Source organism: Panthera onca, chromosome B3 (assembly GCF_046562875.1).
Source record: "Panthera onca isolate mPanOnc1 chromosome B3, mPanOnc1 haplotype 2, whole genome shotgun sequence".
NCBI classification, from domain to species: domain Eukaryota; kingdom Metazoa; phylum Chordata; class Mammalia; order Carnivora; family Felidae; genus Panthera; species Panthera onca.
In genome coordinates this window covers 41,768,667-41,839,972 of record NC_138344.1, presented here as the reverse complement: position 1 = coordinate 41,839,972, position 71,306 = coordinate 41,768,667, and the positions used below count along the sequence as shown (strand labels likewise).

General features: G+C 46.5%; 1 protein-coding gene across 27 annotated transcripts; it reads left to right on the top strand.

Moving 5' to 3' along the window:
• Positions 1 to 38,196: 38,196 nt before the first annotated feature.
• TPM1 (tropomyosin 1) lies at positions 38,197 to 66,004 on the top strand. Of its 27 annotated transcripts, none has more exons than XM_078448695.2 (10): positions 38,197 to 38,422; positions 39,224 to 39,349; positions 39,551 to 39,676; positions 51,628 to 51,761; positions 53,842 to 53,959; positions 55,266 to 55,336; positions 56,099 to 56,174; positions 56,618 to 56,680; positions 56,944 to 57,013; positions 65,122 to 66,004. In XM_078448695.2, the coding sequence occupies exons 1-10, from the start codon at positions 38,309 to 38,311 to the stop codon at positions 65,202 to 65,204; spliced, it is 981 nt and encodes a 326-aa protein (XP_078304821.1). In that variant the 5' UTR covers positions 38,197 to 38,308; the 3' UTR covers positions 65,205 to 66,004. The 27 variants fall into 27 exon arrangements, with proteins under 27 accessions (XP_078304821.1, XP_078304822.1, XP_078304810.1 ...); XM_078448696.2 differs by lacking the exons at positions 56,099 to 56,174; positions 65,122 to 66,004 and adding exons at positions 55,593 to 55,668; positions 58,429 to 58,511; XM_078448697.2 differs by lacking the exon at positions 65,122 to 66,004 and adding an exon at positions 58,429 to 58,511 and having other exon boundaries at positions 38,199 to 38,422.
• The last annotated feature ends 5,302 nt before the right edge of the window (positions 66,005 to 71,306 follow it).

Here is a 71,306-nt window from a genome sequence, read left to right as displayed (position 1 = left end):
GGAGGTGACATTAGGATATACATGATCAAAGTTTTTTTTCACGTATTGGCAAAACCGACATACCAAACCATCCATGTTTCTGTAAATGTCGTTATTTAGGACCTGGTTAAAATATGTGTTTCAGTTGTTCTATTTGTCTGTCTTCAGTGTGTTGGGTTGAGGGAAAACCACTATGTCCTAAGAGTTCAGCAGTACACTGTTAGGACAGACGCTGTGACAGTGGCATAGGAATCCCCACCCTGGTCAAACAGGCCGAGCCCAGCCGTGCCCTTAGGACAGGGGCAAAGGAAGGAAAAGCGAGTGGGGAAAATTGGTTTCCACCCATAGGCCCACATGCCAATAACATGCAGAGACCCTTGGAGGGCTGAGAGTGAAGTAAAAGCAGCATTTTGTGTTGTTACCAGACACGATGCCCTTGATGGAAATGAGGGATCTGAGAAAGTGAAGTGACCGGGGCAGACGTGAGGGTACCAGACTCCACCACGGGGATTTCAGGCATGGGGAGGGAGGAAGAGACAAGAACAGGCGATTCGGAAGGAGGTTTTGTAAACCAATCAGACGGTTTCGCAATCTGGCCTTGAACACAAGTGCTGTCAAACTGTGCCAGAGCTGGGACCCGTTTCTGCTGCCGAAACATCCAGGCGTGTGGCAAGAGCGTGAGCTTCAGATCCTGGTTCCACCATTCCGTGCCCAATTTTGTAACTTTCGATGGGAATAGTGACACTACTAATTTCATAGTACCAGTGGGAGAAAGGGAAGTGATGGGTGTATCTAGCTCAGTGGCCAGCACACAGACAGACTGCAACAGAGGCCAGTAAGTAAGAGCTGGGGGGAGGAGGGGTGGGGGAGGGGTGGAGACATGTCAAGTGGTGACAGCGGGGAGGGAAGAAGAGGAGGATGTGATACAGTATTGAGTGGTGACAGTCCCGCTGGTGGTCTTACCACCCAGATAATTCTTGGCTCTCTGTCACAGGGCTCAGAGGACATCCTGCCTCTCCCAATCTCTACCGAAGGAGTCCCAGCAAGAAAGAGGTGCCTGGCAAGGGAATTCTATGTACCCCCTGACTTCCAAAGGGCTGGGACGGGTAAGTACTATTGAGAACCTATACTCCAACTGTAGTGGGCTGAATAGTGTCCCCCTGCAAAACTCATGTCCACCTGAACCTCAGAACGTGACCTGATTTAGAAATGAGGTCTTGGGGCACCTGGGTGGCTCAATAGTTTAAGCACCAACTTCGGCCCAGGAAACGATGGCACAGTCCGTGGGTTCGAGCCCTGCATCGGGCTCTCTCGGAGTCTGGAGACTGCTTCGGATTCTGTGTCTCCCTCTCTCTCTGCTCCTCTCCCACTCGTGCTCTCTCTCTCTCTCTCAAAAATAAACATTAAAAATTTTTTAAGAAGAAAAGAAATGAGGTCTTTGCACATGTAATTAGTTAAGGATCTCAATGAGGATGGGTGCCAAATCCAACAACCGGCGTCCTTACAGGAAGAGGGGAGGACACACTAAGACACAGGGAAGAAGGCCTTGTGGAGTTGGAAGCAGAGATTGGAGTTATGCTACCATATGTCAAGAAATGCCAGGAGCCACCGGGGGCTGAAGACAAGGAAGGACTCTCTCCTAGAAATTTCAGAGCAGCATGACCTGAAATGTAGCAGCTCAACAGGAGCTAGAACCAGTGCCCTGACCCATCCAGGGGGTCTTCCCTCATTTTAGGAAATCCTCCAAGCCTTGGACGTGCGACTTTACATCTAGGTTTGGACCAGAGAAAGGCCCATTTTGACCACGCCCCTTACCCCACTGTGCACATGTCCTTCCCAAAGAGCACTCGGTGAGTGGAGCCTGCTTCTCCTAAGAATGACTTACTGCCCAGTTGCAGGTAAGAGCTCCGACTGGTTCATCATCCTGAGACTGGTGAGTTTGCTCAATGGGTGGCCTAAGAGGGAAAATGCCAGAGAGTTCCCTCCTCCTGCTGAAACCAAGGGGCAAGAAGTTAATCCTCCAAAGGTGCTGCCAACTGCCACAGGATGTTTCATCGTAAATGAAAGATACACTGCATAAATCATGTATGCTCAGTACTTGTTGAATCAATGAATGTTGGTGGATAAATATCGCTAAGCATTCCTTTAATAGGGCACAGAGTTATCTTTTTTTTTTTTTTAAGTTTATTTATTTTGAGAGACGAAGCGAGAGAGAGCATGTACATGCATTGGGGAGGGGCAGAGAGAGAGTGAGGCCAAGAATCCCAAGCAGGCTCTGTGCTCCCAATGCAGACTTTGAACCCACGAATCATGCGATCATGACCTTAGCCAAAATCAAGAGTTGGACTCTTAACCAACTGAGCCACCCAGGCACCCCAGAGCACAGAGTGTTCTATTCTGCATGTAAATAATTGCTTCCAGGGGCACCTGGGCGGCTCAGTCGGTTAAGCATCTGACTTCAGCTCAGGGCACGATCTCACAGTCTGAGTTTGAGCCCCATGTCAGGCTCTGTGCTGACAGCTCGAAGCCTGGAGCCTGCTTCGGATTCTGTATCTCCCTCTCTCTCTGCCCCTCCCCTGCTCATGCTCTGTCTCTCTCTGTCTCAAAAATAAATAAAAACTTAAAAAAAATTTTTTTAAATACTAATTGTTTCCATTTGTTGAGCACTTAACTATGGACCAAGTACTATGCTAAGTTTGTTGGCCAGGCCCCATCAGAAGCAAGCTGAACACTCTAAGCAGGTCATTTGATGAGAGTTGAATAAAGGGTCTATTTGTAAATGTGTGGCCAAGTGGGGGGACCCACAGAGGAGAATGCAGTACCCCAGGGTAGATGGCCCAGAGCTCCCTGGGCTGTGACTTAGGATCGAGGGAAGCAACTTACTGATGGTGCCCAACAAGCAAGGAGCCTGCCCTCAGCCTCATTCCTGTGCAGGATCCACAGGGGCAAAGGGAAGGTAGCCTTGCCCTCTCAGAATTTGACATGACTTAGGCCATTTAATTTTCACAGCAGCCCTGTGAGGCAGGTACTATGATCAGCGGCCCATTTCAGACACATGGAAACTAATGGTAAAAGAAGAAATAACTTCTGGTAAATAATTTCTGGGTCAGGATTTGAACCCAGATCGCTCTGACTCCACAGACCATAGAGTTTTTCCGTTCTCACGTATTGTGCCATGCGTTGCCATGAAATTAGCAAAATGAATTGGTTTAAAAAAAAAAGGTAACTCTAAAACTGGATTTTCTCTCCCCCTTAACTTTTCATATCAAATATATACTTTTCTTTGTCGTTTGGGGATGGGAAAACTAACTCATAAAGTAACTAACTGGCGAGCACCATAGAAACATGTTAAATCACTAAACAGTGGGGACCTGAATGTTCTGTTATTCAGAAAGAAAAGAGATAGAGAAAAGGTGAAAGAAGACGTAGGCTGTGGGCACCAGACAGATCTTGGTGGTCGGCAAGCTCCCTCCCCTCCCTGTGTGGGGAAGACTAGAGAGGTCAGCTGAGTGGAGAGCCGTGAAAGCCATGAGCCAAGAAAGCGCTTCAACCTCACCCTCTACCATAGGTACACTCTGCCCTCACCAGCTGGAGCAGCCTGTCCAGGCTTTAGCCTTCGCTCATGCTGTTCCTTCTGCTTGAAATGACTGGAAAGAACAAGTTCTAACACGGCTCCAAATGCTGCACGCACATCTGATTTCATCTTTGAAACAACCTGTTAGATGGGTCCTGTTACTACCCTCAGTCGACAGCCGTGGGAAGTGCAGGCACAGAGCAGTTGAGTAACCTACCCGAGATCTCACAGTTAATAAGTAGCGGAGCAGGAATTCAAACTCAAGGAATCTGATCCAAGCCCTTGTTCTTTTCTGTTGAACTCTACTTTCTAGAATGCCCTAGCCACTTCCTCCCAGCCTCTGTTCAGTTCCTTCCTATGGATATCTCAGAGACCTATAGCTTCCGGGTGCTCAAATTTTTCTGTCAAAAGACTTAATGTCTGAGGACAAGGAATACGTGCTCCTGGGGTCTGGAGCCATACCCTTGAACCTGTCATGTAGGAAAAATCTCTTTACAGTCTCTTGTTTTTAAAAATTCACCCAAGGGGCACCTGTGTGGCTCAGTTGGTTAAGCGTGTCTTAATTTTGGCTCAGGTCATGATCTCATGGTCGTGAGATCGAGCCCCGCGTCCTCAGCAAGGAACGTGAAGCCTGCTTAGGAACCCGTCTTTCCTCTCTCTTTCCCCTCCCCTGCTCGTGTTCTCTCTCTTCTCAAAATAAATAAACTTTAAAAAAATTTCATCCATATTTTATCCTCTTCTACATAGTACTTTCATGTATGTTTGGTTGTTAAAACAATATTTTTAATTACTTACCACCGAGTAAGCTGATGCTCTAGCGAGAGGCACCAGGCTTATCCTCTGACTTCACCCAGCCCGCCACGCAAGCCCCACACCCTCCAGGAATATGAAGTCCCCCTTAGTCCCAGCATTGCGTCCTCAGGCGAACCTGCCTTAAGTCTGCTCCACCTGGCTGAGCTAGGAGCCTGTGCTCACCAAGCCTTCAACACCTCTCATTTCCAGAAGAACTGTCAACTCTCCCATCCCTCAAGATGGTGACTCAGTCCTTCCTTGAGTAATTCAGGCAGCTGCCCTAAAGAGCTATTAGTTCCAAAAGGCGCCAGGCAGAGCAGGCAAGAAGCCAAGTGCTGCCCTGCAAAATGATGTGACACCATGAGAAAGGTGCAAGAATGCCCCGCCCACTAAAGAAACATGGGGTTTCTCAGTGAAGAGCTGTTAAAGGTTTATCAGCCAGCTCTGGGTGGGGGCAGGGGAGCCATGATTTGTGAGGTTTGCCAGTGTCCGTGGTGTAAAGATTCCCACCATGGCCAAGGTCAAGCTACCAGGGTGATGTCACTAAGCGTGGAGTTGGACAGTGATACTCAGTAATACACATCCAGTATTCGGCCGCACAGAATCAGTAGATGGAAGTTACTTTAAGAACGTAGATGATACTAGAGTAAAACAATTAGAAAGTACTGAATTTTTAGTATTTGTCTTCAGTTTGATATATTTGCTTATTTTATACAGTTTGCTACTTCTTAATGGCAACGCTTAACAAGCGGCTTGCAAAATTCCTAAACATGTATCAGTCAGCTCTTATAAGCCAGGATGGGCCACCTCCGGCACACCACTGAATAGCTGGATTTTTCTTGCATGGTTTAAACAACACTGTCTCCCAAAATTAATTGTTGTGTCAGGGAGAAATGTATAGTCATAATTTAATGGCACTGCTAGATCGTAGAACCCGTACCTATGGGGCTCACACTGATGGGAATATTAAAAAGAAATCCAAAGAGGGGCGCCTGGGTGGCTCAGTTGGTGGGGCTTCCAACGCTTGATTTCAGCTCAGGTCGTGATCTCACCATTCGTGAGTTCAAGCCCCACGTCAGACTCTGTGCTGACAGCAAAGAACCTGCCTGGGATTTTCTCTCCCTCTCTCTCTGCCCCTCCCCCACTTGCTCTCCCTCACTCTCTCTCTATTTCTCTCACACTCTCTCAAAAAAGAAAAAAAAAACACTTAAAAAGAAAAAAAGAAACCCAAAGAGAAGGATCCTTACTCACTGCCAACTATGGGATGCAGGACTTAGAACTTCTCCCTCTGTGGTCCTGGTTGGTCTCTAGGACTTGAGTGGCTCTGACAGGGATTGGGGAAGAGGAGATGGCTGAATGGGCAATACTCCAGAATGAATGTCCTAGGGCAGGGGTATCAGAAGGATGGAAGTTAGAGGCGCCTGGGTGGCTCAGTCTGTTAAGCATCCAACTCTTGATTTTGGCTCAGGTCATGATCTCATGGTTTGTGGGATGGAGCCCTGCATCAGGCTTCTGCTCTGACAGCACATGGAGCCTGCTTCGAATTCTGCCTGTCCCTTCTCTGTCCCTCCCCTGCTTCTGCTCTCTCTTTCCCTCAAAATAAACTTTAAAAAATTTTTTAAAAGAAGATGGAAGTTAGAAACTTCTAGTGGGGAGGGAGAGAGGATTCCCAAAGGAGTTGGGTGGAGATTTGAAGACCTAGACTTGCCAAAGTGTGGGAGAAATTCAGGGTTTGACGAAGCAGGTCAGGTTTAAGGGGGTGTCAGCGATAGGCTTAGTTTTAAGTGCCTTTCCTTTAAGATTCAAGGGAAACTTGGGGCACCTGAGTAGCTCAGTCGGTTAAGCATCCAACTCTTGATTTGGGCTCAGGTCATGATCTCATAGTCTGTGGGATCGAGCCCCACATCAGGCTCTGTGCTGACATCACAGAGCCTATTTGGGATTCCCTCTCCCTCTCTCACTGCCCCTCCCCTGCTTGTTCTCTCTCTCTCTCTCTCTCTCAAAAATAAATAAACATTTTTTTAAAAGATTTGAGGGAAAGTTTAACAAGAAATTTGGCTTTTCTTTCCATATGTCATAATTCCAAGTTTGGAACCCTTCAGTACAGAACTCAGGTCATGCCTGTTCAGCCTCATGTGGCTATTTTAGGAAGCCCAACTAGATGGAGTAACAAAGGAATATTCATCTAGTCACTGGCCTCAAAGAAGAGGAACCATTAGCTTCTCAAGCATCCAGGGAACGACTCAGGGTTCATGGAGGCAGAGCCATGAATACCAGGGGAGGCTCTGAGAGGACAGACAGATAACCCAACCTTCTGCCCACTCCTGTAGATTAGTGGACACTGCCTTCTGAAGGATGTGGGAGGGGCCCCCATGTCTGCATAGCATCTCTGACTACCTAGCACACAATACCATTGTTGCTGTCCTTGTCCGCTTCCTTTCTTAGATCTTACACTCTTTGAAGGGAAGAGAAAATGTTATTCCTAGCACAGACTTGGTATGCAGTAGGTAGTCAATATATGTTTGAGGGTATTAACGAGATTCCTGAAGGAAGTGCCTTCTTCAGTCTTCTTATGAGAAGAAAACCCAGAGCCGCTGGACCAGAACCAGCCATGAGGCAGACATAAGCAAGTGAGAGAGCTGACCCAGAAGGTCACAACCAAATGTACTAGTCAATGACAAATGATGTTTGGCCCCTAATAAGCTCAAGGCACTGAACCTGGTACTGGGAGAAGACAGGGCGTTTCTGGAGGAAAGGAACTGTGTCCACCGGAGGAGATCAGACGAGTCCAAGATGAGTTCATGGGCATCTCTGTGAGATTGGGTGACTCACCTAAGGTCTCAGGAGCAGGATCAGGATTCTGCCAAGGCTCCTTGCTCCTTCACCAGTGCTGGCCACTCCCCCCCTTCCACACACACTCTCTGGACCAGGCAGAAATGCTGGCAGGATCCCCTTCAACCAAGGAGTCTTTGCAGACCTGTGGTATTGTCACGGGGCTCTCCTGGGGTGGTGGAGGTGGCTGGAGGGAAGAAATGAGGAAAGGAGAAATGAGGCAGCCCAGGGGAATCTGGAGGCGGGAAAAGACAAGTTATACCCGGGGAAATGCATCAAGGGTATGGGTGGTGCTCCGGGTTGGGTGGGAGAGTAAAGTGGAACAACGCTGGAAAGGCAGCTTGAGGCTCGGTAGCCCAGAGCCTTGAGTGCCCAGCTCAGAATCTGGCACTTCACAAATCAGTTTCTTCATTGGAGGGAGTGAACATTTACTTGTGTCATTATTCAATTAATGTCTCTCTCTCGCACTACCCTGTAAGCCCCACAGGCGGGCTGTGCCTGGTTTTGCTCACCAGCGTTCCCCCTGTGCCTGGAGAAGTGCCAGGAATGGAGCAGGCACTCAGTAAGTGTTCATCTAATGAGTGATGTGATTTTCAATTTGTACTTCCAGTGTCAGATTCCGAGGCAACCTCAGGAGCCAGGGAGGCGCCAGGCCTAAGCAGCACTTCCTCCTCCAGTCCTCTGTATGCAGAAGGTAGCTTCAGTATCTCATTCAAAGCAAGAGTTCCTTACCTAAAAAACAGAACAAGTTTGGCTCCCACTGGAGCGGTGTCCTCTAAGGCCCTCACTGCCGTATCCTTGTGGGCATTGCCAGTGGCCAAGATGCAGAGGTCTGTGCGTGGCAGGGCCAGACCATGCTTCTCTAGGTCAGTCTGTCTCTGCTGCTGGTTGGACTGGGACGTTTTGTCCCCTTTGGAGTTCAGGACCTGATCCCCAACGAGAGCCTTTCCTCTGCTATTGCCCGAGGCCCCAGGAGAATGACTCTGTAGTTCCTGCTCTAGCCCCGCAGGCCCAATGTGCTCACCTCCTCAGGCTAGCAGATGCCCTGACCTTGCTGGAAGGTCACCCCCAGACATGCCAGCTCCCTCCAGCTCCCTGGATTTTCCAGACCTAGAGCGGCCAAGTCAGTTGAAAAGAAAAAAATATATATCCTCCTTCCATGCCCAGACTCCTCACACTTCAGCTGGGGAAGTGCCAACAAAAATAGCATGAGGCCATCCCCTGTGCCACTGATCCTGTTAATCCCTTTTCTGCCAAATATTGAGTCTCGGTTTTTATGTAAAAGTGATTTTATTGTCAGAGGCCGGTTAGAAGCCTCTGAGGGCTATGCTGGGAAACCTGGTGGTGTCTTTGATGTGTAGGGTGATGCGGAGCCCTCAGCCCCCTGAGCCCCAACAAGGAAAGAAATGAGATTTGCAGAAGGCCGGGAAGCTGGAGGAATTCTGTGTCAGACAGTATGCTTTACCAGTGGCATCTGTTTTGGCATTTCGCAACCAGCACACCTCTGCAAGGCAGCCTGCGGGAGAGGATTTCTCAGCCTCTAAGGGGCCTGTGAGGAACACCACATTCCTCTCTGAACCACCCCCTTTCCTATCCCCACCATAAGGAACAGTGTCCCCTCTGCTGGGGTGCCCTGCCCCCACTCACACTCCCATCACCAGGAATCCCAATACCAATCTATTCTAGAAGGGCTGCTTTCAATAGGTGAGGTGGACTTGGGGCCAGGAGGTGCAGGCTGTGGGTTCAGCTTTGGGCAACGCTGGAAACTTAACCTCTTTGGGATTAGTTCCTCTTCTGTAAAACAAAAACATGAATACCTGCCCTACACCATATATGACCACCAAAATGTCTAAGTGAAATCATGTAATTTCCAAAGCTCTACGTACTATGAAGAGCCTTGTACTTAGACCAAGCATCATTACAAGTTGGGTAAAGTACAAGGAGGGCTGGGGGAGCAAGGGAGTTAGAGGTATGTGCAAGGGAGTGATGCTAGTGAAGGACCATGGAATCTAAGACAGAAAGGAAGGGAAATGAAGCCAGGAAGACACTGATGGATAGCAAGAAAGGAGTGGGCCAATAGGTCCGGGTTTATGATGAGAACAAAGAATTATTGTAGGAAGGCTTGAGGAAGTAAGCTTCTGTATGTATGGGAAATGATGGTCAGAGAGTGAGGTGCTGGGTTTGCTATTTGGGACGTTATGCCCTTTTGGGTATTGGGAAGGGAGTGGGTAGCTGAGGTATGAAAGTGGTCTTGGCAATGAGGTCCAGACTGGGAACCTGGAAAAGTCATCCTCGTGAATGATGAAGGCCCAGGAATTATGAGGGAGTTGGGGTGGAAAGGGCATCTAGGAGCCCAGGAGCCAAGGTGGTTGGTGATGGAGTAGGTTGACCAGGAAGCCTGGAGAACATCAAGGAAGGGGAGGGAGCTGAATGGTGTGATTCTAAAGGAGCAGGGGCTTTCACAAGATGAAAGGGAGTGCAGGAATAGCTTGGGGAGCCAGGAAGATTGCAGACTGATCCCGTGACTCTGAGGAAGGTATATATGAGAATGGCAGTCCCCACCTGAGAGGACAACAGGCTGAGAGAAGGGAACATTCCAGAAAAAGACTGAGGGTACAGAGGATTTGCTGTCACGGAGCAGTGAGGGGATAAAGGGGAATAAGACGGGGACTGAGGACAGTGAGAAGATGAACAGAGTAGTGTGTGGATGGAGTCTGGGAGCCAGTGGGTACAGGAAGAGGCCTGGGCTGCCAGCTGAGACTGTGGAGAATGGGGATGGATATGATTATGTCATCCCTGTGGTCTCATAGTGAGGTGAGGACTTGAAGCTGAGAGCTTCATACAATGACTTGGCCACAGCATGGGTCTGGGCAGGCCAGCCTTGACCCAGCAATTATCTAAGAGCTGCTTCCATGGACCTTGCTCAGTGGGTGGTATTCTTCAGACCTCTGCTCCAACCAGACTTGGGAGAAGGGATGGTGGCCCCACAGGCTGGAGGCGTGGCCCGACAAGGGCCTGGATGAGTCCTGAGGTGCAGCCCATCTCTGCCACTCTTTGATCTCATGCTTCACACATATCCCAAGGACAGACCCCCAGCTCTGAACTTGAGGCTGTTCTCATTGCTCGGTCTCTAATTGCAGCTAGCTCTACCAGGTGTGTGAGTGCCTTGACCACAAAATGCTGAGAAAGGAAATGGGTACCCTGTCCTTCCCCAAGGTCTGAGCACAGCCACCTGAAGCCGCCCCCAGAGGCACACACAAGGGGGTCTGGACTGACAGGAGGGAACATACAGAAGCCCCTCGTTCTCAGGGCTCACAGCAGACTGTGGAATCAGAGATCTTGAAGCTAGAGGTGATACTGCTATTTCTGCTGCAAATAATAATAGCTAACATTTATTGGGCGCCTTCTGTGTGCAAGGCATATTACATGGCCCGGCTCATTTATTCTCCACAGAAGCTTAGAGAGGTGATATTCTCACTCTTGCTTTTATGGATGAGAAAATTGAGGCCCACAGAAATGAGGAACTGGCTAAGTGGTGGGGACTTGACCCCTGTGCCGCAGTGACCTGGGTTCCAAAGACTTTCTTACTCAGAGATGAGAAAACTGCAGCTCCAACAGGGGACATGACCCATCCTAGGACACTCAGAAGGTCAGAGTCTCCTGAGTGCCATCCCACATTTCTCTCCATCCCACCGTGCAGAGGCCACTTGGAGCATCTGTCTCTTCCTCTATCCAAAGGACCTTTCCCACCATGTATGACTACTCTTATTTGGGGTGGTATCCAGCCTCCAACAGAGTTCACAGTGAATCTCGTGCCTAGGTATTCCCCCTGTGGGAAGCTAATAGGACATTATACAAGTAACAGTGTGCTTTCTCTCAAGGAAGCCAGCTACCATGTTGTGGGGACATTCAACCTACGGAAAGGCCCACGTGGAGTGGAACTGAAGCCACCTGTCAACCACCAGCACTGACTCGGCAGCCATCTGAGTGAGCCACCGTGAAACCACATCTTCCAGCCCCAGTCAAGGCTTCAGGTCCTGCAGCCCCAACATCTTGACCTCCTCAAAGACCCCAAGCCAGAGCCCTTGTCTGGTATTTTCACCGTAAGTATCTTGGCTACGACCATTTTTGCCACATAACTAATTAGACGTAAAGCAATTTTAATGTAAAAGATTAAATCACAGAAAATAAAAGAGGGACAGTCATTAAAAGGACATAATGAAACATGAAAAATGAATAACAAAATTTTTTTAACGTTTATTTATTTTTGAGAGAGAGAGAAAAAAAGCGTGAGTGGGGGAGGGGCAGAGAACGAGACAAAGGATTCAAAGCGGGCTCCACGCTGATAGCAGAGAGCCAGCCCAATGGGGGGCTCGAACTCACGAACAGTGAAATTGTGACCTGAGCCAAAGTTGGACGCTCAACCAACTGAGCCACCCAGGTGTCCCAACAAAAATTTTAAAGCTTCATTGTGAAATGCAAAATAGTTAGATACATTTAAAATGCATATAGGTTTATATCAAATTTGTGCAAAAAAAAAAAAAGGTTTTATTTTATGGATTTTATCTAAGCCCTTATCTTCAATGTCTTTCATTTATAATGTGTTACTTTTTTATTTTTTTGGTTGTTGATCCTCCTCCTTATTCACCACACTTTTTTTTTCTTGCTAAAATCTCCTTCTTCATTAAGAGAGGTACCAGTTTCCGAATACTAGGATGTGTGTCTGTAATGGAGTTTTGAATTGTTTGGGACAGCCTTCTATGCTCTTGTTTGCTTGCTACTGTCACATGTCCGTTGATTGACATTCCAAAGTTCTATGGGAAATGTCGGTTCAAAACTCTGTGCCACTGCATAAAGCATTACGAAGGCGGAGATTTACATAATGTGAAAACAGGAGTAGTGGCGTCAACGGGGGAATGAAACCAAACTGTCCACCAGAGATGAAACTAACAAACTGTCAAAACAAACTGTCAACCAGTTATTTTTTTCCTTTACAGGAAAGTTGCCTTACAACCAATGAGTTATCTGACAAAAATGCTTGTGGCTTACAGTGAAACCACCTAGAACTGCCAGAACAACCGAGCTAAGCCATTCCTAGATTCCTGACCTACAGAAACTGTGAGAGATAATAACTGTTTATTGTTTTGAGGCATCACATTTTGGGGTACTTTTTAAACAGCAACAGGTAACTAATACAGGTGTGCAGACCTCTCACTGGCTCACGTATCAGGATTTGGTGAGATTCTCCTTGACATTTCTACTCTTGGAAAGTCCTTCATCTTTTTTTTTTTTCAATGTTTATTCATTTTTGAGAGAGCGAGAGACAGAGACAGAGACAGAGGATGAGTAAGAGAAGGGCAGAGAGAGAAAGGGAGACACAGAACTCGAAGTAGGCTCCAGGCTCCACACTGTCAGCACAGAGCCCGATGCAGGACTCAAACTCACAAACCGTGAGATCATGACCTAAGCCAAAGTCAGACGCTCAACCAATTGAGCCACCCAGGTACCCTGGAAAGTCCTTCATCTTGAGAAAGGTAAAGAGAAGCCACAGTGCCTCTCTGTCTGCTGTGGAGCCAGGAATAGAGACTAGACAATGATGCTGCCCCTCTAGCTCTCAGGTGTGCTAGGTGACAATGCTTTGACTGTTTTTACCAGGAGTCAGCACAGTGTTCCTTAAAAGGCCAGAGAGAAAGTATTTTAGGCTTTGCAGGCCACATATGATATTTGCTACAGTTATTCAACTCTGCTATTGTAGTGCAAAACCAGCATTAGACAATACACAAATGAACAGGCATATTCTGATAAAGCTTTATTTATAAAAACTGGTGAGTGATTCATGGGTCATAGTGTGTAATCCCTGGTTTACACACAGGGAAAACACAATCCCGGAAGGTCTTTGCTCTGACAGGCTTGCAGAGATGGAAGGACATTACTCATAGAGGGAAGGCCATTCCTGAACTGCCCATCCCTGGGCCCCAGTGATTGCCTTAATCACTTTAACCAGGAGGCCAAAATATTTGACATCTGTTACAAACACAACTACATATGAAAAACAGATAAGGGAGCTCAAGGTTTGCTGAGAATCTGAGTAACTGTCACAGCTATTATTGAGGAGATGTCCATACCTGCTGGAAGGTCCCTTTTAGCCCCAGGAAAGACTACGTACCTTAATTGGTTATTGCTTTCACACAGATTACATACTTTCTTTCTCACCTCTAATTTTTGTTGTATAGAAAATTACTTCAAAACTTAATGGCTAATTCACATGGCTGGCATGAGGCTCCTTGAGTGTCCTCACAACATGGCAACTGGCTTACCCCACAGCCGCCTATCCAGGAGACCGGGGTGGGGGGGAGAAGCTATAGTGCCTCTATGACCTAGCTCTGGAAGTCACACGTGGTCATATATACTGTATTCTATTGTTCACGTAGGTCAGCCCTGATTCAATGTGGGAGGGACAATACCAGGAGGCAAGAATCATTGGGGGCCATCTTGAAGGCTGGGTGGAGCGAGTGGGTCTTGAGGTTAGCACCACACTAGAGTGATCACTACAACAAAAGCTTACCCACTTAAGTTTGGTGAGGAGGAGCAAATAGACGGGACACTATCACCTGTTCAAATCTATATAAGTGACCTTAGGCCCTCAGTCTTGAGGCACCAAGGTTCAGGTACCAATGGATATGAGTTTTAGCTACATTTGACCACAAATTTTCAGTGGGGTTCCAAAACCACCATCCTTGATGCTCTGTCATTTCTAGAAGTCTGTAGTAAATGCTTATCGTTCTTTTTTGGCTTCCCAGCGTCCAAATACTTTCCCAGAGGAATTTCCCATGTGTGAGTCTTAGTAGGGGCAGGTTCATGCCTGGTTCTTCAGTCTTTCTGTCAGTATTTGATTTACCCTCTAATTCTCCAATAAACCCATTTGCTGTTTAAATGAGCTATACTTAGAGGAAGTTCACCTGGTGCCAAAGCCACTACATCTCTGCCACCTTAATGCAACAAGTTAATTTCCAACAAATTACTTAACATCTCTGAACTTGAGTTACTTCCCCTGTAAATTGCAGAAAGTAACCGTTAGCTCGCAAGATTGCTATAAGGATCAGCACCTAGCACTGTGCCTGACACATCATTGGTGCTCAATGACTGCTCTTACATAACAAATGACAATGGTGATGATGATGACGATGGTGGACATGGGCTATGGCTCCTCCTTACATGAACACCTTTCAGGGGTTCACAAAGAGGCATAGTTGCTCCCATCTGATGACAGGTCTTTCAAACTACCTTGAATGTCCTGGTCTCTCAATAATAACTGCCCTTTAGAACTCTCAAAGCTGGCCCCACTTGTGAAGTTGAACAGACCCTTCTAACAAGGAACTTGCTAAAGTCCCCCAGAGACTGATCCAAACCATGATCAAGAGACAACCCTCCTCCATCCCCACTCCCATCTGCAATGCTTTGCAAACGGGACTCTTTGTGGCCTGTGCTGAGGTCCTAGAGCATCCAAGATGGGCATGTTATTTCATGTCCCATGGTGGTCCTTGCAGTCTGGTACCAGGTCAACCAGAACTTTGGCCCAGGCCCCCTGCCTGATGTAACCCCGTGGCTGCTAGAGACATCCTGGATGGAAAGCCACACTCCGAGATACTCTATTTCAGCAGCGGCTCTGTCCTCTTCCATCCCTTCTTTGAGCTGAGGGGAGCTGTAACGCAGTGTGTCGCCTTTCCTAAGGATTATCCCGAGCCTAGGGTGTTCATGAGAAGTGATTTGCAAGTCTCATCCCAGGCTGCTCTGATTCTAATCTTATACCCAGTCCGAGCAAGAGTCCGATCCCTCTCTTCTGCCCCGCACCCCAAATCCTGGCAACTGGGTGATGCCACCTATACTGGTTATGTGGGCACTGAAGATAAATGGGCAACTGCAAGGTCAGGGAATCAGCCTGATGTGGCAAGAAACCTCATTTGTAGCTGACCAGCCCCCCGTTATCTTTCCCTGACTAGAGTATAAGCTGCTGGGAATGGGGAGACTTCTTATGTTCTTCCTGTCCCCTGGCATTGTGCCTGGAGATGAATCAGGGCTTAGAAATGTTTCAGCGGCTACTCCATTGAGGGGATAGAGCACAGGCCGCGGGCCCTGCACACACCACCCCCCTACCCCCAGAGCCCCAAAGAGTAAATACTGTGGTCAGTGGAGCAATGGGAGGCCGAGGCATCTCTCAGGGCAAGTCAGCTGACAGATGGGAACACCAGCCCTCGATGGCCTGTGTGTTTTTCCAGGTTGCAGAGACAGGACGGGTCCTGTGCCTGACCAGCAGGACACGACCATCCCTGAAACAGAGCTGAGCCCCAGCAAGTCTGCTGCTGCTGGGAAAGCTGGTGCTATCCCAGCTGAGATTTCAGGCCTGCGGTAGTGGGGTCTCAGGTTACACCCCGCTCTCCAGCTCCCCAGCCTTTGACGGGAGCTGCCTTAGGACAGGGCCATCACCACCACCCCATCAGTGCAAGAAATATTTGCCAGAGAGCGTCACCGTCCAGGAGGAGAATGACAACTGAAGATCTACATTTCATTTGTTCCAGGACTATTTTAGCTTAGATAGATTCCTTAATCCTCCCTCCTTCCCAGTGGGCTCAAAGACCTGGAGACTTTCCACACACTCAGTGTCCCTTTTAAGATTAGAAATGGACCTAACGATAACGCCTCCTTGCAATATCCTTCCAAGTGCGAGCCCCAGTATGCACTGCCTGGTGTATTTGCATGTCAGCATCGTGAGGCTGGACAAGGAGACGCTTCGGCCTGGATCGATAGTGGGCATGACTACCACAGCTAACGTTGTACGAAATATTTTATAAATAATCATGATAAGTAAGCCTCAGGATAACCATATGAGGTGGGAATGCCACTGTCCCCATTTTCAGAGGAGTAAACTGAAGCTCAGGGGCATTAAGAAACTTCTGAAGTGGCGAGACCAGGATTCAGATTTAGTGCCTAGCTCTAAAGCACAAGTTCTTCACACTCACAGTCTACTGCCCACACGCCTATGATACATCAGTCGCTATGCTCCACACAGGAAACACGGGGACAATGAAGATACCAACTTGATTCTCACGTGTTCAGCCTCGCCAAGGAAACCAATATTAGCATATTTTTTTAATTACTTATTACAATGTGACATTTGTAAGCATTAAAAAATAGGTACAGGAGTGGTTCAAAGGATGGTAATTAATTCCATCTATAAGGGAAGAAGACGGATTAGGGAAAGCTTCGCAAAAGGACACTCGAAAAGCCGAAACTTTCTTTGCCTACGGTTCCGTTTCTTTCCTACTTTGAATGTGTGATCTTTAGCCATCATTCACCCACCCTGGCATCTGTTAACTGAATCATCCAATCATCTGGGCAAGACCCAGGCAAAAGGGGCCCCGTCTCTGAGCCCTTACTTCACCGGGTCTCCTACATCACCAACGCCGGATAAGTTAATGTATGAAAAGACACAAGAGTGCCTCTGTCATTCAGGATCCTGAACTTGGCACTGGCACAGCACAACCGATAACCCTAGCCATCCACTCTCATGAGTAACGCCATTCAGGCCCCAGGGAAACTTCTCCACCTCTCTTGGCTTTGGGTCTGTGCGTCAAAAGGAAATTGTGCCCAAAAGCCATGACCTGTGGGTTGTGCTGCTGAAGCTTTGGAGATGGACCCTTCCCTTCAGAGGGTGGGCAAGCTTTGAGCAGTGGACACACATACGGGTAAAGACAAATTAATTAACTTATTGTATTCTCCCTCTCTGATTCGAACACAACAGATTCATGCCCAGTGAAGTATCTTTTCCTAGTAGTGTGAGTGTCCATTTCTTCTGTGTTCTAATGTGTGTTCCAAAGGCACTCAAAAATTAATGCAGTGTTCACAACAGTCATGCATGATGGCTAGGGAATATTTTCTAGTGGAGACCAAATCATGATACTTTTAGTTTGTTTATTTGCCAGCCTATCTGTAACACACAGGAAGCATGATACTAATTCTTTGTGTTGACCCCAGGCAGATACTGAAAGCGAGAATTGTAGACAGTTTTATTTTTATAAGAGTGTTTTTAAAGATTTAATTATATTTTCAAAAGATTAAATAACAACTTTTATCTAAATGTTGATTTTTTTAAGCTGATATGAATTTTTTTTTTATTTTTTTTAACGTTTATTTATTTTTGAGACAGAGAGAGACAGAGCATGAACAGGGGAGGGTCAGAGAGAGAGGGAGACACAGAATCCGAAACAGGCTCCAGGCTCTGAGCCATCAGCACAGAGCCCAATGCGGGGCTCGAACTCACGGACTGTGAGATCATGACCTGAGCCGAAGTCGGACGCCTAACCGACCGAGCCACCCAGGCACCCCTAAGCTGATAGGGGCTTTATCATATCAGCTGATAGGGGCTGATAGGGGCTGATAGGAATTTATTATCATTGATACTTTCTCTTTTAATTTCAGTAGATTGCTCTGCTTATTTATTTGCATAAATATTTAGTCACTTGAAAACATTAGATGGGTTCACTCCCCACTCCAGCCACACTCCCTTATCTCCCATGGGACCCTTCCTGGACCAGCAAACAGGGGCTTGGCCAGTGTGGTCTCATCATCAGCCCTGGTTCAGCAGGAAGAATATAAAAGGCTCTCTGGCTAAGGCAGGAAGGGCCTCAGTTGCAAGCCAGTTTAGTTGCTGCTATATATACTTCTAAGTTTCTTGTCTGGCTTTGACCTTGACCTTCTGACTGTCTCCTGGTACCTAATTATTCACCTGGCTTCCTGGTCTACCTCAACAGAGAGCTTCAGCCACTGTCCTCCTGAGCCTGGTCCTCATCAATCTGCTTTGGTGGTCACAATCCCAGCTTCCTCCCCAACAAGTACCCCCCCAACATCCATTGGCATGGCCTGATGCAGTTCCCTAATACAAATTCATGCTTTATTTTTTTTTTAATGTGTATTTGTTTTTGAGAGAGAGAGAGACAGAGTACGAGCGGGGGAGGGGCAGAGAGGGAGAGGGACACAGAATCTGAAACAGGCTCCAGGCTCTGAGCTGTCAGTACAGAGCCAAATGCGGGGCTCAAACTCAGGAACTACGAGATCATGACCTGAGCCAAAGTCGGACTCAACTGACTGAGCCACCCAGGTGCCCCGAAATACAAGATTTAAAGGTAAGCCCTCAGGGCACCTGGGTGGTACAAAGCAAAAGCAAGAGAGGTCATTTCCTAAATGACATAATGGCACTCTCCAGAGTTGAGTTGCAGGGATTCCGCCACCCCGAGAGTCTGCGTGCCTGTCTGAAGACTAAACATTTTCACAGTTCCTTTGGCCCACGGGTTATTTTCTTGCTGGAAAAAAAAATGGAAAATCCTCCTTACAGATGGTAAGAAAAATAACTTCAGCTGGACTAATCCAGAGACAAAGATTCTTCTGAAACTGGAGAAGGATAGGGGAGTCAGGGGGACCAAATATTTACTTTAACTACATACAGAACGTTTCTTCTGGGCTTCTTCTTATTTGCTCATGCCCAAGAACCCCTAACTAGCTCATTAAAGAGAGGCTGGGTCACCTAGGTCATAGGAGGAGCTGGGTGGTCATAAGCCTGCAGGAGCCCAGGCTCCCAGGGGTCCCCTGTTTGGCCAAGACCATCAGGAGCTGTACCACATAGACCTTGGTTGAGAAGAAGACACATCTTCAGGGGTAACCTCCCTTTACCCAGATGAGCCCCTCGCTAAAGACGGGATTGTCACAAGTCTAAGACTCTATTTGTTATTCATCTTCAAAACGTACTTCTTCTTAATAAGTGCCTTTGACATGAAATTTCAGTTGTTACAATTTATTTCTTCATATCAGAATGATTTATGTCCATTTCATCAATTTCATAATCCATTTTTTTAATCTGATTTTCTCTCACTTAGCTAAAGGAAAACTAGTTTTACATTTTATGTATCCCATCTATGAGACAAAACTGCAAAAGAAAAGAGGCAACTGATGGAAAACACTGAAAATATCAACAGCTTCAGGTACCATGGAAGAGAGATTTCTCCTGTGAGATGGAGGAAATCAGCTGGATGTCACCTATTCTGAGAGCCCATGATGCTTTTCCAGCATACTTGGAGCTGTGTTGTCAGGGTGACCATGAATGTTGTTAAGAGTAGGCAACCATCTTCTAGAATTTGTGTCACAGACAGATGGCTTTCACTTGCCAGAGTGTTTGGAATTGCCTTGGAAGGGCCCATGCAAGTGACCAGCCTAAGTGTCACTAGCTGCATAGTAAATTGCCCTGTCAACCAGAAAGTGGGTTTGGCCCAGCCTCTCAAGGGTCATTTCACCTCTAATTCAAGATACCTACCTCACAGCCCAAGCACTTGAACACAGCCTGGTGAACAGGGGCCACATCCTGATTGTGTATATGAATGGGGCATGGGGGAAAGAGCATCAGATTTGGGACTGTGTCCCATCTGATTGGATGATACTTTATATATCTGAAATAAAATTGTATTAATAATACTATTAATGCTTCTATAAAATAGTGTTGATAATACTAGCCCTATCTACCTCACAGTGGTGAGGATCAAATTGTATAAGATATAGAATAGTACTTTATAAACTACAAAGCACTTCCTGAAAGCAGTGAATATTGTTCAAACAGTCACGCGTCCAGCGAATGTTTACTGAGCACCTACCATATGCTAGGCACTATTCCCACATTGAAGGTAAAGCATTAAACAAATATTATTATCTTTCTGTATGTAAAATTGATTTTCTTTCTGACTTTAAGTTGAATGGTTCTTTGATGTGGCCAGTCTTCAAGATGCTCCCAGGGATCCTCGCCTTTGTTATGGAATACGTCCCGACCACGTTGACCCTGACCTAAGTGACCATTGGAGTATAGGAGAAGTGATACTCTGTGACTTCCAAGGTTAGGTCATAAATTACATTACTGCTTCATCCTTGGTCTTCTAGATGAGTTGCCCCAGAGCAAGCCAGCCACCATGTCATGGGGGCATTTATGAAGCTATGGAGAGGCTTGTGGGAATAAAAGTGGTGCTCTCTCAGAATCCAGTACCAAATCACCAGGCATGCCTTACTTTGGGAGTGACCGCTTCAGGATCAGACAAGCCTTCACATAGCTGCTGTCCGGCTGACGTCTTAACGACAAGCAAATGAGAAGCCCCAAGCCACAGTTGCCCAGCTAGACCACTTCTTAATACCTGACCCGTAAAAACTGTGGCAGGTAAGTATTTCTTCTCATTTTATTATATTTTGCAATAATTTGTTATGCAGCAATATCGAATTAATACTTCATCAAATGATTCTCCCGAAAGGTTAAATGATCATAGCACTATAAACTGATATTTGTTGCCTCTCAATCATTACTTGTTTGAGGAACCTTACTCCCATAGCACCAACCATGTAGCCTGTGCCATAAAGAATTATTTGTTGGCTGCTGAATTATTGATTTTAGAACCTCTGAGCACAACCGTGGCTTAAAGGGCAGGGGATAGGTCACAGAAGAGAGATGGTTGGCCAGGACAAAGGCAGACCCACCAAGGCATGGCAGGTATTTGAGGATGGTCTCAGTGACAGGTAATCCTAGAAGTCCACAGAGGTGGGCTGGCCTAAGGAAAGCTTGGGGGTAACCAGTGGACATCTTGTGGCCTGTCAGAACACAACATTCAGGTGGATCCAGGCTGGAACATCTGGATTGGAGGGAGGAAAATATCAGGTAAGTATAATTTGAAGGAAAGGCAAAGGATAGGTATGGAGACTCCAGGCCAAAACTTCAGACCAAGGCTTTAAGGTAAGGTATGGGGGTCTAGATGGAGGATCCCAATGTCAGAGACTTAGGGAGTCAAGGTAGAAAGGGCAAGCAAGTCAGGAGCCCAAAGCTGGAGCTCAGGCCCAGGGAGAGCTGAGGGGCACAGCAAGGTTACCGAAGGACCAGCTGCCAAGCTGACTCAGTAGGTATCCACAGAAGGGCAGCTCCAGGCCCCTGCCATTCTCCCTGTCTAAGATCTAGCTTGGCCCTGAAGCCCAGAATATAGGACAGTGTGCAGAGGAGACAGTTAAAGAGGCTCCTGTCAGGTGAAGTGGAGAGAGAAGAGTGGGCAGACATCAGATTCATCTGCAGTTTGGGAGAGGGGTCCAGATGGTGTGTACTTCTAGATCCCTTTCTTCAGAGTAGAGACAGCCAAGGAGACATAAAGCAAACCACAAGTTGAAATGCTTGCTTGTTTCAACCTCTGATCCTCCATCAAAACTGTTCTTTTGTTATTTTACTGGTTGGCGGCCAAGTGGACTCTTGTGCTTTCTCTCTGCTCCCTTCTCCATGGTCACTTTGGGATGGACGGTCAGGTAGATAGATGGATCCAAACATTCAGAGAGCAGAGTGTAGGCAGCAAACTGGCTAAGAAAAGCACACAGGCATGAAGGGGAGTTCCACAGATTCTCAAGGAACTAGGGTGAATGTTCAGCTTCTGACCCCTGACGATCAGCACTCCCCTCTGGGGAATGAGCCAGCCACTGAGGGTCATGGGTGTGCTAGCATACCATCTGCCTTCACAGATCTGGTCCTGACTGTTCAGCCCAGCTTCTTCCTCTAACTGCCCCTCACCCTTCTGCTCCTCCTCCTCTTCTACCTCAGCCACCTTTGGGATTTGACACTTGTTAGGGTGCCCTTGGTTTTGGCTTTGACCACCTCCCACTAAGATTCTTCATCCTCAACCTGACAAAAATCCTTGAGCTGCTGCCCTAAGGAACACCCCTCCCTCCGCTCACCTGCATTGGACCTTCTTAGCCAGACCATCTTGCCTTCCTGCTGGTAGAGCTCCCACCATACCCACCTCAAAGATATCTGGCTCCTAAGTCTGAATTCATCTTGATTTGGGATAGGGGGCTGAAATACAGTCCTTCCATATCAAAATCAGGAGAAGCTGTCTCTCCATAACCATACCTTCACAGTTTTCCTTTTGTAGTCCCTGGGCTTCTGGGGCAATAGACCATGTCCCCAAAATAGGTGGCAGTGAAAATCGAGTGGTAACACCAGATTGTGAGAGTCTGGTGGGGGACCAAAGCAGGAAACTTCACTGACAAAGAAGGACCTAGCGTAGGAGCTCTGGGGATAAATGAACAGAAACAAAATACAGAGCAAGCAAAGTAAGGCTCTCACTTCTCCAAATATCCTTGCTTTCTCCTGAAGCTGGATACTCAAACAAACCACAAACGTATAACACAATGTGAAATGTCAAGCTTAAATGCAAACTCCCTCCTAACACTGTAGAAACTACCTGTGGTTTTGAAGCATCTCCTCATTTTTCAAATATGTCAAAGACACACATTTTCCAGGCATTCATCCCAAAAGTAAACTCTCCAGAAAAAAAGTTTATCACCCAAAAAGTAGGTGGATTGATGCTGTGCTCTTCCATATCAATCTCTGCCCAATCCCACCCTCTACACACAATGTTCAGGTCCCAGGAGGGTTTTTCTATAGCAATTTCTCTACACAATGTTCACCATTGCTCGCTTAACTGGCTTAACTTTTTATTCCTTGCTTGAGCTGTAAGAATTGTTACTACTGAAATGTTTCTGAATTAAATCAAATCGGGCTCCAATTACTGATTAAACTAACCTCAGTGTGAAAGCCCATGTTGGTCATTGGGGCGGGGGGCTCCCTTGTCCCTTCCCTGAGGTTTTCATGATCCATGAGAAAATAGAAGCAAGTTCTCTGGTTGTGGTCAGTTAGAATCCCTGGTCCAAGCTTGTGGGGACTGTGCCACAAACATACCCATGACCACCATACCAAGCTCAGCCACGGAACGGAAGCCAAAGCTCCATAGGTATGGTCCTTAAGCATCCACCAGCCCACACTGGGTTCCTGCCACCCTCAGGAATGAAGGTCTCCTGTCCTCTTTCCCACCCAAGCCCCAAGCCTGATCCCTTCTCCTCTAGGACAATCAAGCCTTTCTCCTAGCTGGGCCTAGACTTGACAGAAAAAAAAAGCCCTGATGCTTTTCCTCTCCTTCCTGCAATCACACACACAAAAAGCTGTCCATTACCAGCCCTCCACCCCATTCCACAGGGCAAGTTGTGCAGGACTCGAAACCAGGAAGGCTGGTGCCCTGCACGTGAGGCTTAGGGAGGATTACCTCTGTTCTTCTGCTGATGAGCCTGCAGCAGCAAGAAGGACAAAACCCTCATTTTTCAATAACTTGATGATTAATTTATCTTCACCTAAACACATTTCATGTTCTTGATTCTAAAATAATCTACTTTTGGGATGCCTGAGTGGCTCAGTCGGTTAAGCACCCAACCCCTGGTTTTGGCTCAGGTCAGGATCTCATGGTCCGAGAGTTCGAGCCCCCGGGTCGGGTTCTGCTCTGACAGTGCAGAGGCTGCTTGGGATTCTCTTTCTCTCCCTCTCTCTCTGCCCCTTCCCTGCTCGTTCTCTCTCTCTCCCTCCTTCCCTCCATCCCTCTCTCTCTCTCTTTCAATAAATAAATAAACTTTAAAAAAGAAGAAGAAGAAAAGGCTTTGAAAAAATAAAATAATCTAGTTTTTTTTGGAGAAATCCAATGTAATAGAACTCATTCATGTCCAGGCACCCAACAGGGGCTCCAGACAGCTTTGCCTATGAGTACTGAAAGATTGTGTGAAATCCACCTTGCATTTCCTTAAGAGAGAGAGAGGGAGGGAGGGGAAGGGTGAGGGGAGGGGGGGGGGGAGAGAACGTGTGCGTAAAAAGGGCAGAGGGAGAGAGAATCTTAAGTAGGCTTCACGATCAGCACCTGAGCAGAATTCAAGCGTCGGATGCTTAAAACAACTAAGCCACCCAGGCTCCCCTCCACCTTGCTTTTTTCAGCTGCCATCTGGCTTGTTACAATCTCGGGAACTAAGGTAAGGCTCCAAAAAGACTACACTCAGGGACTGGTTTGGCCCATGGGTCAATATGCCTCACTAAGGATTTGTCTATTTTATTTGTTGAAACGATTTGTTGTGTGTTAGGTCCTGTTGAAGATTATAAGAAAAAGATGACATGGCCCCTACTCCCATGACTTTGATTTTCTCATTGGGAAGGTATGCACCCTTGAGAAAGTTTCAGCTTAATAATAGTATAAAATAACAATGAAAGTAATGTCACAAGACAATTTAGCCCATCTCATTGATTTCTTGCAGTGATCCTGAGTGGTATTATGACCTCCTGTTTTGTAGATGAGGAAACTGAGGTTCAGAAAAGGGATCCTGTCCTCCCATAAACCGTGCTTCTGGTGGTGTAAACTAACATGGGACCAGAGGAGCTGTTACACCCCCCTCCGCCACCCCCACTCATCGCTAGCTTTCTCCCCACCTTCCCTGGCCTGCAAACTTCCCAACACATATACACACAACCTGGCTCTACCTTATGGTGCAACTGACTCTGCAATAGTCTATAAAAGTTTTATTGTTCCTTCTTTTAGAAAGTTGCTGGATCTCCCCAGCACTTGTAAATAATAGGGCACTGCCATCCCTGCCCCCACCCCGTCCCTAACCACAGGCACCCAGTGAGGATGAGCAAAATGGTCAGGGGAATCAGCGATCACAGACCTCCACCTGTAGGTTGTCCCGTGTGTTCCCACCTGTCAAAGAGAATATTCCCACTATTTCTCCTCCTCAGGCTCTAGCTCACGTCCATCCCTCCTGGAGAACCCTCCCTTCAAATTATGCTTGTCCACTGCACCCCACTGACAAGAACTTAGTCGAGATATTACCTCTCCGTCAATCCTTCCTCAGTTTCGTCCCTCCGTATGCTAGCATGCCAGTCTCGGAAACACCATCGTTTGAAGGCACGCTTCACCATCTGCTTCTTATTATAGTCATTTGTGGATTTGCTATCGGGGATTGAAGTCAGAGCTCTGAATCTGTGTCCAACCTCTGCCACCTATGACCTGTGCAAAATTGGGAAACTGAGCCAAAAGAAATTCACCCATAAAATGGGTTTTCTTGACGATGAAATGAGATAATAAGGAGAAAAGCATTTTGTGAATGATAAGAGGCTTCGCTTGTGCCCTGCTTAACCACTCTGTGCCCCAATTTGCAAATTCATAAAAATGAGTAGTAGTAACAGTGTGTCCCTTTGGGATTCGCAGCAAGGATTAAATGGGCTCACGTACATAAAGCAAACTGAGCACAGTTCCCTGCCTCCATCTCTGACCCACACATGATATCAGCAGGGCTGGGACCACAAACCCAGCAATATGCTCTTTACTCAGACCACGAGGTTGTGCAGGATTCAGGACGCCTTTGCAAACACTCGTCCACAAGGCTGACTTTTGGAATCTGGGCAGGAATTCCAATGCTCTGTAATAATCATCATCATCATAAACAGTTGGTGGTCCCTGAGTCTAGGAAATTAGTTTTTAGGGGCCAGGTCTGGCTGCGACGGAACGTGCCCTCACCCTCAGAGGAGGGACTGCAGAGCACGTGTGCCTATAAAACCACAGCTGATCCTCAGTGTGAGATGAAAGAGCCGCCATCCTGCATGTCTGGCCGCTGCATCAGAGCCAGAAGTGCCCCTCAAATGGCAGTTCGTAGAGCATTGGCCTTAGTCCTCCATAAGCACTGTTATCTCCCAAGTGCTTCAGTACAAATTTGGCACAGAGTGAATAAATCAGTTTAGACTTTGGGTCGAGGATCTGTATGTGAGATGGAAAACAAATCATAGACTATCGAGCTAGAAGGGGCCAGTTTGGACCACGGTCCTTGCTGAGAACCTCCAAGCCAAGCCCCTCTGCCTTCCTCAACAGCCTTCCCACTTTTCAGGGGGAGGGGTCCACAGCCTTTCAGCACCCTGTGTCCCTAACCCTCTAGCCACAGTTGATATGACCAAGAGTAGGCCAGGCCAGGTCAATCAGATACTCTTCTTGGAATTCTGGAGTTGGAAATCAGAAACGCTGGTGGGTTTCTTTGGGGACCTTTGCCAAGGTCACTTCTATGGATAGAAGAGAGAGCGGAAGGCAGACAAGAGAGAAGAGTATTGGGAACTTGGACCTGTTTCCAGGGAGGCAGCCCTATGCGAGGAGGATCGCAAAAGTCACTCACCAGAGACATTCAATTTCTTTTGCCTCATTGCTTTAGTTAATTAACACAGTGTCTTGCATGCAGTTGCTGCTGAATAAAAGCTTGTTGACACTTGAATTAATAATCAAAAACAGGTGAAAACCTAGTCACAGTGTCGATCTGGGGGAGAAACAAAGGGCCCTGAGCTGCTCAAAATCAGGAGCCAGATTTATCTGCAGTTCAAAAACAGGAAACCACTCATCAGAATAGTGGTTACCCTTAGAGGGTATGTAGAAGGGGCACAAGGGGCTTCAGGAATGTTCTAATTCTCATTCTGGGTGCTGGCTACACAGGTCTGTTGAGTTTGGGAGACTTCAGTGAGCTGTATGTTTGTGACGTATGTACAGCTCTGTATGTGTGGTACGTGTCAATAAAAATTTTTAAATAAAACAAATAAGGGTCAGGTCTTAACTCATCCCCAGAGCCCACCTGATGCAGTGCTGGTAGGAGTTCAAGGATCCACCTCCCTAGCATTTCCATACACGTGATATCTGGTTAAAATAACTAACCGAAGCAGCCTGGAAAAGCTTAGGAATCCGAGGGCCAAGTCCCAGAAGAGCAGCCTTGTTCTGAAAAGAGTTCGGGGTGGAGAAGGGCTCATTGCTAGGGGACCAACCCCAAATGGTGTAATAACATTGTGTTTGGGCTAACATCTTATACACAAACCAACAAACAGACGTATGGGTGTGAGCATATGTTCACATGCCTTGGGCCTTTTGATAAATTCAGAACAATTATATAAGTCAATCTTACTGAAACTTTCTACGTGGCAGGGACTTGTGGTTTACATTCCTTAAATAGTTCAATGATCACAACAACCCGATGAAGTGAGCATTACTATTTATCCTCATTTTTCAGATGAGGGAACTGAGGCACAGAGAAGTTTTAGTGACGTGACTAATGTCAGAAAGCAAATAAATGACAAAATCAGGTTGGTCTGATTCCAAAACTTATATATTTTTTAAATGTTGAGAGAGAGTGCATGAGCACATGGGGGAGGGGCAGAGAGCGAGAGAATCCCAAACAGGCTCCATGCAGTCAGCACAGAGCCCAACGTGGGGCTCAACCTCTCGAACCGTGAGATCATGACCTGAACCAAGATAGAATTGGACGCTCAACAAACTGGGCCACCCAGTCACCCCCAAAACCTATATTTTTAAAAGAATACTTCCCAGCCCCCAAAAAAGTTATAAACAGAGGTTTGTACACTTGACTTCTCCATGTAAAATGTAAATACTCAGTTTCATTCATCAATGGTTTACACTGAAGTTACATCTGGTAGCAAGACAAGTGAGCTTGTTTGTTTCAAGAGGTAAATAGGAAATCATTAATTTGCTGGTCATTTTTCCATATGTGAAAGTTGGAAGGGAAGCAATAGATGCAGCAGTTCTGTAATCATACTTCTCCCAACAATTTTATGAGGTGGGTATTTTTATCTCTAGTGTGCAGAAGAAAGTGAGGCGGGAAGAGACGAAGGACCTTCATCCCCGTTCAGACTCTTGCCTGGATTACTCCAAAGCCCAAGAAGGCATTTTTACTCCCAAATATGGCAGCCTACATCCTTGTGTTGGCCTCTTAACTGGACCCTCTAGACTGTTGGATTGGACAGGAGGACTCATGTGTGGCCTGGCCTTGTGCTAGATCAGGTGTGCTCAGTGACTGGGCTGTTACTTCTCAGGACTTCTATTTGTCCCTTAGCAATACCAGGGCACCCAGGCCCAATAGCCCAGCAAGCACCAAGAAAAAGTGATCATGCCAAGGAGCACACCCACAATGGGTTCCCTGGAAAGGAGGAACCCAGAGAGCACCACCAACACTCATGCCTTGGAGGAATTTGGCTGATGACTAAAAAGTCACAAGCCATGTCAGCTTCCCCAGAGAAGAGAAGGACGTTAAGTAACAGCTTCCCCGCTAACAGCACACCTGGGAAAAGTACATCATTTCCAGCTATGAGCTCACCATCCTTGCTCAGACTTCAAGGCTGACAGAGAGTGAGTGGAGGTGAAAACAAGCTATGGTGAGCTTTGCTTTCTCTCTTTCCTTAGCTGAGAAGATTCTCGCTGTGGGCTTTCCTGTTGCTGTTAATGCTATTTAACTGCAAGATATTGTGACTGCTACTCTTTTAATTCACACATGGGACATTCGTTCACTCAGTAAACGTATGTTGTGGGCCTATTTCCATCAAACATTAGAAGGCGTGATGCATTCTGGCAGTCAAGAAAGGGAATTCTGTGGCGGTCTGAAATGGGTTCAAGTCCTAACCTTGTTCAGGCCTGGTCCAGTGAGAGTCTGGTGCTATTATTACTCGTGTGATTACTCAGTGGAAGTTGGGTGCTTGTCAGGAGAGGGAGAGTACTCAAGGAGTGTTCCTGCTAGGAGAGGCATTAAGACAAGTACACAAATAGCCCACGATTGTGAAATAGGAAACATGCAGAATATGACAAGTAACCTAATAGGCAACTGAGAATTGTAAGCACTGTCTCTTTCAAAATTGTTCCTTGGGGAGGCCTCATATTTACATATAAAGCATTGTTGCTGAGAGTTAAAGGAGCTTCTTAACATTTATTAATTTATCATTATAATACAAGTAAAACATTTTTTACTCTTTTTTAAAGTCATGTCTACCCTCAACGTGGAGCTCTAATTCACAACCCCAAGATCAAGAGTCACATGCTCTACTGACTAAGCCAGCCAGGCACCCTCATATTCATTTTTTAACTTTGGAAAGTACAGAAAGCATTTCAGAAATGTCTCAAAATTCCATCATCGAAGCAACTATAGTCAATATTGTGCATATGTTCTTTTGAGTTTTTTCCAGAAGTATTTTTGAGCTCTACATTTGGAACCTCTATTCCCTTAGACTCTGTAGCACATTCTTTTGACTTTGCCTAGTGAGACAGATCTTTATCCTTTGAAGGTAGGTTGTATGTTAGAAACATTCACAAGTCGTCAGGAACCAGGTGTGGCAAATTTGATGTGATCAAGCCAAGGGCACGTTGCTTTGGGTCCAAACACAAGATGATAGAGTAATGAAACTAATTTTATTGGGTGGCTTGTCAAATAGCTCTAATGACAGTTCCAGTGAGTTGCTTGAAATTTCACTTTGCATAAGCAGCGACTTAGAAATAAAAGGTCTCCAGGGCACCTGGGTGTTTCAGTCAGTTAAGCATCCGACTTCAACTCAGGTCATGATCTTGTGGTTCATGGGTTCGAGCCCTGCGTTGGGTTCTGTACTGACAGCTCAGAGCCTGGAACTGTTTCAGATACTGTGACTCCCTCTCTCTCTCTTCCCCTCCCCCACTCATGCTCTCTCTCTTAAAAGTAAACATTTAAAAAAATTGTTTAAATAAAAAATAAAAAGGGGCGCCTGGGTGGCTCAGTCAGTTAAGCATCCGACTTCGGCTCAGGTCACAATCTCGCGATCCTTGAGTTCGAGCCCCGCGTAGGGCTCTGTGCTAACCGCTCAGAGCCTGGAGCCTGTTTCAGATTCTGTGTCTCCCTCTCTCTCTGACCCTCCCCCATTCATGCTCTGTCTCTCTCTGTCTCAAAAATAAATAAACGTTAAAAAAATTTTTTTTTAATAAATAAATAAAATAAATAAATAAATAAATAAAAAGATTTCAGGGCCAGAATGCTGAGTTGTTCATTTTTAACTTCTGGGCACCCGAAGTTAAAAATGTTATTCCTGACAAGTAATAGGCACTTAAAAACAGTTGGGTACCATGAAGGAGATCAACCACTTTATGTTTTAATTGATTGTTAATTGCTGTGTGGCTTTGGCTAACATTCCTTCCTCTAGGAGACTCAAGAGATTATAAACCCTCCAGAATTTTCCATAATATACTCAAGAATATATTTTGAAAGAAGAGCAAAGAGGAAATAAGAGATTGTTAACACTTTAATTATTCAATTCATAAAAAGGTTCCAGTTATAAAATTAAACCTTAAATATATGGCTATACTCCCTTTTTACCACCATATTCAATCCTATCCACCCCCCCCCCAACTCCTTAGAGGAAATGAATTCAGTTATCATATTGATATGCACTAGCCAATTATTGTATGTTTGTGTATGTGTGTATATATATAATATATGACATATATAAAGCATACGTATCATTTTTTACTAAATTGTATCACTATATGTATGATTCACTGCTTACATTTTTTCAGTCAAGTAAATTAAAACTGACTTCTTTAAGGGGGACAAGACCCATTTACATATTTAAGTGCTGGTTCACTTCCTTTGAAAATAAGCTCTTGATGTCATAGGACTCCCATAGCCCTTCCATGGCATTTGGGAGAATTTAGAGGAGCCAGAGAAGTCAGCAGATGCACAGAAGAACTTCCCCACGGGCTAACCCTCGAATTTATCAGCGCAGCACCTCACATGTGACAGTGGCACTGAGGAATGTGGTGGATAACATGAACTGATGTCAAACTCCAGGATTAGACACTTCCTAAGAGATTCCCTTTATCCTTCATGACCCATGATGCATCTGTCCTCCACAAAGGTATCTGGCTCCTTGAGAACATATTTCTATTTCCAGCTTGTACCACCTTTAGGGGCTAATGAATTCAATACATTATATCTGCATTGAGAAAGAGGTTTGCATCCCTACCATTATCATCTGAACTAAAACAGCTGGACATTGTCTCTTCACATATTTTCGTGGATAGCAAAAGAGGATTTTGCTTCAGGGAAATGTGGACTGAGATTCTCGTATTCCCTCTATCTAGCACAAACAGTAGAGGGTGAAATGGAAGCTGGGAGCCAGGAATAGAGTCATTATAACTCAACTGGCTGGCATCTAGATAGACAGATCCAGTGGTTTTTCTCCAACCTCTTCCCAAGGCAGATGTCACACGTCTCAGCTAGCATCTGTAGCAGCCCCACACTTTGGGGAGGAACAAGGAACAGAGCTGGAAATGAAATGGCTCCTGTAAGAAAAGCCTCCCTTGGGTGGTATTTTAGGACATGAGCTCAGGCTGCCTTGTCCTCAGTCATCTTGCTAGCATTTAAGCAGCCCCTTGGGTCACAGATCATGGCAGGTGCTGGGAAGGAAAGAAGGCCATGCTAAAAATAACCAGCCTCTTCTGGAGCTCTGCCTGCTGCTGGGAGCTCCCTCCTCAAGCGGCAGCACCTCAGAAAAAGAGCAGAGTTTCCTCCACCTCAAGCAGTAGGAAAGGCCCGGCTCTTTCCTCCTCTGCAGTCATTGATGTGGAAATGGTCCTCTGGAGAAAATACCCTCAAAGAAGCATTTTTACTGAGAAATAGCAATTTCGATTAAAGCAAGAAAACGGGCTCTCTTAAGGAGAAGCCAGGTCCCAGTAGAAAGTGCTGACGGAGAAGGGTTTTGCTAGACCGCCAAGAAAGGGTCTTTACGAAAACAAGGAAGTCCACTGCTTATTTTCAGTAACCTGGGCCCACCCATAGGCCTCCAACCCAAACAATCGCCACTGAAAATTGAGCTGTTGGCAGTGGCCTGGCAAAGTCGCAGGAACAAAGTTCTAGAAATCCCAGGTTTGCGCATGCCGAACACAGCAGTCCTCCGAGAGCCTGGATGGGTGGTAGCTAGATGTCAGCTAGAGCGTGAGGCTCAGGCTAGCCCACGTCCACGGGCATTTCTGTGTCAGGTTTCACATCTGCAGAGCAAGAGTGGGGTTCTGCCTGCCACTCAGGAGTCTTCAAAGGTCACTTTCACATATGTTCCTGTTAAGGACATCAGTGGAAACTTGAGAACCAAGTATAAAAATATAAAAATGAACAGGTGGCATCCAATGCGAAAAGAATGCGGGGTTTGCCGGGAAGTAATGATTAAAACCATTCCAAAGCTTAAATGTGGCCCCCGAGGCTGGCTCAAGTCTCTGGACTGCAAAGTCTGTGGACGCTTTCATTTCTGCACAGTCTGGGTCTTGAGGAAGCTGCTATGCTGGCCTCATATCTTGTCTTCGTTTTCCCCCAAACATACTACCCGGGTTGATTGGTGGCTCATTCTTTTACCAACCCGACGGTTTTAGCAGGTGTAGATTTCTTTTTTTTTTTTTTTTTTTTTTTTAGCAGGTGTAGATTTCTAACAATTGCCTCAAACTCTCCCTTGAAGCTACTAGGAACAAAATTAATGTACCTGCCTTTCTCTCTTCATGAAGATGTCCTTCTTTTCCCATCTTGAGCCATAAACATAGAGAAAGGTCTCATTGGCCCAAACACGCTTTCTCACCAGGTTATCCCAATAGCCGAGGGCGGTGGGGTTTAGGAACCAGGGTGGTAGTACAGAGATGGCCTGTACAAGATAAGACACCCTTTCAGTCCCAGCCTCATTACTGTCACTTTTTCACCGTGTTCGTATGGATAAATGACTTCTGGTGGCCCTGAGTTCTCTCCTCCTCACCTTATAATGTGTTACTTTTCAATATGAAATCAAATATTAATATAAACACGACTGCAGAAGGGTTAATGGAAAGAACACCGTTGCTGGGAGCTGGGACATCCACGTTCCTATCCTTGCACTCCCACCTCCCAGCTAGGTGATCTGGAGCCAGCCACTGCCCTTGGCATTCCAATCTCTAGAGGGGGAATAACAGTCCTCATCCTGACGCTGTCACAAGTTGTAAGGAGGAGGTAATAAACTTGAAAGTGCTTTTTAAACCGTACGTCCATAGGGACTATGGCCACTCTTGAGGCTGCTAAATTCCACAAGTCAGGCTTGATTAAACCTACGACAATCAGGCTTGATTAAACCTGCTGCTGTCGTAAGAAGAGATTTGTCAGGCAGGAAAAGCCATATGCCTCTTTTCATACTGGGAGAACCATTTTGCCCGTGCCAACCCTCCAGGTCGCAAGCACACTCGGGTGACTCGCAGCGGGATATGGGACCGGCCGTGTGTCGCTGAACAATGGAGGAAGGCATCCACATAGCCTCAAGACTTTTCTCAAGGCTCTGAACCCTTCCTGGAAACAGAGCCTATTTTCGTTGGGTCCTTGGTGGTAGCATCACAAGCCCTTGAGAAAGAAAACTCCCTTGTGTACGAGGAGAACATGCTGTATCTTGTTCCGTGAGACAGTGAGCCATGAGCATAATAACACGCTGCATTCCAAAACCCAGTGGAAGAAGCAATTGTCTCTAGGTTTAATTATAGATTCTTCACTTTCCCTTAATTGCTTGAGTCAGCACTGTTGACTCCGGGGCAGTCACCATACACAGGTAGAGCTATTGCTGTCGAACAAGGTGCGACTATCAGGTAATGAGGTTTTCGGTTGGTTTGGTTTTTTAAACAAACAAACCCTCACATACATATTCAGGTAAGTGCTCCTGTTAAAGGTGTCGCTGATGTAACATAAGCTTTGCTTATGTTAACTCTGTTTTCTTTTTTTAATTTTTTTTTAACGTTTTTATTTATTTTTGAGACAGAGAGAGACAGAGCATGAATGGGGGAGGGTCAGAGAGAGGGAGACACAGAATCTGAAACAGGCTCCGGGCTCTGAGCTGTCAGCACAGGGGCCCGATGCGGGGCTCGAACTCACGGACCGCGAGATCGTGACCTGAGCCGAAGTCGGCGCTCAACCGACTGAGCCACCCAGGCTCCCCAACTCTCTTTTCTAACCAAATATTGGGAAAGGTAGTGTGGCCGGTATGGGTGCTCTCGTGGGAGTAAAGGGACAGTATTTTTAATACTAGAGCTCTCCTAGAAAACCTGAGATATGTGATCCTCATAGCTATAGGAGGCACAGACAGCATCTGGGACAATGATAGTAACACTGTTGCAAATACACATTAAGTGACCCCTAGAGAGAGGGTTTTATCCTCAACATATAGATTTTCCTGGAGGAAAAGATCCACGTCTCCTGTTCACCATCCGTGATCCCATAAACTCTAGTTAAATGCCTTGCATACCACAAGCATTCAATATATATTTGAAGGACGTCTGTCTTACCCCGTCACAATACTTACATTTATTCTTCAGAAAATAAACCATCGAGCCCATGTTTTCAATAGAAATAAATCTTTGGAGACTAGTTTTGGTATCTTCCCTTCCCAGTCCTGTTTCTCCTGCTTACCTGTAGCCATTGAAGAGTCATTCAACAAACATTGATTGAGAAATGACTGAATACTAAGCACTGGAGAAATCTGGAAATTCCACAGACATTCTTAATGTTCACAGAGAACCTCAGGGCCAAGGTGTTGTGCAGGCTTCTACAACGCCATGATTTGGTCAGCTTTTCACTTTCAAAGAACACAGACTCTCTCATGTTACCCCAGGAAAGAAAGGGAGTTATTATAAGGACACTCGGAACTGAAATATCATCATATTCTCCCAGTCTCTCTCTCTCAATGGTGCTTCTGTTTATCTTGATATGTCTACTCCATTCCTTCTCCATAACCAGACTTCTCTGCTTCCTCAAAATTTAGATGATGCTTGACCTATTGTAGTATATTAGTCAAGAGAAGCTAGTTATGCTTCAGTAAAAACAGCCCCCGTCTCAGTGACCTAAAATAGCAAAGGTTTATGTCTCACTCGAGCACTTGCTCACCAAGGGTTAGTTGGGAGAGGGGGGAGCTCCTCTTATCACAGCCACTTGGGAACCTAGAATGACAGAGCAGCAATAATCTTGAAAAGGGAACATGAGGAGGCATGTGCTCTTAAAGTGTCCACCATATGTCCCTTCCACTCACATTTCCTTGGCCAAAGCAAGTCAATGACCACAACTAAATTGAGTGGGGATGTGCAATCCTACCAAGGCCCTGATTGGAGAGAAAGCCAAAGTATGTATAAATACCCTTAATCACCCTCATACAAGGCGTCTTCAGCCCAAGACTGCAAACCCCTTTTGTTTCAGCAGCCACAGCTAATGATTCATATTTTCCATGTTCCTTCATTCAAACTGCAGTGAGAGAAAAGCTGAGTGGCCTAATCCGTCTTGGCCTGACAGGCTGCAACCTATGTCCCTGGTTAGCCCATGGATCTGTCCTTAAGTTATGGCCAATCATCTAGGGACAGGCGTATGCACTATAGCACATGGCTGTCCAGCCCACGCCTCTTAATCCTCTCCAGCCACCGGAAGATCTGTCCAGTGTGGAAGAAATTGTTGTTTGAGTTAAGTCATGATGTTTGCTTGTCCTAGCCCTTGGTGGCAGGTCATAGACGGTGCAGTCCATCAAGCTAGGTAGGGTCTGGCCATGAGGCTATTTATGGGGCAAATTCTCAACAGTGGCGAGATGGAAATGAGGGAACCCAGGGACCTGCTACGTTAACCCATCAGTGTAAGATCAATGATGGCGCACTAAAGGATTTAAAAAATTGGCTCTATGCAGCTCTGTTTCCACCCTTGGACACCACAATCTTCCTCCTCTGAATATGGACCTAGGTGGGAGGAGCAGAGAGGGTAACAGAACTGGGTGACTTCAACCCACATGAGAAGACCTGAACGTGTGAACCTGAAATTCAAGTCCCATATTCCCCCATCTATCTTTCCAGTCTCATGTCCCAGTCTCGTGTTCACCCGCAAATAAGCCTACTATCCAACCACCATCAAACATTCCTTTTTCTTCCCTTGGCTCCTCCAATAACCTCCTCTCTGACTGCTACCCTTCCTCTAAAATCAGTTTAAAAATCACCACTTTCCAGAAAAGTGTGTTTTCTGTCTGCCATGACCCGGTCACTTCTAGGTCTTCCTCCTCTGAATTCTAAAACCTCTGCTCATGCTGAACACCCGGAGGACACGGACAGGCCGGATTCACTTTGGAATCCCAGAGCTTAGTGCCTGCCTAGTATGTAGCAGTTCCTCATCGATGGCGTGTTTAATGAACGGTCTGTAGCACTGGACATTTAAGGAAACTTTAACAAGTTCCTCTGCTATATTAGGCACAGTGGAGAAAAGTTAGTAATATATGATCTCTCCAGGAGTTTCTCTAGTTCAGTTGCCTAGTTTCACAGATGAGAACATTGAGGCCAAGAGAGGAGAAATGATTTGCCTTTTGCCACCCAAGCAGCCACTATCTACTGAGCTCTTTGCTATGTGCTAGAAAAAAAAAAAATGCTTTTCACTCTTTATCTCATTTTCACCCTTGGAACAACCCTAGGAAGACTTTTTATACCTACTTTCCAGAAGAGAAAACTGAGGCTCAAAGAGATTGTAACCTGGCTAAGGCCACATTGCAAGAAGGTAGCCAGGCCGGGTTTGGATCCTAGAGTCTGACTCCCTAGACTCTTGCCCCCTATGCGGAGCTCCAAGGTAGGGAGTCAGCTCCTTATGGTCCATGCATCTGTATATTGCCCAGAGGCCTTGAACTTTTCTGTGCTCCAGTGGCTGCGTTGACACATGGTGATTTAAGGGTTCTGGTGCATTTTTGTGCCACGCAGCTCCTATGTACACAGGTCTAACATTCTGACCATTAGGTCAGGGTGTTTTTTCCTGCCTGGGCAGTTGGGCTAGTGGAAGAAACCTGATAAAATCCTGGAGAGGAACTTGATCATTCTCTGAAGGACTTACAAGTTGTTTGACCTGCCTAATCTGCTCAGGCACCGTCTGGGGAATATTCGGTATCCATGTAGTACAGGTTGTGAATTGCTCCGTGGGGACTGTTAACAAGACCCTCACCAACTCCATCACAGCCAGTCTCAGACAGGGCCCTGGGGCAGCCCCCTTTCCTCCTCTCCCACCAAAGCTCTGAAAAGAACAGGCTTTTCCCCCTTGGGAGCTGGGAGGTGTAGGAGATGGAGAGGAAATCCTCCTGCCTCCAAGCAGAGATCACTCTACAGAGCTGGATCCGGTCCCTCCTCAGGGATATGGCTGTGGGTACAAGGACTTCACTATGACACTCAGCCCACGTGTCGGCAACCTGGTGTCTGAGCACCTAAACATGGAAAGAGGCTGACACCCTAAAATCAGTGCAAGAAGAATGACAAAAAGCTAGATCTGGAGGCATCTCAGGGATCATCCCCCCCACCCTGGATATGAAAAGATGAGGAAACTGCAGCACTGAAGCTACTTGTCAAGGTCACACAGCTGCTGGTGATGGAGAACCAAGACCAAGGTGCCCGAGTCTAAACTCAACGTTCTTTCCGCTTAAACTCCCACCCACCCACCTACACGCCGACTCACGCCTTCCCACCCTTGGCCATAGCACCGCACACAGGCGCACGCACAACTAAGCCAACTGAGTCCTGTGTCCCTTAAGTCTTTGACTGCCCCTCCCCTGGGAAGAAGGACACACAGAAGACAGATTCGCAGACACCCTGACCCGCACCAGCAGGCAAGTCTCGGGAGCGGCCCCCGGGTCTTCCTCTCCACTCTCCTTTTCTGTGCACCAGTTGAGTTTCCGAGAAAGGGAGCGTCCAGATAACACCTGGCGAGCTGAGAGCCGCCAGGGAAGCACGGGGCCGGAGCGGTTGTGGGGAACTCGCAGGCCGGGCCCCGCGCGGCCGCTGCTCCGGGGGCCCCCGGGGCGGGATGCTGAGAGCGCCGGGGTCTGGCGTCTCCCGGGGCCACGCGCGCCCACTACCTGACCCACGCTCCCCCGGCCTCCTGGGGCTCTGGCGGGCCCGGCTCGGGACCCCGACGGCAGGGCACGGGCTCCGGGAGGAGGGGGCGCGGAGGGCACAGGGCACAGGTCAGGGCCCCGGCCCGGCTCGGCCCCAGCGAGGCCTGGACGCCCTCTCCCTGGCGCGCAGGTTTGGGAACAGGGCGGCCTCGCCCGGCCGCCGCCTCGGCGGCTCCGGTCCCCATATATAGTCATATCCACCGTCAACTGGGAGGCCGGCAGGCGGCAGCGAATGGGCGCGCGGCCCCCGCGGGAAGGAGCGGGGCGGGGGCAGGGGGCGGAGGGAGGAGAGGGGGAAAGGGGGCAGGAGAAAAAAGCTTTTCCAAAAAAGTATTGGCTGTCTCGAGGAATGCGGTCGCCCCCTTGGGAAAGTACATATCTGGGAGCAGCAGGCGGCTCCGCGCTCGCACTTCGGCTCGGCCGCCCCACCGCGCACTCGCCTCTCCGCTCCCGCCGCAGCCCCAGGGCCCCTCGCCGCCGCCACCATGGACGCCATCAAGAAGAAGATGCAGATGCTGAAGCTCGACAAGGAGAACGCCTTGGATCGAGCCGAGCAGGCGGAGGCCGATAAGAAGGCGGCGGAGGACAGGAGCAAGCAGGTCTGCGCCTCCCCGGCCCTGCGCTCCCCCCGCCCTTCACGGTGCCCCCGGGCCCTGAGCGCCTGGCACCCCTTCCCGGCCGCTCACCCCGAGGACAAGGGGAGCCACTCCCCACCCCGCCACTCCTGGGAGGCCGGGGACGCGCAGCTGAGAAGGGGGAGGGGAAGAGCAAGACTCAGGCTTACGCTAACTTTTTGGTCTCGTCCGGGGACGTTTATTTCCCTCCTCGGCTTCCCAGAGCCCGCGAGGTCTTCTCGACTCCTAGAGACACTTGACTCTCAGGATCGGGGATCAGTGTTGGACCGGAGTGGGGGGGGCGAGCAGGTTAGGGTGAATCGAGTCCAGAAAGTATTAGAAGTTCTTCTGGACTTTTGACTGGAAAGAATAAAACCTTCAACTGGGGTAGAGCCTGAGCAGGGGGAAGGGGCAGGGAGGTGGAGGTGGGAGCGGGGGGGGGGGGGGGGTCGAGTCATGAAGTTTTTTCCTAAGAACAAAGATGGAACAGAATGGAGAGTACGGCCCGAAAGCCAGGGAGACTGGGGCGTTTTTCTGCACCCGCAGTGGTGGACTTGAGCGCGCTGGGACCTTGGCAGGATTCTCGTCCCGCGGGAGGTGGGGGTGCAGGGTGGGCCACAGTGCGGTTCCATATTTAGGAGAGAAGAGGTTACTTAGAGACCCTTGAACCCCGAGTCGGCAGCGCCCCAAGCCGAGGGGCCGCAGCCAACCAGGCGCTCGTGTGTTGTGTGTGTCTAACACCCGGTCCGTGCCGGCCGCCCGCGCCCGCCCGCCGCTGCCCCCCAGCTGGAGGACGACATCGCGGCGAAGGAGAAGCTGCTGCGGGCGTCGGAGGACGAGCGGGACCGGGTGCTGGAGGAGCTGCACAAGGCGGAGGACAGCCTCCTGGCCGCGGATGAGGCCGCCGCCAAGGTACCCGGGGCGCGCGGCGCAGCACGGCGCACGAATGGCTAACTCTGTCTCTCTCTTTCTCTCTCCCTCCCTGTCTTTCCCTCTCTCTCTCTGCTGTCCCTGTCCTTCTGGTTCTGTGCACCCACACCCCTCCCCCGCGGGATCACGCTGCCTGCTGCACCCCACCCCCACCCCTCCCCGTCCCTCACGGCCAACTCCCAGCTGGAAGATGAGCTGGTGTCGCTGCAAAAGAAACTCAAGGGCACCGAAGATGAACTGGACAAATACTCCGAGGCTCTCAAAGATGCCCAGGAGAAGTTGGAGCTGGCGGAGAAAAAGGCCACTGACGTAAGTGCACGCACACAGTATCTCCCTCAACTCCTGCCCAGTGGCCACTCTGAGGTCACCACAATGGCCAAGGGGCAATGGAGGAGGGTCACCTCTTCCTGCTGGACACCCGCACACAGCCCTGACATGGCCCAGAGCACTGGATGCTGCCTCAGACTTCTATTGCACACGTTCATTTATACTTCATCCACTCCTCTCTCTTTTTCTCCTTCTTTCCCCCACTCCTGGGGGTGGAGGTGGGTGGGTGAGAAGCTGGGAGTGGAGTGGCTGAAATTGGATGCTGGAGGTGAACCTTGCCTCCCTGGTGGCAGAAAACCTCTGCGGTGTCATCACCAAGGTTTGTGCAAACAGAATGCCTAGTTTACTTTCTTTCCTTTGCAGCCTCTGGTGGGTGGGAATGCCTGGTTTTCAATGGTGAGTCTAGTCAGGGTACAGAGGGCCTGGTCTCTAAATTGAAGGAATGACATGGTGCTACTTTTACTTAGAAGGCTGAGCTTGATGTTGAGGTGCAGAGACACTTGAGGCCTCCTTGCTCACTAGGGAAGCCTTAATCCAGCCCTTAAGATCTGCCTGGGAAGATGATACTTGCTTGGGTCTGCAGTCTGACAGCACTAGATCCTGAAAGTACCCTGGGAGTTATATATAGCTCAGTGCTTTATATGGTATAGTGAGCTAACTGCCCCCTGCCCCTCCTGCTTGCCCCACCCCCACCTGTCAGCCTTCTGACAACCACCACATAGTTTCAGGGGTGATGCACACACTGCAAAAACTCTACCAGCACTTTGTCCATTGCCCTTTGGAATCTTTTTAGCTGAAGAGCTTGTCTCTTCTGCTCCATAAGTCAAGCCAAGCATTAGATTTCCAAAGGAACGACTTCTTTTCACACTGTTGGATTCCATTGTAGAAGCTCATTAAGGCTAGAGGCCCAATTAGGAAAGAATTCCTTGGGAAGTTAGTAACAATTCCAAGAATGTATGAGCACCGGGGAAAGCTGTGCCCAGAAGTTGAACTACCAAGCACAATGGCAGAATTTTTTGTATGAGAGTAAAATGCAAATTGCTGGAGGGTCTTGGGCCTTGAAACCAGTAATGGCTTTTTGTGGCGTGAAAGGCTTAAAATGTAATCTCCAAGCATGCTTTGCAAATGGGAAATCCAGACATAGGACATTTAGAATCGACCAAAAAAAAAAAATTCTTTTTTCAATGAACATCAAGATTACTGGAAATGGGGTTCACAGAAGCACTGACTTAGCTAAAACATTAAAGCTACAAACTACCTGGCTTTAGAAAAAGAGCCAAAAAACACATATAACTCTGTGTCTGCTTTGTATAATGTAGATCATATGTCTGCTTCGTGTAAGGCTAAATGGAGGATGTCTGTCTCCCCCAAATTCTCCAGCAGGACGTTTATTTAGCTTTTTCAAAAGAGCCGCTGATAGATCAAGGAGAGATATTCCTTATAAGGAAAAGAATGCAGAGAATTTGAAAATAGCCTAGTAAGACTGAAGGAGAAAAAAGCAACTACAATTCTTAAAGGGGAAAAAAAAAGATCATAATTATTGTAACTATGTAGTGCTATCATGTCTTTATTGAAAAGTTTTGTTTAAGGGAGCTTTGGAATGAAGTGGGGCAGAAGTGGATGAGGATATTTAAAGCCACCTTGGTGGAGGCGGGGTTAGCAAGGGAGGGAGCTTTTTGAAACTGTGTTTTGGTTTCCTACTGGAAAACTGTCGCTAATATGGTACTTTTTTTTTTTATAGTAGATTGATCATTGAACTTTTAAGATATTGTAGGTTGTTTGGAATGTGTAGGGATGTTGAAGAAGAACATTTGCAAAGAAACGCTATATTTAAAGTGATTTCCTAACAAAAATAATCAAGAGCTAAGGAGGAAGAGACCGATATCACTAAAGAAAGCGGGAGATAGGAGGTCAGCTTCCTGAGGTAGAATCATATTACGTTTGGAGTTAGGACATTTCACTGTCATTACTCACCAATTTAAAAACATTTTTACATTTTCCTACTACTTAAAACCTTTTTCTACATATTTACCAATACTTTACAAATTTTATTCCAAAAGAAGGGTCTTCCTAGCTTAAAAGATTGTAATTCACAAGGTAGCAAGCATCCTGATGGTTTTCTTTTGAAACTTTTGGTGTTCCACCTAAATGAGGCTGAATGGGATCAAAGGCTCCATTTTTTCTCTGGCCCCCAACCCCTTCCCCAATATTGTGATGTATCTGATATTTGCAGTATGTGAGTCTTTATTCCTTGCAGATCTTTGCTTCCTAAATCAGTGATTCTCAACCTTATGTAAACAGAATCTCCTAGGGAGGTTTTAAAAGCTCAAATCCAGACTGCACCCCAGGCCAATTAAATGAGAATCTCTGGGAGTGGAACTCACGCATTAGTATTTTTTAAATGTGCACCCAAAGTTGAGAACTGTCCTAAACTCTTGTATAAATGACATCAGCATTAAAATGAACTCACCTAAAACTGTCTTTCCCAGGTATTTGAAAAGCAGGACATTAAGTCATTAGTTGGCTGCTTTAGAGCACTTGCAAGTGTCCAGTAGTTTCCCTGGCGCCCCCTTCCTCCACCTTCAAAGTTGGAGGCCCACTGTCGGGACTCCTCTGGGGGAGGAGTTGTAACCTCCCGCCTGACCAGATGAACTGTGTGGAAACAAAGCGAGAGGCTCCACCTACAGGGCGTGAGGGCACATGCTGAGGTTTGTGAGAGTCTCAGCGGAGACTGTGACAAAGTCCATAGAAAATGAATCAGGAAAGCAAAGGAGGTTCCTTGTCAGGGCTTTGGAGAAGGAGGACGGGGTTGTCAAGTATGTTTTTGTTCTTCATTATTCCCACACTTAAATACATCAGGAATTGACTTGAAGGGCCTCCTGTGAAAAAGGTGAGGAAGAAAGCCATGAGATTTGGAAGGCATTTAAAAACGCAGCCCAAATGGGAGAATTGGCAGAGGACGGTTCCCAGAGTTTGGGTTTTCATCCAGCTGTAGCCAAAGGCTCTCATAGTGTTCTGTAGCCTTCATGGCTGTGCCTTTTAAAGGCATCTCAGTCCAGCCCAGAATTGGTCAGATTCCAGAAGATCTCTGAGGCTGATCTAAAACCAGAGAAGCTTGTAAGTTATAAGGGACCCGTGAGATGATTGTTTTTATGGAAAGGGAAGTGAGCCCCAAAGAGGTTCGTGGCCCTGAGAACACAGCCCGTGACGGGCCCCCACCTGACTCTTAAGGCAGTGCCTGCATATTTATTCACTAAAGCTATCATTTGAGTTAACTATGTACAATGTATTGTGCTAGGCACTTTGTTTTATTTCATAGATCTCACCACAGCCCCATGAGGGAAGTACTGCTATTAATTCCACTTTTAGAGATGAAGCCCAGAAGAGTCAAGTTACTTGGCCAAAGTCAACAGCCAGGAGAGATTCTAGGAGCCGGATTCTAACCTACCTAGGAACGCTGCATTTAGAAAGGTTTAATCAATATGTTAGGTTTAATCAAGGTTAATGCAATATGTTAGTGGTTTTCACTTCGTGAGTTTAGTGAAAGAGGAAGGTTGTTGTGATTAGGATCTTGTGTGCTGTAGTTCTTTATAACGAAGAAAGGTCCTGGGGACACACTCAGGCCCCAAACTCCTCCACTCAGCTTCTCTCTTGGGCTTGGGAATTCTGAACTCCCGAGTGCGAACTCCCGCCGCCAGTAGGCGGCACCACCGCCCTTAGCAACCAGGTCCGTTACCCGGGGTCACCACGGAGCCAAGGAGGGGCGCTAGGAATCGCAGTAAAATCCCTGGCGCGCTGGCCTCCCTCCCGGCCGGGCCCAGCTCTCCAGGTGTCCCAAAGCGAGTCCACCACCTCCGACAGCCCCGGTGCCGCGAGCATGCGCAGTGTCTCACGCGGGTTGCATATTCCCGGGGTCCGTGGCGCGCGCCCCGCCCTCTGTGCCCGCCCCCGGCGCTCGCGCACCCGCCTGCGGTTCGCCTGCGCCGCCTGGGAGACCGCCACTTCCGGGCTGGTCCTGGGCCGCTGGGGGCGCCGCCGTTGCGCGGCGCGGCCTGGGCGGGGCGGCCGGGCGCTCAGGAGTGCGGCTGCGGCAGCGGCGGCCGGAGCGCAGCAGCCGGTCTCTCCCACCGCAGTCCGCCGGCCAGACCGCCGCCGCCCCGCGCGATGGCCGGGAGCAGCTCGCTGGAGGCGGTGCGGAGGAAAATCCGAAGCCTGCAGGAGCAGGCGGACGCCGCGGAGGAGCGCGCGGGCAGCCTGCAGCGTGAGCTGGACTACGAGAGGAAGCTGAGGGAGACCGTAAGGGACCCACCCATTGCCCACCTACCCCCACCCAGAGGCGCCTCCGCCCCAGTTGGGCCCACAGAGCTGTGCAGGGCCCTCCAGAGCCCACCTACCCCTGCCCCCACGCCTCCAGGGGTGCACCTGGCGCACCTGGGGCAGCTGGCGTCGGACTCTAGGGAGGGGCCCTGCCTATTCCTTTCAGCCCTTCCTTTCCATCTTCGCTGGTTTAAAGTAAAAGCCCCGAGGGGAAGCAGGAGTGGTGTTGAGAAGGTTCTGGAAGCAGCGCTTTCCCAGAAAGGGCTCTATTTTGGGGTTATTCGCGTTCGGCCCGGGTGTCTCGGGTCCCTCGGGATGTGCACTTTGCGCTGCTGGCATTATTTACTCGAAGGGTGGGGAGGGAAGAGGGAAATCCTTTTGGAAATCCGTTCCTTTGGAAAGGGGCGCTGACAGGGAAAGTCTGGGGCACTGCCAGACTTTAGGGCCGGGGGATGCTAAACTCCACCATCCCCGTTGACCATTGGTTTTCTTTGTGGTGGTTGAGACATTGACAGCGCCGGGCTCTGACATACATGTATGTATGACATGCATAGTATGAGACCCGCTTACCTTTCCCTTTGTATTAACCATCTCTCCTCCCTAGTGGTCATATACAGATATTCCTTTGTTACCGAGTATTGAGAAGAGTTGGCTACATGTCAACGATCATTGGGTGTATTCTCTTGCCGGCTTCCCCCTCCCCCATGTTGAATGTAATACCTGGCTTCCTTCCTTTCTCCTAAGGCAAATGTATCCAACATACAGGAACAGGATTTCAGAGGTAGCTCAGGCATTTGCTATTTGTTGATTTTCGAGTGTGTGTTTTAAATCAGGATACTCAAACACCTTGGGAATTTTATGACAAGCATAATATGGTGTCCAGCTGTGCTTAATACGGACCCATTCTTCTGAGTTGAGTAAATCCTACCGGTTAGGCGTTTGTAATGGCAATATGGCTGGCTGCAGAAACTTCAATACCTGTTTTGCATAAAATACATAGAAACAAATGGGTCCTCCTAGGAGGAAGGCCTAACTAGAGGAAATTTGGCGGAAAATACAGACAGGAATCAGGAAATTAATAAGAAAGACAGTTTTCTTGAGAACAAGTCAGCAAAGATCCCATTGATGTGTCTGAATTTGACAGGGCAATAAAATGATTCCAGTTCTCTCTCTGCCTGGCTAACAGCTGTCCTTGAACCATTAGAACTAATAGAACATGATGGATAAGAATGAGAACTCTGGACCCAGACTGCCAGGATCTGAATTCTGGCTTCTGCTACTTACTCCCTGTGAGATGCTGGGCAGAATGACTTCTCGTTCTTTCAGATCCCTAACTCTAAAATGTGGATAATAATAATACCTACCTGTTGAGGTGGCAAAAGGAGTTAGTATGTGTAAAGAAATTATAGCAGTGTTTGACACAACAGAGTAAGTGCTAAATGTCAGCTGGTATTAAAACTGCACAGCACTTGGCTTTGTTCTTTGCTCCTTTGCCTTCAGTTCACCACCTATTCAAAGGGTCTTGAAAATGGCCTACTCTTTTCACTACATGTCAAAGCACTGCATATAAATGCTTTTAACCGATATTTTTTTTTTTTTTTCCTTTTGGGAACTTGATGGAGAGAGGATGTGGGCAGACTGGAGGAAATGTTTGGTTGAGGTGGCATTAGTGGTGGAAGTGAGTAGATAGAGCTCCCCTTACCCTCCTCAGAAAGGGAACATGTAGTCCTCTGCAGGAGAGCCTTCTATAGACTAGACTCCTGTCCTAGTGTTTGATGTTAGACACAGAAGATTAATTTTATGAAGGGCATATTGTTACTTTTATACATGTCTTCTCTTTTGTACATCATTTTTCTAACGGTAGTCTTCCTGGGCCTGCTGGCTAAAGATGATGCTTTCATTCTTTTCAAAGCTTTGTGTTTAAAGTGGTTTAAATAGTTTGAATTTTTTGGAAGTAATTTTGAAAACACTCCAGGTTGATTGGACACAGAACTTTTTTTTTTTTTTTTTTTTTGAGAGGGAGGGAGGGAGAGAATGAGAAAGAAAGAAAGAATCTTAAGCAGACTCCACGCCTGGGGCAGAGTCTGGTGACACAAGAACTGGATCTCACAACCATGAGATCATGACCTGAGCTGAAATTAAGAGTCGGGTGCCTAATTGACTGAGCCACCCAGGCACCCCAGAACCTTTTAAGATAGCAGTTTGAGGACTGGGTCAGAAGAGACCATTGCAGATTGAGAGTTGTTCCTAACTTCTGCAACTGTAATTTAGAGGGAGTTAATTTAAGGTGGTCTCTTGGTAGTTGTCAGACATAGCTGTGAGTTAAGCTAGCAGTCAGTTTCTCTTAGCCACAAGGATACAGGTTTAGTGACAAAATCATGAGCCGCTGCAAGAAATACTTGACTGGAGAGTTGTCCCTAAATTCTGATTCTGAAAAGTTCAGATGTACTGTAGTTAATTGGCCCTCTTAGGCTAGTACTACCTTGGAAAACTTGGTTATCCCTTATTTCCTACTGGTTTGTTTTTCCAGGGTGTGTGGGCCCTTCAAAATGTTGGAATGAGGATACTTTGCTTGATATAATGATTGACTCTAGGTCTTGTGACACACTAGGGTTTTGTGTGTTTTTTCTTATTATCAAAGGAAAGAGTAGCAAGAAGGAGCCAGTCTTTCCTCCTTTCTGGGTGGTATCCAGCAAACAACGAGACTTAAAGTTGTATCCTATAGGTTCTCAACTAGTAATTTTATTAAATCATGGGAAATAACCAATTAACAGAAATCCCCTGCCCTCTCCCACTTTCAAGTTGGTAAATAGCTCTGAGACCAGGAAACTTTTCAAAAGAGTGCGCTTTGTGTTCACACTGGCAACCCCAGGCTGGCAATAACTGGAATATACACTCATGATTTCTGTCTTCATATGTAGGCAAGGCAAGGGCACTACAATGCCCTGTTCATGTCCGTTCTCCCTCATTATACAAATATGCCTCATAAATTATAGGCCTTGGCACAGATAGAGGAGGTTGTGTTTATCTATTATCCATGGGAGTGCCCCTTAATGTCATCAGTGGTTTTTTCCCCTTTCCTTACCATATAAGGGCAGAAGTTTAACTTGGCTGTAGTCACTTGGTCTTACACAGCAAGTTGGGTGAAACCTTCGCCGTATAACTACAGTTTGCATGAAATAAAAATGCCTGACCTTTGGTCATCCCATGTTCCCCTCTGGTTCAGGCAGGACTTTGAAAACATATTCCAGAGGATCATTTCTTAGGATATAATGTTACTCTCCTAGTTACTATTGACTGTTTTAACTAGAATACTTTTTTAAAGTAAAAACCATTGCTATATATATATATATACATATATATATATGTATATATATATATACATATATATATATATATATACATATATATATATATACATATGTATATATATATATATGTATATATATAGTTATATTGGCCAAAACATCTGGATTTCATGAAAATGTAGGCATCATAAAAGTTTGCTGTCAAATCTGATTTGGAGTAATAGTTTGCTGTGTTGAAGTGGCCCTGCTACCCTTGATTCTGTATAGTACCTTGTTGAGGTTGGGGGAGCCGTGTGCCCACCCTTGTTTTCCATGTAGGTAGCTGGTACCTTTGGGTTGGGTGCAGGACAGGCCAGGCACAACTGCAAAGTGCCTGCTGGCTGTTTAACAACAGATCTGCAGGAAGATAATTGGTAGCCTTTACTAATATAGCAGTCTCTTTTCTGAGTAGCTCATTACATGGTGGGACACAATAGCACTTTTGAAGTAAAAGAAACTAGCATCCCAAACTGAAAGACTCCACCAGCAGTTATCAACACATTTTTAGAAGAAGCCAACCCAGCGCACTAAGGGTGATTTCCATGCCTGGAAATGATTTGCGTCTGGAGTCTTGACCCTTCCCACACTCCTTGTTGTTTATATGTGCTTTTTAAATAACAGATGCTCATGTGGCTGGGGACTTGTACTGGCAGAGGTAACCGAAGGTTAAATCTTAGGTAGACTACCCAGGTTCTGTGATGAAGGAGCCTTAGAGAATACCTAAATAAACTTCAGAACTTAGAAAACACATACCAGAAATAAAAGGCTAGTGAAGGTAAGAGCTAGAAGCCTTTTGAACAGAGCATAATCCAAAGCACACACATATATTCATTCAATCATTCATATTCTCTCTCTCTCTCTCTCTCTCTCTGTCTCTCTCTCTGTCTCTCTCAGTCTCTCTCTGTCTCTCTCTCATACACACACACACACACACACACACACAAGTAAAAATAAGAGTAAGAAGTTTCCTTAATTAATTTATGGACTTAAACTTGAGTTGCAGGGACCGAAACAAAATTGCGACCCTCCCAGTGTGGAACGGCCTGAGAAGCCAGTGGGAGTCCAGGTTTTTCCCAGGGAAAGCTTTCGTGCAGATAGACGTACCCCAGACACTGCTCCCAGGTCCCAGCTGTAGCCTACAAGCACCTTTGCCCGTGCTGCTGTGAAAGCTCAGGGGCAGCGGGTGTTGGCTTCCCAGCTTGAGGCCAGATGCTCTGTGTCTACCTGTGAGGTGTCACCCATGAGTGCTACTTGGTGAAGTTTTCAGTGGAATACCATACCTTATCTCTGAAGGGACGGAGAGGGCTTGTTTAGTGGATGCTAAGCAGTGCAGTAACTGTTCTCCTAGGCCTGTCATCAAAGCCTCTCTGTCACATGGGGAGTTGCGTTGAGAGAGGCTATAGGGGACTTGCCACTCTAACATAGGAAGAGAGAAGGTAAGAGGTAAGAACCACCAATTCCAGGGCTGCTGTGAGATCCCTGGAGGCCATGAGAAGTGGCCGAGCCCACACACGAGGACCCAGGCAACTGGGGTTTTAGTCTTGTCTCCCACTGATGTCAGTATGGCCCGAGCAGGGTCAGCACTGTGGGTCAAAGCTCCCTCTCTCCTTTCTTTTGAAAGGAGAGCTGGAAGAGTGGTTCCCACAGGATTTGCCAGCTTCTTTGGATGGTGGGGCCGGGAAGGTGGAGGGATGGAACAGGTTGCGTATTTATGTTGCAGATGTCTGCCCTCCCCTCTGACCTCCTGAATCAGAATTTCTGGGGATGGGGCCTGGAAGTTTGCATTATTAATACGCATCTTCTAGGGGATTCTGACACTCAGCCAGTTGTGGGAACTGCTGGATGATGCCTAGAGACTCTTCCAGATAAACAGGTGAGACCCCATTTTGTGAACCAGCCACAGGTCTGCTGTGTGCACGGTCCTGGCTCCTAGAATGGACCTCTGTTCCCAGTTGTTGCTTGGGGGCCCTGTATGAGGCCCTATATAGTGCCAAGAAGTCGAAGGTTCTACGACACGCTCCTGGGAAATAGTGACATTTACGTTTCAGGGTCCAGAGCTAAAGGAAGGAGTGGTTAGAGTGAGGGGCAATAAGAAGGAAGCTATGGATTGACGGGGGCCGCTTAGGCAGGGAGATCTTGTGTGCAGAGGCAGGAATGAGCACGGCGGCATGGTCTCCTTACTCTCCATGCGCCGGCCACATGACAAGCTGGGGACCTAGACTGCCCTGCCACCCGGAAGGTCCTTTCCCCAGAGCATAAACCCTGTTCTTTCTATGAGTACAAAGTCCTCAGGGTTGGGGCCCAGGTGAAACACAGAGCAGAACCTTAGAGTGTGGTGGCTACAAGAAAACATTTTGAAAATCATGTTGACATTTCTCTGGCCATAGCACCTGTAACGAAGATACTTGCCTTCATATTCAAAATAATAACGAAAGGTGAGGAATACTTTCAAGTGTATGACCTAGACATTCTACTAAGGTATTTTTGGTTTTGCTCTTCGTTTTTGTTTTCAGCTTTCGGAGTTGCTTGTTTCCTGACAACCCCCCACCACCATGCCCCATTCATAAAAGGAATAGAATTGTGTTAGAAATGGAAAATACAAAAAAAGTGAACAAAGCTGACCTGACCTTAATGTATAGTTCCTTCCAATTTTTAAGAAATAGGGCTAGAACGACAGTTCCTTTTATGTAAGAAATGCATTGTCCCTATTACCCTCACTCCTCCTCTAGAAAAAAAAACATACTCATTGGCCGGTCAGACTTAGCAGAACCCATTACTAGCTGTGCACCCCTAAGGATTTACTTTGTGGGCCTATATGGATGCAAATTGTCCTCCTCAGAGCCATTTCCCATTTCTCCTTTTCCCTGTCTCCGTCAGCCTGTTACTACTACATAGTTAATTTTCGTCGAGACAAAAGTGTATTTGAATTTTTTATAAAGAGTCCTTCACCATGGTTGGAGATGCCCTAATAACTTCTCTTTCCCAGACAAAACTTGGCATTTAAAATTTTACAAATCCAGAGGAGCAAAGAGCTGAACATTCTCGTATTCATTTCATTCAAGGCCATAATCACAGCCTCTCACTACATGTGCCTTTCAGACTGAGTACGTCAGGAGTCCATGAGCTAAGAAAGTTGCTTTTGTTTAAATTATTTATTTTATTCAGTAGACATTTACTGAGCCCATATTCTTTCTGTGCAGAGAACTATGATTCCTTACATGTAGGAAGCTTCCAACTGAGTAAAGCACACGGAAATATGGGTAGAACTGGCATGCCTTAAGTATGTATGGTAATTTTTAGAAAACTCTAAAGTGGTGTCCTGAAAACCTTCTCACCCCATGATAAGCACACATTCACAGTGGCTGCAGATGAGGAAATGGTACCTGATTAGTAAGTTCTCTCTTTGACTTCCAGGCATAGTATTGAAACAAACACCAATGCAAGTGTATGTAATGGATCATCATAGACTTGCAAGTGTTCTGAGGCTCACAGTAAAAAGTGTTTATAATAGCAGCTAATCGTTGCATCCCCCGAAAAGTAACATCTTAATTTAGATACAGATACTAAATAAAAATAGTATCTGTACTGCTTTCTCCTAAGGAGTTTGAAACTTTTCTTGTAACAACCTTGCAAGAAATGCCAGTAAGCTTATCTCAAGAACACTTGGGAAATTTGTCTTGGCCCTGTTCCAGCCTATGACCGAGTTCTCCTAAAGGGGTTACTGAAACGGGAGTGGGGGAGGGGCGGTTGTGTCTGTATGGCATATATTTTAGAAAGGCTGAGTTTTTAAATACTTTAGTTCCTTTCAAGACTCCTTTGAGAAAGTAGCCAGGAGGAAGGAGAATGCAGACTCCTGAGTCTGGTTTCCGGCTGGACTGCTCTTGTCCTATGTGGCGGAGCCTTGGTAGGTCTTGTCTGTGCCCAGTGCTCGAGTCCCCTTGAGTGAGATGGCCGTAATGAAGCGCCCCTTTAGCAGTCAGGGGGACCCACTGTGGAGTTCTGTGGAAGAAAGGAACCAAGTGAGAGAGCACTTGGTAACGGTCCCTCTCTCCACTGAGAATGGTGCGTGTGGACGTTCACTATATAAATCAATGTAGCAGTGTCTTCTAGAACTCTGGACTTGACCAGGGCGTGTAATGCACTTAGAGGTAGCTCACCACACGGCCAGGCTTCCTGTCAGAAATCGGTGTTTCTGGCTCAGCCACTTCCTGTAGGCAGTGCCCTCACTTTCTCTCCCAGTCTGAAATGCCTTTCACTGTCTCTGCCTAGGCTGAAGCCGATGTAGCTTCTCTGAACAGACGCATCCAGCTGGTTGAGGAAGAGTTGGATCGTGCCCAGGAGCGACTGGCAACAGCTTTGCAGAAGCTGGAGGAGGCCGAGAAGGCAGCAGATGAGAGTGAGAGGTGAGGGTGCCTCTCCCAGCCCACCTTTCTGCACAGGCCTCTCCTCCGGGTGGAACAGGAGGGCTTCTCTGATCTTTGGGGCTTCACAATTTTACAGTGCCTTGGTGGGATCGTCTCCTCAGTTGATCCCAGGTATAACTTTACTAGGTTTGTTCCTTTAACGTTTAGTGGAGCCCCTGTGTACAAAGCACTGTTTGAAATCCCAAGGTTACAAAGAAGAAAGAGCTCCTATTCCTGCCTTCATAGAGCTCATCATCCAGAGAGGGAGATGGACCTTTAAATGAGAAATGCTAGGGATGCCTATTGGTTCTTTCATTCTTGCTGACCGCAGAGCAGTTAGACATTTCCAAAAGATAAACTTTATTTAAAATACGCCAAGGAGACTGGGCCCAGATAAATGAACCATGCACTATCAGTTGTCAAGTAACCAGCAAATTGGTGGAAGAGGAAGCACAGATAAAACAGAAATATTATCTGCAAAAGTAAATTGTTTTGGACTTAGTAATGTTGGTAAGATACTGGTGCACATGTAAATATAGTCGGATAGTCGTGTATTCAGAACCCACTCCCTGTAACCTGGCCCCACCTGATTATTACTCCAAGATACAGTTTTGTGGTAGTAAAGGAATACCATGGCCATATAGCCCAGCACAACTCCGTGTATTCTAGAAGTTGTTCAACTGCTCAAGTTAATGTATTCATATTGCATAGAAGCGTTCCAAGAAAGACTGGACTGGAGAGTTCTCCTGCTTGGAAGCATGACAGAGTAATGTGGTGGCTCAGAACACTGGGAGTGTGCATCGGTGCTGTGGCCTGGGCAGGTGAAGGCAATCCATCATTCTTTCCATTTCTCCTTCTCCGATAGAAGTGAGTTTCTGTCCACTCACTCCGATAGAAGTGAGCACCCTGCCACCATGGGTAAAGAGTGATTTCAGCCTTGAAGATTAAAGAAGCATTTAAGTTGAAGTTTCCAGCTCCTTATTCACTGCTGCTTATTGTTTCTTCCCTAACCAAGAGTTTTGGAATTCCTTAAGATGACTCATCATCTTTTACCGTGCACACATGCCAGTGGTTTTGTGGCTGATTCTTCCTGAAATATACTTGCCAGTAAACGTAAAAGGCAATCTGGCAATGTTAGACTTTGTAGGAAAAAAAGGAACTCAGAGATCACTTACCCCACTCCCCTCTTTTTACAAATGAGAAGACAAGGGCTCAGAAGTTGATGGGGCCTGCCCAAAGTCTCACGGCGAATTTATAGACAAGCCAAGAATTTTAGTCTTCTGATGCATCCTGTAGTACTTCATCATCCGAACTGCCTACTTAGATTTTGGTAAACGAATCCCATTTCATTTTATTTTATTTTTATTTTTTTAATGAATCCCATTTTAAAATGACTTATTCCATAAAACTGTAATACATCCGACAACAATTTACATTTTCGAAAACTTAACACTGTGAGACCCAGAGACAGCACAGACGATGGCATCAATCTCTCTGTCAACACCTCTATTATGTAAGAATTCTCTTAAAGGCAAAACTCACAGTTTTTCATCTAAAGTATTAGGTTGACCCATATGAAGTTGTCATTTTTGTAGGTCTGACATAGTCAAGTGTCAGCAGCGTCACATGGTTCGGTCTAATGTTTACGTTTGTGACTGATGGGGTGAGAACAGCTACCTTCTTTGTAGGAAGAAGTACACGAAGACAGATTTGTTTTTGTTCTAACTAGGAAGAAATCTCATTATTTATATAGCAAGTAAAGCATGTTGGCTTTTCCTGTTTCCATGCCTCCCAGTTTCAAGCAGGATCCTGACGTGGTACCTTTCATTTAACATTAGATCCCTGGATAGCTTCACCAGTATCGAAAGTGTGAGGTTTCATTCACAATAAACAGAGAAGTGTATGTCTTTTTCTTCCTTCAGCTCTGGAAACTCTTGCTTCATCGTTTGGAAAATAAAAGCAGCCCTGTGCTCTATTTTGGTCTGCCAGTTACACCAAGCCTCACGGACCAGTGCAGCGCAGTGTGGGTTTACGGAGGTCTCCTCTAAACCTTGGGTCTTCTGCTTGTCTTCCTTTTCAGAGGCATGAAAGTCATTGAAAGTCGAGCCCAAAAGGATGAGGAGAAAATGGAAATTCAGGAGATCCAACTGAAAGAGGCCAAGCACATTGCTGAAGATGCCGACCGCAAGTATGAAGAGGTCAGATCTTGGGGCCCAGAGCCTCACAGACTCCCCTGCATTGGCCTGGGTGGGGGCCAGGAAGCAGTGCTTACAGCCTTGTGTTCTTCAGTGAAACGATCTGCTTCCTTGGTGGAAATGGGTGGTTTTGAGAAGCAGATTCCCTTTGTCTCCAGAAAACAGTTCTTATTTGATCCTGCTGAGGCATCCCAGTCTTGATCATGAAGCCAGGCCGTAGCACTGAGAAAGACCAAAGCTTCCCCTGCGATATCCCAGCTGTGCAGCCCCCAGACAAGGACAAAAGACCTTTGGCCAGGAGAGAGGAGAGTTGGGCCTCAATTGTGGAAAGAACGTCTCGTACTGTCACCGTGCAGGCGGCTCTTCCTGGTGTGATTCACCTAACATGATCCAGTTCAGGCAGCATAGGGACACAGTCCATGCACTAAAGTCCGTGTAGATTCAAGAGGCCCTTTTCAATGTGTCCTCTCTTTTCAAGGTGGTAGAATCCTGTTATCAGGATAGGTTCACAGGTGAATCAGCTTCTGGCCATGTCTCCATGAGAACAACTTCCTGTGATAACAGCTAACATGACTGTTGCTTTAGTTTTATCTTAATGTGTCACGGCTGTCTTGAAATGGCATTGACACTCCTTTTTTCTATTATTGTTATTTACCACCATCGTTATTACTATTATTACTTCCAGGTTACACTATGCCTGCTACTTTTGAAATGCTTCAAAGGATCCCTTTGAAGCTCTCAGGTCCTTTCCTCTGCTAAATACAGAGTTGACTCCATTAGTCATCTTACCAGCTCATCTCAAGTTAGCTTCTCTTGGTATCCTGTTGTCATTTTTAACCTCCTCCACAAAGAGGAGGTTGAGGTACAGAGCTCTAAATTGATAGAGTTCTCAGGATTATTTTCAGTGGTTTTTGGCAGCCCCCACCTTCACAGCATCGGATGCATCTTGTCTCACCATTCTGCTATTTTCAAGATGGTGAATTTCCTCTCTCTCCCTTCCTGCACACTTGGGCTGGCTGCCCTGTAATTAAATGGACTTCACCTGAGTCAGACTTAAAGTCAGACTGCCTCCCCCAAACGAGCAACTCTGAGTGTTTGTGAGCAGAAGCCTCTGGTCTGCTCTCCCCTGGCCCTCCGGGTAGCGAGTTGCTTCTCTCCCATCCACGGGAAAGAGGGTCATCTCATTTGTCGATAAGAACTTCTAGGGGCCGGTGGAGCCAGTACCCACCTCCGTGTCCTACCCCCATACTCAAAGCTTGCTGGCCCCATGGTATGTGTGTGTGTGTGTGTTGTGTTTGTCCTGCTACAGGTGGCCCGTAAGCTGGTCATCATTGAGAGTGACCTGGAACGTGCGGAGGAGCGGGCTGAGCTCTCAGAAAGGTAAGCGGGCCCCGTGCCGGTCTGCTGTGTGTGGGGTGCTACAGAGCAGTGACTAAACAGCATGACCTTCTGGCAGCTGCACATTGACCTGTTTCAGCTCCGGGCTCCTCCTGTGCTCATCCGACATGGATGAGCTGCGAGTACGGAACACGGAGGACTTGTGTGGGGTGTCAGTATGAATGCGTGTATCACTGCATGCCTTACCTGCACACTGATTTTGAGAATGGCCTTGTGCATTTCCTGTGTCCACTAACAGCCAAGTTCGACAGCTGGAAGAACAATTAAGAATAATGGATCAGACCTTGAAAGCATTAATGGCTGCAGAGGATAAGGTACTGATGGCTCATGTGTGGTTTTAGGTTTAACTGCAACCCAGACGCCTTTCAGCTTCCAGTGTCTACTGGTTCGTTCGGTATAACGACACCCTCTGCTGTCTTCTGTCTTGCTTTAAGTGCTTTCTTTGGGTCCTTTAAACTCCTTTGTTTTTCCTTCAAAATGCTCTTTGGTGCAGCCAAAAAGAAGCCAAATTATCATACTCCAAAATTACCGGATTTTTGTCACCCTGCCTTTCTGCTGGCGCAAGTTTAAGGAGGCAGTGTCCTCGGCACAATTGAGTTCTTTAATACCTGATGATTTGGCTACTTTAAGGCAGCCCTTTGTTCTCTGGGACTCGGTTTTCATTTTTTCCCATCCCTCTCCTTTTTCTCTCCTCCTTCCTTGGGCTTGTCTCCCACCCTTTCTGCCTCTGATCGAAAACATTAGCAAATGTGCCGAGCTTGAAGAAGAATTGAAAACTGTGACGAACAACTTGAAGTCACTGGAGGCTCAGGCTGAGAAGGTAGGCCAGGAGCATGGTGTGGGGGAGAAGCATCTTTTAAGAGCTGCTCGAAAGACCCATCCTTTTTCTCTTCTGAGGCCCTGCTGACGAAAGCATATTGTTTAGCAAATGGCATGATTTTGAGGTGATTTCCTGATGATTATTGGATAACAGATTCTCTTTTTTAATAAAGAACATCTTTTATGTCGAGTATGTGACTCGTCTATAACAATTCAATTTAAACCAAGTGCCACATGGCTAAGTTATCTTGTTCTTATCCCATGTAAAACAATAGGCAAGAAAACAGAGAATGTATTGTAGTGTGCCATTTGATACCAGAGGCTCCGTTACCTCCTAAGGGATCCTCAACATCTGTTGGCTGGGCTGGCGCTTTCTTTGTATTAGAAGACCTGAGTATAGAGTGAGCCGTAGCCTGACATCTGGAACGCTCTTTCTAATTACAGTACTCGCAGAAGGAAGACAAATATGAGGAAGAGATCAAGGTCCTTTCTGACAAGCTGAAGGAGGTAATACTATGAGTGTTTTAGAGGAAGCCAACTGGATTTTAAATGAGTCCATTTGTATAAAGCTGGTCAGGGCTTCTTCATTTCAAAAGTATGGTGATCCAGTGGTGTTGGAGTTAGTGCGCTGTGCTAGTGACTGACTGAAGTGTTCAGACCCGTTTTATGGGTGCTGTGCTTGATTTTGATTCTCTAGTTTTCCCTGTATTTGTAGCTCCTAGAAATGTAAAACCTCCCGATTTTGACTAAAATAAATGGAATCGTTACAGGCTGAGACTCGGGCTGAGTTTGCGGAGAGGTCAGTAACTAAATTGGAGAAAAGCATTGATGACTTAGAAGGTAAGATCTTAAGTTTTGTTTTTAATTTAGTCCTTATGGTTGAAAACTGACCTGGCGGAACACTTTGCCAATCCAAGTGCATCCTCCTGGATATACTTCTTTGCTCTTGCACCTTCTTCCTGCCTGTCCTTTGGGGTTTTCATTCTGTGGCTCTTAAACTCTTGGACCTGAGTCCTCTGCTCTCCAGATGACTGTTAGCCACCAGATGAGGCACGTCTCTTTGTAAGGGCAGATGCCATCCAGCTTTCCTTCACACTGTGCAGAAGTGGGGCAGGTTTATTTGTTGTTGTTAGGTGAGAATGACTTAGTGTATTCTCTGCTTATTGATACCTCCTAATTGTCAGAGTGGCATGGATTCGTTTTTAGACACAACTCGTCTTCCAAGTGTGAATTCAATGTAACAGTTGGGTTCTTGTGGTTTTAAGTCCTTAATATTTTGGTAAATGCTCTATATTCTGAAAGGGGGGGGGGGGGTGGGGGTAATAGGACATTGTGTTTTGAGATTATGTTCAAGCCTTTCTCCCCTAAGATATTTAGGTTTTTGTTTTAGTAACACCTGCCTTTGTCTCACGGAAATCCTAAATGTTGAACTCTGAGGCTCGTGAAGGGTCAGCTATGAAAAGGAAAGAAAGGAGAATGCATAGAATATACAAGAAAGGCAGAAGGGGCTGGCGAAGGCATCCAAGCTAGTGGAGAAGAGAGAATGACAGGTGGTTGTAAAACAGTCTGCCAAAGTGCAGCAAAGTGTGAAACCTTCATCGCTACAAAAACTAAATTGCAGACTTGGCAAGAGCCCCACCATAAACCTGTGGCTGTCCTCGCTTTTCAAACCTCGTGGGCCAGTAACAGGGTAGGTTAGTGAGAAGACCAAAGGAGTAGCTCACAGGACACTAAGAAACCGACATCCCAGTGGTCTGGTTTGGTCAGGAAGTCAGTGGCTTGAAGGCGGAGCCAGATAAGGATTTCAGAGTCACAAATTGTCCTTCCAAAACACTGCCCTTGGGAATTTTTTCCACTGTTGAGAGTTGCAGATGGCTGACTACTCCAGTGGAATTAAAATATAGCTATAGAAAGGAAAGCTATTCTATTACCTACCCAGGAGACGGCCTTCTGTGGTTGTATTCAGGGTGTAACATGATTTACTGAGAAGCCAATCCTATTTGTTATGATTTTTCATATTGAGTCTTTCTTGTTTTATTTTCTAATGGGTTTTGTTCTTTTTGTTTTTGTTTCAATTCATTTAAAAACAAACGCACGCCTCCTGCATTGGCCACCTGCTGCGGCATCACTTCCTTCATGCATTGCCCTTTTCTTGCTGCTGTGTGGGGATGGTGTCCGTGCCACCCTCGCTCACCCTCCATCTCTTGATCACTCTCCATGCCCTTGCACCTCTGCCTTCCACTTCCTGGTCATAGACGAGCTGTACGCTCAGAAACTGAAGTACAAAGCCATCAGCGAGGAGCTGGACCACGCTCTCAACGATATGACTTCCATGTAAATGTTGATCCACCCTGCCTGCTCACATCCGTGCCCTCACGCTAATATGATAAACTCACCACTGCTGCCTTCTGTACCTCCAGAATCTCCATCTTCACACCTTTCTGTTTGCTCTCTCTGCATAATCTAGGATAGTTATTGTCTGCTCACATTCTACTAATAGAAGAGCCGAGTAGATTAAGTCAGTCTATACACATCATTTTCCCTTCAGAATGTGTTCATTTCATGATCTCTGAGCTAGATTGTCCCCACCAAGCAGTGAACTGAAATACGAATGGCTTGAGCACTACCCTTTTAGGAAATTAAACGAGGCTCAAGTAAAACTAGAAGGCTACTCAGTGGTGCAGGAGCTTCCCCGGAAATATCAAAGATCGGTTTCCCGAGATTCGATTAAATACAATAGGATCATTTTTGGTAAAAGAAATATACACTTAAGGAACCCTCAAGTGTCTGGTTACTGAGGATCTGAGAGGAGATTGATCCAGTACAGCCTAGGGATGGTTGAGAGATGATCTCTTCCTCACCTGTAAGAATTCTGGAGAGAAATGGTTCATCTGCTGAATAACCGAGGCTTTAATTTTCTGTGTTTAAATAAACGGCATTGAAATATTCACAGTGAACACCACAGCTGGTGTCAAAGAATTGGGATATGAGACACCGATTACACAGTATGAGTTAAGCAGTTAATGGCTCACCTTTAACTGTGTGAGGCAGTGAGAGAGTAGATACCTTGTTCACATGCGAACTTCGATCATACACGACTAATCCACGTATTGCTAACCCATCCTAAGCATTACACTTCTTCTGCCTCTCTAAATTCTAACTTGGAGTGTTCCACAGAGCGTTCTCTTCATTCTAATAATATAGCGCTGAATTCCACCTGAGCTCTGGAAATTTCAGACCCACCCATGTATGAACATGGTAGCGTAAAGAGTGTGGCATGTGCCTGCTGCCTTACAGGCTATAGAATTTCCACATCACCATTAGAGACGTGACTGTCGCCATGGAAAGTAGAGAGAATTCCATCCTCTCTTCCTTCGTTTGTAAATGCGGGGGTGAATCAGAACATCTGTCTCTAGGTCTTTTCTGGTGCTAAAATGTGGTGATTCTATAGGGAAAATTTGTGGCATCAAGAATGCTCAAATATTCTGAAAGGTGAGTTAGCTTAAAACCTGTTTTTGAATTCTACTCGTGGGCCTTCTTGACGATGGACCATCACCCAGAGGGGCCTGTGCTGGCCTTGGGTCTAGACACGGGTGGGCGAGGAGGGACATCGTCCTGCAGGTGCGGAGGTGCGGCTGGCAGTGGGTTTTGCATGTCTGCTTCCTGCCTGGGTTTCAAGTGCTGCTCTCATCTGTTAGTTTGCTTTTCCTTTTTTCCATTGTGCCACTTTTTTTCTTTTTCTCCCACCTTTTCTCCTCATGCAGATAAGTTTCTTTGCTTCACTTCTCCTGAGACCCCTTCATCAAGCTGGCTGTCCCACCTCTCTGAGCTCTGCGGTTTGTCTGTTCTCCATCTGACCTGGCTCATTCTTTTAGCATCCTGCCTGAGAGCCAGGCACACTGCTTTCCATTGTACAGAAGCTCCTCATTTCAGTGTAAAATAAACACTGTGTAAGCTATTTCTGTTTGCTATTCTTTTTACTTCTTATTTATTGACATTTCAGTTTCAACAAAACTAAATAATAAATAAAACTACAAATCTGCTTCACACATAGGAGGCTTAGTTTTGGCTGCTACCCTTTTTTTTTTTTTCATTCTGAACATGAATATTAAAAGTTGGTAAAGCACTAGTTCCTCACTGGACTTTTAAAAAATGCTCAAGCGTGGGTCCCTCTCAGAGTTTTGGTTTCCAAAGATTAAAGAGTGGGGTGTTTTGTTGAGATTGTGATGGTGCTGGTGTATAGTCCTCACTGAGAACCCACACAGGGCACATTGCTTGTTGGAGTGGCAGGTGTGCCTTGAGCAGTGCCTTCCTCTGCCAGAGGTGTAGTTAGATGTGTCAGTGCTGAGTTGGCCCTGTTCGTGGGGCTGCAGCTAACTAACACAAGGCTCTGCCGAAGGCTCCACAGCCGTCCCACGCTGCTGGGACTTCACATACTGGAACTTGGATCCAGTGTTATTGAGATTATTGTTGATCCTCCTTTACAGCACAAAGAACAGTTAAAGATTTTTAAAAGTATGTTCATTACTTAGCCACCTTCATTTAGATCACGAGATGACATCTTAAGTTTTCTACATATGGTTACATTTAAGGCAAGATTCATTTTTGTGCCCGTAAGGACCTTATGTATTCTTTAGGAGGAGTTGTGCATACATAATCTTTGTGATAATAGCAGTTTTTTTTTTTTCATTTGTAGTTGTTATTAAAGTATAACCATTAGGGTTGGTTCTTTTTTTGCCAGTGTAGTTAGTGGAAATTGTTCAGAATACAGTTTTTTTTTAAGTTTATTTATTTTGAGAGAGTGTGAGTGGGGAATGGGGAGAGAGAGAGAGAGAGAGAGAGAGAGAGAGAGAATGAATATCCCAAGCAGGCTCCATGCTGTTAGCACAGAGCCCAGCGCAGGGCTGGGACTCACGAACCGTGAGATCATAACCTGCGCTGAAATCAAGAGACGCTTAACTGACTGAGCCACCCAGGTGCCCCAGAATACAGTTATATTTTATTTAGGCTTCGCTATTTTTACTTTAAAAACAATGGTTAAGTGATTAAAAAAAATTTTTTTAACGTTTTTTTATTATTGAGAGACAGACAAAGAGCGTGAGCAGGGGAGGCGTAGAGAGAGGGGGAGAGACAGAATCTGAAGCAGGCTCCAGGCCCTGAGCTGTCAGCACAAAGCCAACATGTGGCTCAAACTCAAAAACTGAGAGATCATGACCTTCGCTGAAGTCGGTGGCCCAACCAACTGAGCCACCCAGGCGCGCCAATGGTTAAGTGATTTTAAAAGAAATTGCAAAATTAGAACTTTAAAATGATGTGGATTTTTGTTTCTTAATTCCCAACATTTCTGCAGCTCAGCAGTCTGGCTCTATTTCTCCTGTGTTTTAAACGTGAGTGATCTTGATCTGTTTTTGTTAGCCTGAGAGTGTTGACATATACCACTATACTCAAATGTAGACAAACTGAAAATATTGTCAATTGCTCCACAAAGACATCAGAGTAGAGAAAAAATACTCTTTAAGAGGACCATAAATTAAAGCATTTTAATACTGGTGTAGTAGACTTTTTAAAATTTGGAATCTGGAAGTCAGTGTCTCTCCCTTGAGAGTGTAAAAAAAGCCTTCTATAATTTCGTGGATTTTTTTTCCCCCTAAAGCTCCTTGGGTCTGCTTTTGACCGTGATTCCTGTCATATATTTTTTTAACTTCCTAGTAATAGAAGGGGGCCCTTCTCTGAGTGCCCCTACTCCCTGCTATAGACAAAATGACAGGTTTCCAAGTTCTGCTGAGCAGATGTGTAGTTAATTCTGGAGGCACATCTGTTTTGGGGGGGTGGTGGGGGAAAACTTTGCAGAGACTTTCACACTTTGTGTAAGTACATTCTACAAGGAGAAACGGGAAAATGATGCATTGGGAAGGCAAATCTGGAAGAGCCCCAGGAGGTAGGGGTGCACGAAAGGATAAATAGCACCTTGATTCTGTCAAGAAATTGCCGGTGTCCAGGTTTCTAGTTCACAGAGTCAGGCCATAGCTGCAGCTGCTTCAAGAACCTGGTTGGACCAAACAGAAAGCATTCCTGAGTCTGGGCACTAGAGGCTCCAGACATCTGGGAGGTAGGACAGGAGCAGAAAATACTTCTGAATGTAAAACCACTTCTGGTTCCTGCCCCCAGTCTACCCAGGCATGGCAGCTCCATGACAGCTGAAGTGGAGCAGGCCCAGAGGGGGATGTGGAGGGACAGCTGTCATTTAAGCTGAATTTACATTGACCTTCTGGATTCTCTAGGGTTTCTCCAAAGTTCTTTTATTCCAGCTTGGCCAAACCTGCCTGCCCGTGGCAATCGCCCCCCTGCATTAGCGGTAATATTGCCAGTGGGGTTTAAATTTGCAAACCCCAAGCATGTGTCCTTTGCAGGACACTGTGGAAGGCAGCGGACAGGTGGTGAAGAGCTGAGCCCAAAATGTTCTTTGCCCTCGATGAGCTGGCCATTTTGCTGGAAGGTAGAGGAGTGAAGAGAGCCCAAACTCCTAGATGGTGTATGTTTGGAGCTACCTGGAGGAGGTGACATTTGACCGGCGTTTTGAATATCCAGAAAATGAGGATGAGCAAAGAGGACAAAGTAGCAGACACTCCAAGCTAGAAAGCATAGTGCAACCTAGCATCTTCCCCATCTTCTGTCACTTCTCAGAGAAAGCTGACATAAGAACTGATTAATTTCCCGACACCCCTGGGGTCCAGAGGCTGGATGTGTTCGTTCTCCCTGGGGTTAGGATTGTCAGCTTTTCGAGATCGGTCAGTAGAATTTCTGGGTCCAGGTTGTCACTGTCATTTGAACCAGTCGTATCTCCTCCAACTTTTCATGGTAAATGCCAGGTTCTTGTCATTTCGGGGGCATCCCCTGGGCCATCAGATACAGACTGACACCTGTAGTTGGCCTCCCTAGCGCATGAGCAGATTAGACGCCAGTGTGTAAAACTGATGCTGTGCCGGTGGCCTTGTGGATGTTTGAGGTCTTGTCCGTGCTGTACGCCTCCATCTCGCGCCACACACGAACGCCATTCTCTTCAAGAAGTCGGCAAATGAATTTTACGTCACTTGTGCACGGAGACACGGGCTTCTTGTGCTGTTTGAGTAGTGTAGCACCCTGTGTCAAAACGACGAGAGGTCAGAGTGCACCCTGTATGGTGGTGATTGGGGGACCGACAGGGAGCTTAGTTCTGCATTTTAAGAGCTGAGTGCACAGGCAGCCGGGGGGTGGGGGGTGGGGGGTGGGGGGGGGGGGCCCTCCTGGTTCTGCCTGAAAGGAGAGCCAGTCCCTGGAGCGCAAGTGAAAGGGGTTCCTGGAGGAGGTGGGCAAAATGGGCGGGTTCAAGTTTCACTGTAAGATCTCCACCATGACCCCCTGCCTTGGCTCCTCAGGCTGTTGCCAGGAACTGCATTCGGCTCCATTCACCTAGGGGTTTTAGTAAGGTGCAAGAGGAACATTCCCCCTCTCTCTTTCTTGCCCCTGTCACTCCCTTTCCCTCCCTGGCCACCAAGAGAGAAATCCTGGCTCATCCTGAGTCTATCAGGCCTTTCCCACCCATCCTTCCTGAGCACGGGACAGACGACCACCGGGTAAGGGTGAGCTGCTCGGCAGGTGACCTGAGGGATCTCTGTTAACTCCTTCACCACGTCTGGCTAACCTGTCTTCCTTCTGCCTCTTCTCTTCTGCTAACCTGCTTGCTGACCTGTACAGATCAACTCTACCAGCAACTTGAGCAAAACCGCCGCCTAACTAACCAACTAAAGCTGGCCCTGAATGAGGATTAAACTTAAGTGGGAAAGAACTTGGGCTGAATTCTAGGAATGGAGCCCATGGGCGGGAAGTCCAGGACTGCCATGCCTTCAACTAATAGGGCCGACAGCACTTGTTCTCTGCAGAATCGTACATGGAGGGAGTTAGCAGAAAGGCTGGCTTCATCTGCGTCTTTCTTCCTCTTATAATCTGGAATAATTAAGTTCTCTTTAAACCCAAAACTGCTTTTATGGTAAAGTTATGTGTATGTATATGGATCAAACATTTATAACAATCCAGCAATCGCAGTTCTTCTTGTTTGAACTGATACAGAATGGGGACCAAAAATTGTTTTCTGTTTCCCACAGAGAATGAGTTCTGCCTAAGTTAGAAAGCCAAAGCCAAGGAGTGTGTAACTATATACGTATACATATTATATATGATGCAATATATAATATATATATATTGCTATTACATATTCATATTCCTAACTTCTTAATATCTGGTATAGCGTTTGATTAAATGTACCTATGCTTGGGCAAAATAGCTTTTGAAAACAGGAGCTCATGTCAGAAGTCCCTGATTGTCTAAAAGGTATGCTTTTATTCCGTCTAATGGTGTTGTTGGAATCTGGTGAGAATGTCATGCTAATAATAAATATAAGAATAGTAAGAGAATGTCCTACTGAAGTGTGCATGAAACTTGGATATTTTTTTTTAATGAGCAACAGAAATAAATCATTTTAAAAGTTGTCAGAATACCGACTTATATCATCTCTGTCTTCTGTGTTAAACACAGCTCCCAGATCTTTAACTGCCTGTAACTCAGAAATGTCTGCCATAAGTAACTTAGTGCTGCAAGCACCGTCGCTGTCCCCGTGGCATACGGCCGGGGGACCTTCACCAAGCCCCACCCGTGCTCTGTTCCGAGTGGCCTGTTGGTGGAGGTTCCCCCGACTGCTCTGTGAGAACCTGCTGTGCCTCTAGTCCCTTTGGGTCAGAGATGTCTTCTCCCTTTGTAGGTCCTTGTCTGGAAATGAGCAGTATCTTACAAGCATGCCTTGTCCTAATCATCTCATCTTTGTTTGTGACTGATGTTTGCCTGCCTAAATGTACAAACCGCCTCTGTGTCCAAAGTGCAGCTATTCATGACTTAATTTTCTAATCCCATCACAGAGAAAGTGGCTCATGCCAAAGAAGAAAACCTTAGTATGCACCAGATGCTGGATCAGACTTTACTGGAGTTAAACAACATGTGAACCCTCCTTAGCTGCGACCACACTCTTTCATGTCGTTTTGTTGTCGTTTTGTTTTGTTTTGTTTTGTTTTGTTTTGTTTTGAAACACCACGCTTACCATGAAACCCCTTAAACGCATTTTTATTTACTTTTACACTGTCACAGAAACATCCACAAGATACCAGCTAGGTCGGGGGTGGGGAAAACACACACACATACACACAGACAAGGCGAGCCCATGGCAGGGCCGTAATGACTTAAATGTGCCATTTCCCGGGTTGACGTTGCCACACTTAGTAGAGAGTTTTGCAACACAGTATACTCAGCCAGTCTAGGAATCCTCACTAAAGCAGAAAGATTTCCACTCAAAGTGCCAACGATGTATTCAACAGGAAGGTTAATGTTGAAAACGCAATCAGGTGTGGATTGGTGCTACTTTAAGCAAAAGGTCCCACTGTGGTCTTTCGTTCAATATTGTACAATTTAGAATCCTGTCCGACACTAATTTATTTTGTCTTGAGTTTTATTATGAGATGAGACTGCGGATCCGGTATGCCTGAATTCACTAACGCCAAGGGTTTGTAAGGCACGCTGCTCTTTTAAGACTTCTAGGGCCTTCTCATTGGCACACCTGCGGCTCATTACAACTTGTAGGATAGCATTCGATGTGGACTTCCACTCTCCATTTCTCCATGTTCAAGTGAAAGATTTAGGCACTACGTACAATTGGTAAAGAAAAATCATTTTCTTAAGAGTTATAACTATATGTAAACATTGTATAATGGTATGGAATAAAATGCACATTGTAGGACATTTTCTAAATTTGGTGGTCCTGTCATTTGTATGTTTTTACTTGGTGAACTTTAGATGGTGTGGTCGACCTACCTTCCCTCATGAATGGTTTCTTAAAACAGTATCCCAAAGATTGGGGGAAACCGAATTCTGAGTGTTACCCTTCCAGAAGCTCTCGAGGCAGCATCCTTTTGGTCTGTTAAAGTTAGAACCCGCAGGAAAGACCCCATCCAGAAAAGCCTTCCTCCATGATGTGGTCATATATCTGCACATACATAAAGGCTTTTGCAGTGACTGTAGTGGTTCGGGGGGTTTTCCTCAAATCTTAGCTAAGTCCCTAGCGATGGCACATACACCAACACATAGTGAGTGAATGCACCAAGTGTGCCCTTGTCCCCCAGCAGTGTGACTCGAAAAAGTATTGCTGTAAAGGGTCTTTGTGATTTTATGCTTTCTCACTTGTCTTGAGTTCTAAACTCCAATACATCTTCGTCTTTTTGGACTTGGAAACTGAAAATATCACAGGTCGCTCCTGAAGACTCACAGCAAACAAAAGATTACGAACACTATTAGTTGGCCAAACTTGTGCTGCAGGGTGGAAAAGGACGTTCTCTTGGAAAGCAAACATGGGAGGATGGAAATAAACGGAAACGGATTTGGATGACAGATTATATTTTCATTGAAAAGTATGAAGTGTATCTGTAGCTCTTCTTTCAAGTCCTTTGATCAGGTATTTTCTCTCCACAGAAAGGGTGTGTAAGGCAAAGAAACTCCTTGGGTCTCAAATTCCCCTCGTCTTCACCGCCCCTAGGCTCACCCCTGCCCATCCTCAGCAAGACCAAGAAGGCCTCTCTGCCCAGCAGCCTTTCCTGAACCCAGCACCCTTTCACTTTGGGCGCCAGGTCTGGCTTGACCTTTCCTAGCTGCCTAGCCGCATCAAGTCCCTAAATCTGAGATTCTTCATCAATCAAGTGGAGACGAGAGTCTCACCTAGCTCCTAGGATATTACATGGGACTGGAATGCGTCACCTTTGTAGTAAAGTACGTAACACAGAACGCAGGACATGCTTGATAACCATTAGCCGCTGCCGCCCTCGTCATGCCGCATGTGCATGGACTACAGCAGAGCAGATTTGATACCGGACTTGGTAAGGCTGGGGCAATGCTAAACTTTGCTCCAGATGGTGATGATTATTAATTCCTTTCTGAGATACCGCTTGCCAGAACCTGTACTAACGTGCCTTCCGAGCGTTACTTCAGCTTCACATCGGTCCCTGCTTTATTTACACAAAACCCGAGGCTCGGAGAGTCCGTGAAACTACACACAGTCCCATAGCTCACAAGGAGGGGGTCCTGGCTTCAGATTTGGGCCTGTGTGACTCCAGAGCCCTGTTTGGATTCTTCCACTTGTTTTAGATGCTTTAGGGCAGAAGAAGATCAACTGCCAGATGTAGCTAGAAACAGACGAAGCCGCAAATACGGTTGGGGAAGGAGGAGACAGGGAAGGTGTATGCGGAGTCAGCTCTCTGGCCAACATGACCCCTAGTGAGTGGTTTACTGCCTAACTTCCTCCCTGGCTTTCAGGGGTCAGCTGAAATAATTAATGAGGCATTGATTATTCAACTTATTCACCGATTCAAATAATTATCACCTGATCTTTCTGATGGGGGGAACACCCTGTCTCCACATGGCACTCACCTTGGGTCTGTTCCAATATGATAATCCCGGAACACGCCGCCCCTGTGGGGTCAGGAGAAAGATGAGGGCTCTTCAGCGTGGAAACACGGAGGCTGGAAGCCAGTATGGTCACTGCTTAGAAAACCATGAAGTACAAAGAAATAGTTCAAGATTCATACCCTAAATTCCATTAACAGGCCTGGATTTCAGAACGAGAAGTTGGAAAACGTGCCTTGTTCATTTAAAGCAAGGTGGCTCTCCACAGAAAAAGGGCTACAAGTAAGAAATAAGCATCTCCCAAAAATGTTTAAAGTTACGATGAGAGTTGTGCAGACCGTTGCTTTCTGGACACAGTCTGAGCTTTTTGAGGCTGGCATTGAAGAGAACAATTCCTCTACTTATTATTGCTCCTGGAGATGTCCTTAGCAGAAAGAAAATCTAATTTTTGAGTATGCTGGTATGTATCCTCCAGAATTTAATACTTTGGGGCTGATTTCCGCCCCCCCTTCCGGGGCGGGGGGGAAGGCTTTTTACTTGAACAAACATTTGAGTGCATGTTAGCCATTTTTTCAACTTGTCAACACAATTTGTAGATGTGATTTTGTTTTAAAATCTGCAGTCAGATGTACATACAGGGGGAGAAAAAAAGTCTGAATTCTCCAATCAAAACAAAAAGTCCCGGGGTGTTCAGGGAGCCATCATTTCCAGAATTGGAGACAGAGGGTTTTGGGAAAATATTCGAGATGTCAGGCGGTGCAAGAAGTGTACCTTCCATTATGTATACTTTTTGACATTGAGGGTTTTCAGAGCTCTGTTCCTCCAACAGATGTCATAAATTTTGTGTGTCAAACAATGAATGAAGCTATGTTGAGGGCCCGCTAATAGGAATGCAACTTTTGCGGAATTTTTGACAAATGGGCATCGACCTGGAGGATAAGACCGGGGCCAGCTGCCTGTGAGAGTTTTATTTCCATCTGTTACCAAGGCCGTGGAGAACAAAGAGTCAAGTCACAGCCTTATCAGGGCCTGCCAAGGCTGATGCCCTAGCCGCAATGCTGATTCAGAGCCGGAAGGAGGCCTAGAGAGGTTCAGTGGCTTGGTCAAGGCCGCTCAGCTGCTTGAGTTCAATCCCATGGAGTTCAACTCTCCCGAGGGGCCTGGAAAGCAAATGGGCAAAGCTCTGAAACCCGCCCCACCGCTCACTGTGTGAGCTCGGTTAATTTCACCATTTGAGCAGTCATTTCTTGATCCTTAAGGGAGAGGGTTTGTTTCTTCACGTGCTTCTTCACTTCCCCACGAGCCTGGGAACTAACCGAGGTGGATTGTGATGATGCTCCTGCCACCTCCAGTCCCTTCTCTGCTCCTCAGCTGGAGCCCCTTTCCTCCTTCCTTGGGGTCCTTAGGAAAACGGAAAATACCTTCTTTCCTTTTGGAGTGAAAACCTCCAGGACCATTCCTCTGGAGGCCACTCGTTGCAGTGAATCAGTACCTCACACCTAAGAGCCATTCAAAATGCGTTTCTTGATTGGACAAATGGCCAGACACAAACGCTCAAGTAACAGTTAGAGTCATTAACCATCTATGCACAGAAGGTTAAGAATGTGTTTTTTTGTTTTTTATTTTTTTGATGTTTATTTTTGAGAGAAAGAGACGCAAAGCGCTAGCACAGGAGGGGCAGAGAGACAGAAAGGGAGACACAGAATCTGAAGCAGGCTTCAGGCTCTGAGTTGTCAGCACAGAGCCTCACGCAGGGCTCGAACTCAAGAACCGTGAGACCATGACCTGAGCCGAAGTTGGACACTTAACTGACTGAGCCACCCAGGCACCCCGGTAAAAAATGCTTCAAAGCAATAAATTGAGATTTCATTTTTTAAGCAAAAACACTGGCCTTTGAAAGTCAGTTTTTTGTTGCTGGCTTCTCAAACTGCATTTGGATGTGCTAGTGAGTAGGAAAGCAGACAGTAGGAATACTGCCCCTGGTTCGTTCTTGAGGAGCCGCTGGGCAGGACGGCTTGGGAATCCACATCTCCAGAGGAAAGCTGGTGATGGCAAAACAAGCCATGTGTGGTAGGCGGGGTGGGGGGGTGCAGTGCAGGATTGTCGGTCCTGTCTCCCAAGGGGCCTCCTGCGTCTGGCTGGGCCAAAGTTCCTCTGGGTGTATGTTGCATGGGGTTGGGGTGGGGGTGGGGGGGTCGGGGGTGAAGAAGGAAGCACACTTCATCCTGGTGAGTCCTGATCTGTTTTCAACTCCGGAGATACTCTGGATTTGCAATGCTGCCTTTCCACTGGAATTCTTATTTCTTGTAAGAATTTCTTATCTCCTAAATCGGATATTAAACTCTCGGGTACATGTGGTAGAATAGTATAGCCCTGTGGCCTTCCAATGAGCCAGGTTTGATTGGCTGACTACATTCTGCATCAGCAGCCCCACACTCTACCCTGCCCCATGCCCACTTGCTCTGTGAAAACCATGTTTCACACTAAAACAGTTTGCCAAAGAACTGCTTGAATCATGTTGTGTCAAGGACACCATTATCTAAAGCGAGCCCTGTCACTATCCCAAAAGGGTTTAGTACTGGTGCTAAAAAGCCCAGAGAGTGTGTTAGAAATGTGAGCCAGCACCTGGGCAGTAGGGTTTTTAATTTTTGTTCTTAATTAAGGTGGGTGATGGTTTCATAGGGACTCCTACGTCGTACCTCTCAGAACCCAGCTGAGAAGTGATGAATTACTGGTTTATTCAGCTTGAAGACTGCCTTTCCCATGATTTGTCTTCTTCCTGTTTTCACCAAGTACTCCTTTCCAGAGTACTCCAGAATTGTCTGCCTTAGCACCTTCCCAAGAAATTAAAAAGGAAAAAACAATTTGTCTAGGAATAGAAATATAAGAAACGTAAAGAAAATGTGCCTCAGTGAAGTGTTTCTAGACTCAAATCCTGGCAAAACTGTTCAGGCAAAACATCTGGCAAAACATCTCTTCAGTTACTAATTCTATACTTGAAAGCTTCTGTCTGTTTCTGGCTTGTGATCTCTCTTCCCTCTCCGGTTACAATTTTTTACTACTCCAATCTCTTGTTTTGTTCACTTTCCCTTAAACACAGAAAGGACTTCCATATTGTCCTCTAGTAACTAGAGAATATATAGAAATTAAGATTATACATGATTTAGCCTATAGGACTAAGAAATTCCATTTTCACCTAAGAAGCATGCACATTATTTTAGGAACTATATAGGTTGGGGGTTGTAGGACGATAAGGAAAAAGCATAAAATAGACTTCTTGCCCTCAGTGTCTACAGAAGAAGTGCACAGACTTGGAAAAATGAGAGGATATGAGGGCATCTGGGTGGCTCAGTTGGTTAAGTGTCCGACTCTTGATTTCAGCTCAGGTCATGGTCTCGCAGTTCCTGAGATAGAGCCCCATTCGATCCCTCTCTCTCTTTCTCTTTCTCTCTCTCTCTCTCTCTCTCTATCTCTCTCTCTCTCTCTCTCTCTCACACACACACACACACACACACAAACATTTAAAAATAAATAATGGGCACCTGGGTGGCTCAATTAAGCATCCAACTTCAGCTCGGGTCATGATGTCATGATTTGTACAGTTTGTGAGTTCGAGCCCTGTCAGTGCAGAACCTGCTTGTCTCCCTCCCTCTCTCTC

Coding starts and splice junctions, on each gene's coding strand:
- TPM1 (XM_078448695.2), top strand. CDS start 38,309: ATGGACGCCATCAAGAAGAAGATGCAGATGCTGAAGCTCGACAAGGAG. Junction 38,423..39,223: donor CGGAGGACAGGAGCAAGCAG/GTCTGCGCCTCC, acceptor GCTGCCCCCCAG/CTGGAGGACGACATCGCGGC. Junction 55,337..56,098: donor CGGGCTGAGCTCTCAGAAAG/GTAAGCGGGCCC, acceptor CGAAAACATTAG/CAAATGTGCCGAGCTTGAAG.